The 71,690-nt window shown below is 42.7% G+C and overlaps 2 protein-coding genes across 2 annotated transcripts; one reads left to right on the top strand and one right to left on the bottom strand.

Annotated features, from left to right (window-relative positions):
* The first annotated feature begins 19,562 nt into the window (after window positions 1–19,562).
* On the top strand, window positions 19,563–42,256 carry Copb2 (COPI coat complex subunit beta 2). Its single transcript, XM_021636578.2, has 22 exons — window positions 19,563–19,709; window positions 24,079–24,216; window positions 26,162–26,248; window positions 26,438–26,564; window positions 27,350–27,498; window positions 29,402–29,548; window positions 30,019–30,118; window positions 30,747–30,889; window positions 31,122–31,321; window positions 32,730–32,840; window positions 33,825–33,913; window positions 34,000–34,106; window positions 34,890–35,033; window positions 35,626–35,756; window positions 36,015–36,222; window positions 38,923–39,033; window positions 39,886–40,100; window positions 40,947–41,039; window positions 41,129–41,309; window positions 41,463–41,531; window positions 41,659–41,727; window positions 41,921–42,256. The coding sequence occupies exons 1-22, from the start codon at window positions 19,707–19,709 to the stop codon at window positions 42,014–42,016; spliced, it is 2,718 nt and encodes a 905-aa protein (XP_021492253.1). The 5' UTR covers window positions 19,563–19,706; the 3' UTR covers window positions 42,017–42,256.
* A 363-nt stretch (window positions 42,257–42,619) lies between these two features.
* Window positions 42,620–54,245, bottom strand: Mrps22 (mitochondrial ribosomal protein S22). The gene is made up of 8 exons (XM_021636579.2): window positions 54,047–54,245; window positions 51,680–51,843; window positions 50,319–50,483; window positions 48,587–48,730; window positions 48,006–48,089; window positions 46,515–46,660; window positions 43,698–43,806; window positions 42,620–42,823 (listed from the first exon to the last, which is right to left on the bottom strand). The coding sequence occupies exons 1-8, from the start codon at window positions 54,213–54,215 to the stop codon at window positions 42,728–42,730; spliced, it is 1,077 nt and encodes a 358-aa protein (XP_021492254.1). The 5' UTR covers window positions 54,216–54,245; the 3' UTR covers window positions 42,620–42,727.
* Window positions 54,246–71,690: the final 17,445 nt, after the last annotated feature.

Here is a 71,690-nt window from a genome sequence, read left to right as displayed (position 1 = left end):
AGCCTTGGCTGTCCTGGACTCACTTTGTAGACCAGGCTGGCCTCAAACTCACAGAGATCCCCCTGCCTCTGCCTCCCTGAGTGCTGGGATTATTAAAGGTGTGTGCCACCACGCCTGGCTATATCTTTGCACTTTTGTCAGAATTAGCTGAGTGGGAGTGAGGAGATGGCTCAGCCCACATTAAAAAAAATTAAAAAGAGACGTGGTCATGCATAAGCCTGGCACTGGTTGACATAAAGAGCTGATGTCCTCCTCTAGCCCACACATACACATGGAGCTGCACACAGATCTCATTTTCTCTCTCTCTCTCTCTCTCCCTCCCCATCCCTCTCCCTCTCTTATACACACATTGACATGTTGGATTGGATTACACTGTTTGGATTCTAAATATTGAAATAGCCTTTCATTTATAGACTCAAACTCCCCCTGTGTTTCACTTTATTTTTTTAAAGATTTGTTTCTAAGATTGTGTGTGTATGTGTATGTTTGTGCTTTTGTCTGTGCAGGTGCCTGAGGAGGGCGCTATATCCTCTGGAGCTGGAGTTACAGGTGATTGTAAGCAGCCTACTCTTTTTTTGGGTGCTGAGAACCAAATAAGGGTCCGCTGTAAGAACAGCACTTTCTCAAAATCACTGAGTCATCTTCCCAGCCCCATCTTCCCTTTCATCAACTGACAGGTTCTCTAGCTAAAATTTTGATGATTTCTGAGTTTGGGTTCATGAGAAATATTGATGTATCGTTTCCTAATTTATTTCTGTGATGTCCTTGTTTAGACCATGGCATTGGAGCAGGATTTGGCTTCACAAAAAGAAGTGGAAAGTTGTCCTTCTGTTTCCCAGAAAAGAATTGGTGTTAGTTCTTTAACCATTTGGTGCTAATTATCCAGGAAAATAATTTGGGCCTAGGGATTGGAGGGTGTTTTCAAATCATGAACTCATTTACCTTAATCCACCTTTTCAAACTCCTTCCTCTTTGGTGAGCTCTGATAAAATGTTTGAGGAGTTGCACCATGACATCTAAGTGGTTATGTATATATCACTGGCAGTCATGTCATCCTCATGGTAACTCTGTGGTCTGTGGTGACAGCCCCTGATGTTGGTAGTTTGTGGCTCAGTCAGTCTAGCTGAGATTTCCCAAGAACTGGGCTTTTGTCTCATCGATTTCCTCTATTTTTCTGTTCCTAACTCCCTTGGTGTCCTCCCGCTCTTATGATTTCTTTTCCTCTGCTTATTTTGGATTTTGTTTGCTCTTCTTGGTTTCTGAGGTCAGAGTTTAGGTTATTCATTTGAGGTGTTTCTTCTCTGCTAATGTACTCCTTTACGGCTGCCGGTTCACCTTCCAGTGCTGTGTTTGTTACACACCGGGGATTTTGGTGTGCTATTTTGCCATTGTTATTCAATGTACTTTCTTTTTTCTTCCCCAAGACTTTGTCTGTCATTTACTATTTCAGTGTGCACTGTTGAGTTTCCAAGCATATATATAGGCTTTCCTGTGACTTTTCTGTTAATTCTTTCTAGCTTGAATTGCCTGTGATGGAAAAAACAAACTCTGGGAGGGGAGGGTTGGATGGGGAGCATTGTTTTGCTTTTCAGCCTTGATTTATTTTTCTTCTCTTTCCAGGACTCCAAGGACATAAATGTTAGAATTATCATAAATCCCAGAGGTCCATGAAGCTCTCCATTTTCAGTCTGTTTTCTCTATATTGTTGAGGTTTGGTAATTTCTCTGCTCCATCAACTTGCTATCAGTTGAACTTTTTTATTTCAGTTATGGAATTTGTGGGAGAGTGTTTTTGTTTGGGTTTTCTTTTCATTTGTTTGGTTTTTAGTTTTTCAAGACAAGGTTTTTCTGTGTAGCCCAGGATGTATTGGAACTCTATAGAAGAGGCTGATTTAGAACTCAAAAGAGATCTGTCTGCCTCTGGCTCCCAAATGCTTTCAATGAAAAGTATGTGCCGCCATGCCCGGCTAGTTATAGAGTTTTTAACATAATTTTTCATTAGATTCTTCAGCCTTTATTTTCTTGCTGATATACTTTTAACTTTTTGAGGCCTTTTGTTTGCACTTATAGCATACTCATCATTGCCTATCGAAGCATTTCTCTGGTGGCTGCTGTAAAGTATCTGTCTCACCATTCTGAGGTTTCTCGCATCTCGATGTTGACATCTGTTTTTTAGCTCTTGGAAATCACTGATGAGCGATTTCCAACTAGAACATGGGCAATCCTGGGTACTGTGTTATCTTATTTGAGCATTGTGTTCTGACATCCTCTCACACCGCTCTAGAGGCAGGCAGAGGCTAGGTGGAAGGGCATCTCATCTCATCATCCCGTAGACGGGTGCAGACAGGAGTCCGGCTTCCCCACTCGGCCTCCATTAACTCCTCAGTACAGAGTAACAGAGCTTCCGGTTACTGCCGGGCGAAGGTCCGAGTTTAAGCTCACTGCTAGGCCATCCCTAATACTCCCTGGCTGGGATAGCTAGGGTTGCTTCATTGCTGTTCCCTGTATTGACTTTACCGGTCCCATGGATGGGGTAGAGAAGGGGTCTTTTTGCTTCTAGACCTTCTCAGAGTTTATCCCCGTGGGATGGGAGAGAACTTCCTGTCTGTGTTGGGACCCCAGACTTCACGCTGGTCTCCACTGATGCCGTGGAGGGGTGGCCTCCTTACTGTACCTCGGTATACCAGTGGGTGTGTGGTCCCAGGTCTCCGCTTGGCTTTCGGTGCCGCCCCAGCAGGAAGACTGAAATTTTCTGTCACGATTTGGTGAGAGAAGTCTCGGCCTTGGTCTTGGCTTGTGCGGGTGGGGTAGGACAGCTTTGTGTGTTGCTTTTCTGGGGTCAACCACCCGTCATCCCGAAGTCTTAATAGGCTGCCCCTCTTACAGTCCATCGGCTAGTGAGAATAGGTCTTCAATCCGGCTGTTTTGGGTCATGGTTGCTGTTGTCGCCAGGTTGCTGATTCTTCCGTTCTAAGTCTGAGATACATGGTGAAGAAAGGGAATGGGAAACTCACCATTGTTTGAGTCCCGACGTCCCTAGCTGGTCAGTTATGCTGAAGAACAGAGAAGACTAGATAAAGAAAACCTACTCCATAATCCTGTAAGTCAGCTGGGTACTGACTTTGCAAATTATAAAACATCCTGAATTATTAGCAATTCCCTAGTCTATAAATAGAGCCCTTTCCTCCTCTACCCATGCCTACCTGGTACCTCCGTTCAATTCTTTTGTATCTGGTTTTTACCTAGTCCCAAGTGAAATGATAATAATAAGTACAACAACAGCTGGCTATGAGTGAGGGGAGTAGAGTGGAGGACTTGAAGCACAAGGAGTAAAATGCAAACCCAGATGCAAAAAAAAAAAAAAAAAAAAAATTAAGTTAGCAGTTTAAAAAGATGTTATCACCTCAAGTACATTATTTTGTAACACGAGTTAGGCATTATGGGATTTTGTGTTGAAAAGGCTGAGGTTTTTAGAGGTAGCAAACGTCCTCAAGTCAAGGAAGTATGATAGGGTAAAGCTAGATATGTCTGTCTTCTTTCCTAGGTAAATAAAGGTTTCCCAGAATGCCCCACCAACCAACTTCTGTCTGCAAATCTCTGTGGCAACCACTGCCACTCACGGTCATTCATCACTGCAAAACAAAACAAAAACCTTTGGAAAACCAGAGAGCAACTACCGTGCACATTTATAACCCACTACTGCTAAGAGTGCCTTTTCCTATACAGCCTAAACCAAATCACCAGGAACCCACTTCATTTTTAAAAAGCTATACTCGACATGCTTTCATATGTGGAAAATTTAAAGATGAGCCAGTTTAAAGAAAATTGCTATCTACTTGACACCTGAATCTGGGAAAGCTGTGCTAGTCAGTGTATGGGGTAGGATTTAAATAGGTTTAAATGCATCGGATTGTGAGTCCAGTACCACTATGAGCACTATGAAGAGAGACAATGAGTTGGCCATGATGGTATACACTTGTAATCTCAGAACTTGGGAGGCTTCAGCAAAGGGATCAGGTGTTCAGGTCCAACCGAGGCTTACAAAGTGAAACTCTGGGAAGCTGGGGACACAGGTGGAGGGAGAAATCAGAGGAAGGGAAGAAAAGAGAGGGGAGGAAGAAAGGGTGGAAGGAAGGGAGGAAGGAGGGAGGGAGAAAGAGAGAGAGAGAGACTCAAATAATACAAAACAGTACAAAAAGAAGCTGACCCTCCTATTCCCAGCTTCATTTGTTCTTCTGAAGGCAGTCTGTCCTCTGGGCCTGTCTACAGATAAATTGAAAGCATCAAACAGTTTGGCGATAACATTAGTCTTGTTCAGAAAGTACAAAGGAGACCTGCATGGTTAGGGACAAAGAAGAAGACATGATGCCATCCACAGCTAGGCACTTAGCCTCATGGGTCAGCTGCTCCCTTCCGGGTCACCTGACACAGAGTGAGCACCCACTGCCCGGGAGCACAGTAGAAACAGCAGGCAGATGTGAAACTCCAACACTGGGGATAGGTATATTTAACCTCCCCTAAAGAAACGTTAAAGAGACTTTAATGCTTTGGTGGGGGGGACCCCTAGCACCTGAAAATGAAACAGCAATTGCTGACAGAGTTGCTTTTCACCTGAAGGAAGCATGCCAGAATCAATTTCTCAGAGGAGGGAAGGGTAATGAGGGTGCATTGTGGATTATAGTCACATTCCTCGTCTCTAAGAGCTTCTCTGGACAGACTGTAAATTACCCTGACCTTAAAGAAAATGTTCACACCAAGGCTTTGGTTTTTATGAACATTCCACCTAGATAGTCTGGCCAGGCTTTAGATAAAATAAGAAACAAGTCAAGAAACCAACTGGGCCATGGGAGCCAGGGGTCAGGCCTGGCTCGATGATTGATTCTGGGTTTTTTGCTGCTCGTTTATGAGGAGAGAAAAGAGCATTGTTCCCGTATGATAGGCAAACCCAGGTGAATTTTCGTACAGCGCCTTGCTATTCTTGCCTGCTGTGACTGTTATTACAGTCAATACGACCTTTGGGCTTTCCTTCGGGTTTCAAAACCACCGCCCAGAGCTCCATCTCATCTCTTCTTGTGTGGGCACATTATTGGAAGACTTCTGATTGAAAACAGACATGGACCCTCGAAAGCTTAAGCCTAAAAGCTACAAATTACAGTGTACAGATTGGGAAGCAAGAAGAGCCAGTATCCTGAAATGAGGTCTGTTGCTCCACTTGCTCCACTGGGGATGAGTATCAGAAGCTCCGAACTCCTCCACAGAGGCTGCACAGTGGTCCTCTGGGCTTTGACTCCACTGCAAGTTATCCACAGCCTCTCAAGACTCGGCACAGACGGTCAGCTACTTCTCTGAGAACGTCTCTGGACAGTCTGTCAATCACCCTGACTGAGGCCCCCAAGGCATGCCCAAGCTCTGGCCACGAGGGAATGATGAGCTCTCCAAACTGGGAATGGCATGCTGAGAAACTAAAGCAACACTGTGAGCCAGAAACACTGCCCCATTGTAACATCCAAATTGCTAAGTGTCTAATGCCAGACAGATATACTTTTTGATATATGTATATTACATGTACACATGCATTCTCAGAAGAACTGGTGCTTCCTGGAAGTATGATCAATAAACATCTATGATCGTGGTTATCATGAATAAGTTTGAGTCCCCAGTAAAAAACTTATTTGCAACGTCTGAACAATAGAAAACAGGCTAGAGATGTGGACACAGGATTTGCAGGGAGCCTCCTTGTCAACCGCCAGGCCCCGGTGATTGCTCTCCGTCTCTCCCCATCGGCAGCTCAATTCCACCCCTTCTCCACTACTTCTTAAACTGCAGTTGGTGACCCTACATGGGGTTTATGTAAATGACTATTACAAACATTTTGATATCAATAAAGGGTTTCTGAACACACCATGACCAACGTTATTTCATAATCAAACGCATAATGAATCTGGGAGCACTCTCTCATGTTGCGTTTCAACATCCCTGCAGCCTCGGTTCTGAGTGCACAGCATGTGCGCTTTGTGTATGCCATCATGTCGTGCGGTCCCAATTTATGCCAGCAAAGGCACCTCAGCGCAGGTCAAGATTCTGCTGTGAATCTAAATGAGCTTATCTCCTGCTCTCAGAGAAACATAGTGGTTTCATCACAGAAAACAAAAACCTTTAATATTTTCCTACCATCATTCCTCAGCCCGTGAGTATTAAATTCCTTTATCTTTGTGTTAGAATGGTTTTAAAAATTGATGTTTGCATTGGTGACTTTTCTGAAAGAGCCATTCAGTGAAGTTTGGCTCGAGCTAGGACAGGATTTCCAACAATTTCTGAAATGGCCTTAACATACATTTGCCATTTTGTGCTATGCATTTATGCAAAGAACATTGTCAGCATTGGCATTTGTAAAGCAAAAACATCTACCAACTTTGAAAAACACTGAACATGTTTTACACACCACAGTATCAAATATTCAGCCATTAATTCTTGATTTGAAGATAAGCATGCCCAATCTCATTAATCTGCAAATTTGCTTCTGTCATTAATGACAGAATGTGTTGCAAGATTACCTTTTTGTTTTGTTTTGTTTTCAAGACAGGGTTTCTCTGTGTAGCCTTGGCTGTCCTAGACTCCCTTTGTAGACCAGGCTGGCCTCAAACTCACAGAGATCCCCCTGCCTCTACCTCCCTGAGTGCTAGGATTACAGGCATGCCCAGTGGCAAGATTATATTAAAAGAACATAGTCAACACAAACACACATAAATGTAAAAAGAGAAAAACCGAACTAAAATGTGTTCCTGCTTGATTATTCAACAAATGTTTGATTTGTATACTATTTTACAGAGCTTTATAGCTGGGGTCTCATCAGCACCCCTCAGGTAGAAAGGGAGTGCTAGTATCACAGTTTAAGAAGCCCGCTCTAGGGGCAGGGAAGTGGCTTCCTCAATGAAACACCTGCTGTGCAAGCTTGATGACCAGAGTTTAGATTCCACCTCTCACCCCAACCCCCACTCCCGCATGAAAAGTAACCATGGCAGCCTACACCTGTAATCCTAGTGCTTGCGAGGTGGAAACAGGACGATTTCTAGAGCTCCCTGGCCAGCTAGTCTTGACTAACCTGTGAGCTCTGTGTTCCGTGAGAGGCCCTGTCACAAAAGGTAAAAGAAAATAGAGGAAGATGCTTAAACGTCCTGTTGGTCTCCTCCACAGACATGTAACGTGCTCACTCACAGAGTGTTGCTGGCTTCTTGGCCTTTTTGAGACATGAACAGCTGAACCCAGGAGTATAGGACTAACAGTACAGGAAGAAGAGAGGGGACTGATATCTACTGCAAGCTCAGTTATGGAACATTTTGGGAGCTGATTTACCTTAGCATCGTCCTAATCACAGGACATAAGACTGTGACATTGCAACACCCACCTGAGTTGGTGGCTCAGCCCTACCACATATTGTGGCTCGGGCAAGCTCTGTACCTTGTGATCGCTAGATTTCTTATCTGTCAGATGGGGGTGGCATGGGCAATGAATTGCCTCGGCAGGTAGTGGCGGCCTTTGCTACGTAACTAGGGACCTAGTTCGGTATGGGGAACTTCGAGAGCTAGTTAGTTTTTTGTCAACCTGACATAAGCTGGGTCCTTCTGGGAAGAAAGGACCGCAGCTGAGAAAACGTGTCCATTGGACTGGCATGTAGGCAGCTCCGTGGGGGCATTTCTCTGATGGTGTGGGAGGGCCCAGCCCACGGTGAGCAGTGCCAACCCTGGGAAGGTGCTTTTGGGTTGGCGAAGCAGAGCATAATGACACATGCCTTTAATCCCATTACTCAGAATGCAGAGGCAGGCCGGTCTCTGAATCCTAGGCCAGCGTGGTTGACGTGGCAAGTTCCAGGTAAGCCGTGGCTGTACGGTGAGACTCTCCCTCAAAACAAGACAAAAGAAAGAAAACAGGATCAACAAGCTGTGAAGAGCAAGACAGTAAGTGGATTCCTCAGAAGTCTACGTTTTAGTTCTGGCCTCCAGGTTCCTGGCCTTACTGTCCTCAAAGATGGACTGTGAAATAAACTCTTTTCTCCCCTCTTGTTGCTTTGGTCACAATAGAAAGTAAATTAGGACATTGTATAAAGGTGGATGAAGAGAACCAAAGCCACAAAGTCATTCTTTGATCATCCCCCATACATGCTGTAGCATGCACACTCCTACCCACACATTATACACATGTGTGCACACACACATGTACATAGATAAATTCATTAACATTTCTTTTTGAAAAAAAAGATGCTGCTAAATATTTGGCCCTTCTGCCTTCTTAGATCTCAAGAGTGACACTTCCCCGTACCCACAGCTCTCAGGAGGGAGTTTTCAGCCTAGACCATCAACTTGGTACCTGGATTTTAATATGGGTTCCAAGAAGTTTTAAAATTGTATGTATTGTGTGTGAGAGAGAGGGAGGGAGGAGAGAGGAGAGAGGGGGAAGAGAGAGAGAAACACACACAGAGAGAAACAGAGAGAGAGAGAGAGAGAGAGAGAGAGAGAGAGAGAGAGAGAGTCTATCCTAGGGAGAAGATCCTGTTTTGATGTGAGAATGTATTGACTGCTGGGAACCTTCTCACTGTATGCCAGAAGAGATGACAGCAAGAATAGAGAGACAGGATTTTTCAGGACTCGTGGAACATACAATTTAAAGATTTAAGAGACTCAGTGACTTCCAAGCAAAATAAAATAGAGCTCATGTTTGGAAAATTTACCACAAAAAACATTTGTGTGGGAGCAGAGGGACCTTAACAACTGCTATAGGAAAAACTGAATTATCTTCCAAAGAGAGACTGATAGTTGACTTTGACAGCAAGTCAGAAAAAGGGTAGACTGGAAGGACTTTAATGTGCTCATAGAAAATTGCTGTGAATCTAGAATTTTATTCACAACAGTAAAAATATCACCTGAGAACAATATTGGTTCCTGTTCTTAGTCTGTGGCTTTTACAAAATTCTGAGCCTTGAAAAACTCATGGTGATTGATTGCACTTTAAGTGTGATAAGCTAGGTAATAAATTCATCAGACTGGTGACTGGTGAAATTATAAAAGAAGGCATTTCCAAGAAACAAAATTGGCTGGAAAGAAAAGGTGGGTTGTCTGTGCAAGGTTGGAAGTGGTGCCAAAACCCAAGCATACATCAAAATGTATTCCACTGTGAACACAGTTTTTGTGGGTAGAAAACACTTTCTCCTTTCTTTGGCTCCTCCTCTTATCTCTCCATGTATCAGAACCAGTTCTTCATCCTGTTCGGGAGGGACTGTACGGGTTGGTTTTGCATATCAACTTGACACAACTAGTTATCTGACAGGAGGGAATCTTAATTGAGAAAATGCCTCCATAATATCTGTTTATTCCTTAGATGATGAACAGTAATATGGAAATGTACACCAAATAAACCTCTCCTTCCCCAATTTGCTTTTTGGTCGTGGTGTTTCATCACAGTCATAGAAACACTAACTAAGACAAGTTGGTACTGAGATTGTGGGGTATTGCTGTAAGAAACCTAACAAGGTTTTGGTGTGGCTTGTGGAAGGACTTTGGAACTTTAGGCCAGAAAAGCTACTGAGTATTGAGAGCTCAGTGAGCTGTTCTGTAGGAGCTTGAAAGATAAGAATGTTGAGGGCAGTGCAGAGGATAGAGACCTGGCATGCAAAGTTTCAGAGGAATGTTCAAAGACTCTGTTGGGGTCATTTGCTATTTTGAATCGAGATTCTGTCATGTTGGTCAGCTGGAGTTGAAGAATCAGCTGTAACTAACAAGAGACTGACAACATTGAAGTGAAACCCTTGCATTACTGGGATGATTGGTGGTAGTTAGCTGGAGATAAGAAGTTAGCAGTGACTGAGAAGAGCCCAGCATCACTGAGGTGAAATCTGAGAAGTTCAGGGTGGGTACACGCAAGCTGTGTTCCCAAAGTGGTCGAGGCTCTACAGTTTGGCTGACAGTCAAACTTAGTAGTGTAAGAGTCCCCCAGGTGGTATTGGTTTTAAAGACATGAAAGGGTCATGGATAGCTGCTGAGATTAGGCCCTGGGAGAGACCAGGAGAATCCATTGGTGAAGTTGCAGCCTCAGTAGCACTTAAAGGCCCAGGGCTGAAGGGGTCACGCAAAGAAATTGAGGCTTGGCACCATGAAAAGAGCCTCTGAGAGGTTATCTGTGAAAGTGCAGCCCAGTTGCACCAGAAGAGCCCACTGTTTTTGAGATTCTGCTACCATGGGATGACCACCAAGAACAGCCGCAAGAGAAGTGGAATGGAGCCACCCAGAGCCTAGAAAACAAACTATGTGTGCTGCAGAGGGCTGCAGAAGATCATGAGTGAATCCCAAAAGAATTGACATTGAGTTATTTATACTATTGGAGTTTGGTTTTGCTTCTTTCAGATTGTGACTGTGCCCTGGTTCTTCCCTCTTGACGAAGGTATTTAATTTAATTTTGATTTTTTATAGGACTCAAAATGGAAAACTCTGAATTTTTAAAAGAAATTTTGTTCGATCTTTTAGCGATTGGATATTTTAAAAACTAAAGTTTTAATGTTTGAAGTTGTAAAGCCTGTGGAACTTTTAAAGTTATATGGGGGTTTGTTTATGTTTATGTTTTTGTTTTGTTTGTTTTTGAGACAGGGTTTCTCTGTGTAGCCCTGGCCGTCCTGGACTCACTTTGTAGAACAGGCTGGCCTCGAACTCAGAGTCACTTGCCTCCGCCTCTCAAGTGCTGGGACTAAAGGCACGCATGCACCACCACACCCAGCTTAAAGCTGTGTTTTTAATGTGAGATCTTAGGGATGAATAAAAAAGGGTTGTGGCTTAATAGTGATGTGTTTGTGTGCCAGGTTAACAAGGGGTCAGTTGTAGTGGCTGATTTTGTGTGTCAACTTGACATAAACTAGAGTTTTCTGAAAGGAGGGAACCTTAAGTGAGAAAATGCCTCCGTAAGATCTGGCTGTAAAGCATTTTCTTAGTGATTGATGGGGGAGGGCCCAGCCCATTGTAGGTGGTACCATCCCTGGGCTGATGGTTCTGGGTTCTATAAGAAAACAGACTGAGCAAGGCATGAGGAGCAGGCCAGTAAGCATCACCTCTCCATGGCCTCTGCATCAGCCCCTGCCACCAGGTTCCTGACCTGTTTGAGTTCCTGTCCTGATTTCCTTTGGTTGGACAGCAATATGGTTGGTAGTGTAAGCCAAATAAACCCTTTCCTCCCTAACTTGCTTTTTAGTCATGGTGTCCCATCAGAGCAACGGACAATCTGTCTGGACAAGGACACTTAACACTACTAGTTGCTGGTACTCATAGGTGACAAAGAGCCTCCCCCAAGCTTGATGCTGACTGGTACACAGGATCAGGATCCTAACGGAGTCCTGTAAAATGAGCTTTTTATCCCGGAGAGCTGGAATGTGGATGTTCCTGGAAAGGAACCTGACTAGCTAGGATAATGAAACCATTCAAGACTAAAAGCCTATTTATCAATTGGGATTTTGAAAATTTAATACTATGTATGTTGGCAAAACTAGTACATACCAAATGAGTAGGAGCCTTGCATGTAGCTCTCCCTCCCACAAATCTCAGATGGTCTCCCTCTGCTCTGCTTACCCCCCACTTCACTCTTTGCAACTTTAAACCTTCCAAAAGACTTGCTTCCTTCTGTGGTTCTACTGGGAATGCCCCCTACCATAAATCCATTCCTTTTTCAAAACCTGGCTCTCAGTTCCCTTGAGACAATCAGAAGGGGATTGTGTACATATAGCCTCTTTCCTGCAAACTATTCATTTTGGATGTGACAGAATTATCCCAGCACACCAAAAGTAGGTTTTATAAAATGAAAATAAGAAGTCTTTCTTTGTTAATCAGATTCAAATTTCCCTTCCTTTAAAGATGGCAAATTCTTAGTGTGGTAATGCATGACTCTACCCTTGAACTCAGGCTGAGGCAATAGGATCAAGAGTTCAAGGTCAACCTTAGCTGCTTAGCAAGTTTGATACTGCCCCTGGCTATACGCAATTCTGTCTCAAAAAAGAAAAGGAAATGTGGCACACTCTTTAGAAACATTTTATATTCACTTTGGGTAACTTTTTCTTTTGACGTAGTGTATATACTATAAAAATCAGAATGTACAAATAAAATCACCTGTTCCTCTTCCCTCCCCCACACACTTGACTGCCTCAGCAGTCCATCTGTAGGAAAATATATAAATTGTAGCATTCACTTTACAGACAAATCTTTTCAAGATGAACTTACATCTGCAACCAAAATGCAGCCCTATTTAACAAAAGAAGCAATTTATTCTTTCTAAAGCATCATTTGGGTTTTAGTGAATTCATCACAGGCTGTCACTGAAGCGCTTTGACATCAAAGGGAAAGGCTCACAGTAGGGCAGCTGATCATGACTTGGATTATCATATTCATATACAAAGCACATCATGAGCTCAGCCCAAGGACTTGCTTCTTAAATCTTGGGGCCAGCACTACATTTGAATTCAAATTCAGTAATGTCTTTAGATCAACTTGAGCTGACAAATTCTTTAGAAGAAAGTGGAATAAAGCAATTTGATAAGAATTATACTGTGCAGGGGCTTGTCACTCCAGATATTTCACTTTTACATTCAATTTTTTCCCAATTAATTTAAAGGTAACTGCCATATGCCAGATAGCCAGGCTATTTGTCATTATTATTCATTTATTTTTATGCATGACTGTCACTTACAAGGACATAATTCTTAAGGAAACATAATTGCTCCAAACTTATCAACTTGGTTATAAAAAACTTTGTGTAGGAGAAAGCTCACCGGGGACTAGGGGCCGCTGCACAGTTGGGCCTTCCTAGTCCTTTCTTGGTCGATGGACTTCTTACCCTGGGTCTCAGGACCCTCAAGCTTATAGAACATTATTCCAAGCACGATGTAATCAACAACAAAACTCACGGGTGGGGTGTGGCTTCTGGGGAAAAGATGATTTGTTTTGGAACCTGTGGGCAGAGCTACGTGGCATGGGATGTAAGAACAGACATCTGTGTTTAGATCCTGCAGCTACTCTTGTCCCATTTGTAAGATGACCAGAACACAGAACCACAGACCCAAGAGCCTAAAAAGCCTTCAGTGAGAAGGGACTTGAGAAACTCATGTTAAGTAGCATCATCATACAGACCATGAAACTGAGTCACAGAGGTCACAAGACAAGACAGAGAAGCACCCAGGGTCTTCTGCTCATGAGCTACCCCAGGGCACTCTTAGCACCCCAGGGCACAGAATTCTTGGGCAGGTTGTCCATTATGGGAGTGATTACCTGACAGACAACTCAAACTCTACAGTCCTACTTACAGTGGAAAGCAGTTCCTATCTAAAAGGTTTCCTGGTTTCTACTTATGGTCCACTTTAATTCTGACTCTTTTTAAGCAATGACTAAAAGATGGGAAGCTGATGGAAAAAAATTTTAAAGGTAAAATTATATACAAGGAAAAAAAAATATGACCATCAGAGCTGAAGAGATGACTCACAGGCTAAGAGCATCTGTTGTTCTTGAAGAGGACAAGAGTTTGGTTCCCAGCACCCATTTGGTGGCGTTCAGCCATCTGTAACTCCAGACCTCCAGGAGGCCTCTTCCAGACTCTGCAGATACCCAAACTCATATATATATATGTATGTATACACACACACACACACACACATATATATGCATGTATATATATGTATATATATATATATACATACACACACACACATACTCTGAGGGAGGGATTAAAAATAAATCTTTAAGAAACTTTCAAGACTATGACCAATCTAGTTTTTGGTCTAAAAAGTATTTCTGTCCATCACAAATTCTATATCAAACTCACATGGAAAAAAAAAAAAAACTCACATGGAGAAAATTTGTTTGAACATTGTTTTTTATTATTATTAAAATCTCTTAAGACAAACATCCTTGTCTTGAAGGCCCCCAACATCACAATAGATTTTGCAAGTACTATTTCTTCTTAGAGTCTCTAAAGCCACCAAGACTGCCGCCTCCCTACTTCCTTCCCGACCTCTCTTTCTTCTGTGCATCCATTTCTCTCCTGTTTCCTAGACTGGCATCCTTCAGCGTGACCTGTTCTTATTCTTTAGTCCTTAGACTGCCATATGAAGGGTCAGATAGTGATCAATCAAAACTTCTGCATTCGGTCAGGAGGCACATGCCTATAATCCTAGCACTTGGGAGGCAGAGGCAGGAGTTAGTTTACATGGTAAGTTTTAGGCTAGCCTGGGCTATATATATATATATATATATATATATATATATATATCAAGACCCCATCTTGAAAAATTAAAACAAAAAATAAAAGACTAATAACACTATTTCTAATAGCTACAATCAGTGAGGTTTGCCTGTAATATCAGTACCCAGGAGGCTGGAGCAAGAAGATCAGCAGTTCAAAGCTATCCCCAGCTACATACCAAGTTCAGAAACCCGCCTGGGCTGAAAACCCTGTCTCAACAAAAACCACAAACTTTTGCAGTCAGGGCTTTGCCTGTGCTATGCAACCATATCTCCATTTTTCTCCAATTCACTTAAGTCTGGTGATGGATAGTAAAGTGACCATGTGGTCAAAACTTTCACTTCATGCAGAAATCCAGGTAATGATTTTTAACATTTCCTTTAATAGGGAAATAACTGACCTGCAGTGCCGAATCAATGAACAAGTGTGAAGATTACCCTGCTTAACATTCTTCTGTCATTCCCCAGAGCCTGCAGGATAAAGTCCAGACTCCTTAAACTAGCAATCACACATCATCAGAAGCTGAGCCTCACTTCTCTTGCTAGGACCATTTCACAATCCCTACCCCTTTACCCCTGGCCCAAGTATGCTACTCTATTCTTAGGTCTATGGGAAAATCAGTTTCTGCACAGTCTCCTGGTGTGTGCCTGACTGCCTTTCACTCAGGCTGCAAAGGGCCATTTGCTCACAAGCATCCATTCGAAGTGTTATAATTTATTATATAAACTACAGCCTACATGCAGAAAGGGTCAGCTCACATTCAGTGTTGCATGCTTCAAACCAACATTTGTCTTTTAGTCATTAGATCTCTTGGCAAACAGTCTCCACCATTCCCTTCCCTGCTATCACTTAAAGCCTTCTGCAAACCTGCTTCTCTTAGCACTGCTCAACTAAATCTTATGTTTTGGAGTGTTTGTTTTTTTAGATTAAAACTTCTTAAAGGAGAGAGAACAGAAATTGGTGGGGGTCATTTCTGAGGCCAGTGAGGCTCCTGGGAGTCTATGGGGGTGGCCTTAGCTGAGACTCCTAGTAGTAGGTGTTAAGGAGCTTGAAGTTGCCATCTCCTATAGCCAAGTGGGACTTCCAGTGGAGGGAGGGAGATGCCAACGCACCCATAAAACCTACCCAAAATTTGTCTTGCTTACAGTAAGTGTAGGGATTAAACTGGAGCAGAGATTGAGGAAATGGCAAATCAATGACTGGCCCAACTTGAGACCCACTCCATAGGAAAGAGCCAAACCCTGTCACTCTAAATGATACTCTGCTATGTTTGCAGACAGGAGCGTAACTGTCTTCTGAGAAGCTTTACCCAGCAGCTGATGGAAACAGATGCAAAGACCCACAGCCAAACAATATGCAGAGCTTAGGGATTTCTATGGAAGAGTAGGAGGAAGGATAGAAGGAGCCTGAGATACCACAAGAAGACCTACAGAGTCAACTAACCGGGACCCAAGGGAGCTCACAGAGATTGAACCACCAACCAAAGAGCATGCATAAGTTGAGCTGGACCTAGAGCCCTACACATATATAGCAGTATGCAGATTGGTCATCATATGGGTATCCTAACAGTGGGAGTAGGGGCTTTCTCTGACTCTGTTGCCTGCCTCAGGAGCCCCTTCCTCTAGCTGGGCTGCCTTGTCAGGCCTCAGTAGGAGAGGATGCTGCAACTTGAGATGCCAGGGTGGGTTGGTACACTTTGAGGGCCGCCCCTTCTCTGAGGAGGAAGAGGGGGAAGATGGGGGAAAGGGGAGTGAGGGTAAGACTGAGAGAAGGAAGGAGGGCACTGAGATCAGGCTGTAAAGTGATTAAATATAAACCCTCTTAAGATAAACATCCTGTTTTGAAGGCCCCCAACATGACAATAGACTTTGCAAATACTAATTCTCCTTAGTCTCTAAAGCCACCAAGACTACAGCCTCCCTACTTCCTTCCCAAGTTCTCTTCCTTCTGTGCATCTAGTTCTCTCCTGTTTCCTACAGTGACATCTCTTAGTGCACCCTGTTCTCTCTCACTTTTAACTCTTTCCTACGTCTTTCTCTGATTGGTTTTTCACTGGCCCCACTATCATTCAAAGACTTCCCTCTATCCTTTAGTTAAAGTTGGGTTTTTTTTGATTTTTTTGTTTTGGTTTTTGATTCAAAAGAGCACTAAAGTGCTTTCTTCTCTGTCAACTCTACAGAATGCATCTTTGTGTTTCTAGTTTATTCTAGTTTCTTGGGCATGAGAGTGGAAGAGGGGGATGAGAAACTACAAAAGGCATTGGATGACTAGATATGATTTAGGGAAAACTGAGTTTCCAATATCGTCTGTCTTTCATCTTAAGCAATATGGCATGGAACATACTCCATACAGTCCAATTGGGTCTCAGTTGCTCCTCTATAAGTTAGACAAAATGATGCATGTCTTTTAGATTTATCACATGAATCCCAATGGTCCCTTGTGTCACTCAACAAAACCTCTATTACTGTTATTTTCACACTCACTTACTGTTAGTAGAGATCTAACACTTACCCCATATTTTTATAGTCTAGTTTTTTCATTTTTTTTTTCAGTTGCATCATACACCTCAGCAAAGGCATATATGTGAACAAGTCTGTTGTCTGGCACAGTGGTTTCCAATAGTCTAGTGAGGCAAAGACCCAATCCTCCCTATTTATAAAAAGTTCAGGTTCCAGCTGCAGCCCCCTCCTCTCCCTTCTCCCTCACCGCTCTTCTACATGAATGCTATTTTCCAAGCAAACGTGGAGTGTTCTGATCTTCCAACACACCACACACTCTTTACCACCTGAGCTGCCTCTGTGTCATGCAGCTTGTTATCCCCTCAGATGGACAGTGTCCACTGCTTTCGCTCTCCCCTCAGCTTACTCACATTCTGCCCGTATGAATGTATTGCACACAACTGACCCTTCCTGCTTATAGACTGTAAGTCTTCCAGGGCGCAGCTGGTTCCTTCTTCGTGCTCAGTTTCTCTGCTAAGCTGATACACACATCCACTAAATGACGACAAACAAAACTAGACATTGCCTCAAAGAATTTTCATCGTCTCAGCCTCTTAGAAGGGGAACTAGAATGGTGGGCTCATTGATTGTGAACTTGTCACAAGGTCAAATCATCTGGGAAGAGGGAATCTCAATGGAGAAAATACTGGCCTGCAAGTCTGGGGGTGTTCTCTTAATGATTGAAATGCGTGGGCCCAGGCCACTAGGCGGTGCCACCCCAGGCAGATGGTCCTGGCCTGTATAAGAAAGCCTAGCAAACCATGGAGAGCAAGCCAGTAAGCAGCACTTCTCCAAGGACTCTGCTTCTGCTCTTTCCTCCGGACTCAAGCCAGTGTCCCACCTTGGGCTCCTGCTTTAGCTTTCCTCAGTGATTGACTGTTACTTGTAAGAGGAAAGAAGCCCTCCCCCCCCCCAAGTTGGTTTTGGTCAGTGTTTTATCACAATAGAAGCCGAACTACAACAGTTGGGGAGGGAGGAGTGTACACACAGTACTGCTAAAAGCACTGCTGGAAGAACTCCTACTTGGTTGAAGCAGGCGTCCTAGAAAATTGACCTGGTAAGACTTTAAGCTCTGTTATCAATTGCAATCAACCCCTTGGGAAACCCTGCACCAATTTGCTAAGCTTGACCACATATATATATATTTTTTCCAGGAGCTCTTTTCCTAACCTTCCAGTCTCCTCTAAACCAGAGTAAACAAGAGATTTTGTTTTAAGCCCACAATTGAACACTTAATGTGTGTGTGTGTGTGTGGTGTTAGTATTTATTGACATTTCTTTCAACCAAAACCCAGTCCAGCATTCTAGAGACATTGTCTTGAGGCAGTACCTAGCATAATTGTTCACGTACTGCAAATTCAGTACACAACTTGTTAGAGAGAGAGAGAGAGAGAGAGAGACTTGCCCAAAAACTCATATTGAACTCCCAAATCACCAAGTGCAGAAATTACTTGGGCATGACACCATGGCCTGGCTAAGAGCTGATTATAGGTCACTATTGCATAACTTAATGTTGGTGAACTGTGGTAGAAAAAGATGGAAAGATACAAAATGCACACAACACTTGGGGGCGTAACTCCCCAGCAAGGTAAACTATATAACTCTTTGGTACCCGGTGTTACACAGATTTAAGTATTATCAACTGAGATGCTGGGAAATGGAGATATTTTAATTTGTATTTCTTGGCACTGTGTCAAATCAAAATGCGCTTTCTGAAATGCAAGATAATCAAGGAAGCAAAAATAACAGACGCCCTGATAGTCTAACACTATAGTTCACATTTAAAATTTTTTCAACTAATTTTTTTTCAGCTGGTTGCTGTACAGTATGCAATTATTCATCTCATCACGAAGAGAGAATTTGTTTTTATTGAGACAGAATAGTAAAAACGGATCTTTTAAAAACTACGTGACTTTTTGTACGAGGAAAATTGAAGCCCGTAAATCTCACAAGAACCAGGAACTACCTGACGAAAATTCACGCTTCCCTCTCTCACTCTACAAACTTTCTTTCTGGAAACGTAGGCTTTTCTCACACCGGAGGTTAATAAGCAGCCAGGGTCAAGTTCCATTTGTTTCATAGCGTTATCTTATGTGCGTGCGAAATCGGTAGACAAGGCTTTTGCACTTTTCTTGGCAACCCCTGTTTTATGGTACTTTCTAAAATTCAACTACTTTTAATAAAGAGCTCCTTTGGCGTAGTAGATAGAGGACAGGTTTCCCTCGGAGCCCAGATCCTAACAATACCACCTTTCTATGCCATCTTGGCTAGTACGGCCAACTCTCTTGAGCTTTAGTTTCCTAATCAGTCAAATGAAGACGAGTCGATTTTGATGCGAAGCTCTGAAAGTCAGCAGAAGGCACAAGAGTACACAAACGACGGGGCAGATGATCTTGGAAGGGCAATCACTAGGCTGACTCCAGGAAGCTACGGAATCAAGACCCCAGGCCTCCTCGGACCTCAGAGACCCGGAGTCCCGCCCGCACCTTCTCGGGCCTCGATCGGTGTCTCCCAAGACCCAGACACCGTCCGGGAGCCCACTAGAGTACACTGTCTTAGAGCCCTGTTTTCTCTGCTAGAGGCTCAGGCTGTTCGGAGAGAGCTTCCGGGCCCCTCCGCTGCCCCCAGCGTTCAGCACGCAACCAGCACTGTCTTCTCTGGCGAGGGTGAGCAGCCCCGATCGCCAACAACCAACGCCTGCCACACACTGCAGCCAGCTCAGCCGCAGAGGTCGCGGAAGGCCGCGTTACTTAGGAAACCGGGGCGGGGCCCGACGCAGACCGCCTCACGGCGAGCTCGCGCAGCCGCACGGCCTGGCTCCAAGTATCGCGAGAACGGCTTCCCGGAAGTTCCACGTCAGTGGGTCGGCCGGTCCGTGGGTCGGTGGGTTCCTCGGGACCGGTGTCGCTTGGAGCCTGTGAGAGGTACGGGCTCGAACATCCGGAGCCATGGTAGGTCGGGCCCCGCGGGACAGAGCGGAACCCACCGGCTGTGGAGGGTTCCCGGGGCTTCCGGACGGGAGACCGTGTTGAGAAGCCGTCTGCGCTCCCGCAGTGGCCTGGCGGAGTCCCCTGTCCTGATGGAGTCCCGGGAGGCAGAAGGCCAAGCCGGGAGGCTGGGGTGGTTTGGGTGCCTGCGAGTGAGCGGCTGCTGACCCTCCTGGCAGTCAGGGCCCCTGTCAGTGCAAGGAAATGCCCGAGGCAGAAAACGGACTCCAGAGGCAACTTTGACAAGAATCACTTCATTCTGTCATTAAGGTGGTGTCTGCTAATCCAGGTTGCGCGTCGTGTTTGGAAGTGTGCAGACCCCAAATTGTAGGCTTAAGCAGAGAAAAGAGTCAAATGTTTATGGAGTCAAAGGTGGAATTTTAAATGCTTTGGCGGCCCAGCTCATCGTTTTCTAGGGGAAGGACCGATTGGGGGAACTTCTTATAAAACTCGCTTGTGTTTTTCTGCACTTAAAAAAGTCATCACAGTTACGCTCAAACGTGACCCAAAATGCCTTTGCACACGAGAGTGTCAAAATCTAAAAAGTGTGAGGCTATCTTTTCTGAAGGGGAAAAAAACAAAAACAGCGTTTGTATTCTTAAACATTTTCCTGACTTTTATTTGTTATGGATCACATGAGCAAGTATTTTGATGATTAAAGACTGCAGAGGAAATAATTCCAAGTTTCTTGCCTGACGGTTTAAAAAACGTTTAAGTTTGCACAAAGCAGATTATGGAAGAGTTGAAACTAGAGCAAGGATTGGGTAGGGAAGGGCATGGCTACTCTCAGAAAACCTCTTGGAGAAACATGTTGCCATAAAATTTTAAGTGTTTCCAGCTCCTCCTACACCATCTTCTTTATTGGATTCTCAGAGTTGAGAGCCACCTCAATAGGCCTTGTGTAATCACACCATGTTATATTGAAAACAGCTGGCGTCAATTAAACCTTCTGAAATGGCATTTTTTGGAAAGGCCCTTGGATCTGCCTAATTTCATTTTGAGACATATTTTTAAATAGTGAAATATTGCTGTCATTCTTCAATATATATGAGTTCCATACCCACAGATTGAACCAGCTTTGGGTGGAAGATTATACGCAAATACCACACTATGTTTTTTAACTTGACTTGAGCAACCATGGGTTTTGATTTGGTGGAGGGTCCTAGAACCATCAGCAGACACCAAAGGACGGCCTATAAGTCTCAAGTAGAAAGTGCAGACCATGCATTTATTCATTTGCTCACTCACCACAGGAAAATTTACTGTCCTGCATTTTGCTAAACGTTACCGGCTGATTGTCACAGCAGCTGTAGATAATTATGAGCAATGTTTATGGGATGGCTGCTATAAGCCCTGCACCGCTCTAATTGAACTCAGAATTCTCCAGACCACCAAGAGGTAGATACTATTATTATCCCTGTTTATACAAGTCAAGCCTTGGAGGTTCGGCAAACTTATTGCCGCATGCCTGAATTGAGAGGTGCAGCTGAGGTTTCATATAGCAAGACTACAGACCTCTGTCACACCACCTGTTCCTCCCGCTGTTCCCACACAAATAAATGGAGAGAAGGACCTGTGTAAGCAATGATCCTGTCCTTAAGAAATAGCCACTGGATAAGCAAAAAGAGCTGTGTGCACAGGTAAACTGTGAAAGGAAGAGTCGGTCAAGCTAGGCCCATCAGTGGCGTTTAAGCTCAGTCTGGAGATGAAGTGCAGTGTGAGTTCTCTACTCATCTAAGACCTGGCAGGATAGCTTCTAAAAGTCATGACTGAGATGTTAAGTATGCCTACAGGAGCTCTTGCCTGTAGTAATAAACATTTTAAAACTGGTGTCTGTGCTTTGGAGCATGTACAGCTATACTGGTTGTTTGAAGATCCCTGGCCATTTTGAATAATCAATTTAAAACATTGTTAGGATAAAATAGATAAATATAAGCATAAATATACACTGGATGTGATGGCTTATGTGGAAGATCTCACTATGGCTCCTGATATAAATATACTTCCTGTTTGTTGACAAAGACGTTAAAAATTTGTGACCGTCATTAGTGGGGCAACAACTCAGAAGTCATTGAAAAGGTTCTGCTCTCCTGAAATTATCTTGGGATGATGGCTGGAGTAAGTTGAGATAAACAGGACCATGTGAGATAAACAGGACCAAGTCTTCTCAAGGGAACCAGAGAGTTAGAACATGGGTCTGAAAACAACTGTTGAACCTAAGGGAGGCACACATTGAAGAATGGTCAGAAGTAGACAGTGACCTACATTTGACAGACACTCAAAGAGAGGTGAATAAACGCCTTGTTGGTTTTTGTTTCAGGATAGTAACTCTGCTGGATCCTCCATTTGTGCTAAAAAGTAACTTTCTGTTGCATTCATGATTGTTATGGAACAGCACAGAGGAGCTAGCACAGTGACTCATCCTGCTAAGTCAGCTTTCAGGTTGTACATAGGGCTTGTTGAAGGGGGAAATGCATTTTCAATTAGCCTACTAGTGGAACCTACTGCTCCAGAGCATCATTGTCTAATGAATTAACGTTTCTTCTGTGATGGTATGCCTGGGAGAAACAAAATAATCACTTACATGATTTTCTGTCCTGTGGTTCAGATAAGGAATAAGATTGGAAAGGGGCAGTTTTAAACTATTGCTATTTTATGGCCTGATTTTTTTTTTTTTTTTTTTTAAAGATTGTCCTATTATTCAGTATGTTTCTGTAAATTCAAAAGGCCTTCATGGACACGAGTAAAACCTTATTGATCAGACATTAATACTTGTCTATGATTTAAATGTCCCCCAATCTGATTATTTCCAAAGAGCTCATTTAATATTATGGTTTAGGATAATAGAGCTTCCTGGATGACATGTCTCCACAATATTTTCTGGTATAACCCTAATGGCATGGACATGAAAATTGTGATTTAGTTGATGTTTTCAATTTACCTGTCTATAAACTAGGTATCTTTTGTAGTTCCTTAGAGGTGTTTTCCTGCTTCAGGAAGTCTCAGATCAGAAGTTTTACCGCTAGTAAGATGATGTTGGCCATCCCGCTAGGTTTACGTTTGTGCTGATGAGAGGTACCATGTTGATGCAGTAATGCCAGTGTACTGATGATATAGCCTTCTTGAGACAGTTTTGCCTTATAGCACAGGCTGATCTTGAATTCATAGTCTTCTTTTCCAGGGCCTAGGATGCTGAGATTACAGGAGTGCACCACCACATTTGACCTGATAATAATATATTCTGATTGTAAAACAGTTGTTTTTAAGAAGCCAGGTTTTACATTAAGAGTGCCATTGATGAAACAGTAACTATTATTAATGCTGTCAATCTCAACACCTGAGTAGGCATCTTCTAAAGATTCTGTATTTGTATTATGAAATGAGGATGTGTAAAGGACTTGTAAGGTAACGTGTCTGGAAGAAAAAGCACTTAAGTACAGATAAAAGTTCAGGCTGTAGGCTTTACTTGTAAGCTGAGAAACTACTTATTGAGAAGTATTTACTGGACATGGCTTGATAACTTGAAGTTAGCTGGTCCCTGGCCATATCTGTTACTGATGATAGAATTCTAGTTTTCCAATGAAAATTAGAATTATAGAGACTGAACTTTATATATTTCTGATATTCAAAGACCTATCAGTTGAAGTAGGAAGTTATGGTATAAGTGTAACTTTTGATTCAGTATAATGGAGTTTTTGTAACTCAGTGAACCATCATTGCCTAGATGAACAATGTATTATGTTATAAAAACCAGGCAGGAGTTGAAATCAGTTTGAAGGGTAGGCTAGACTAGTAGATTTTAATTTAGGCAAGTGTAAATAGTTACTCTGTGGCTTCAGATGCCACACTACAAGAGTTCTTTAAGAACCCCCCGTTTGTCAGGCAGCATCAAAGCAGAACATCCCATTCTCCAGAAATGGCTTTTATGTTCTGCTTCCTAACTATATGTGTTTGAGGCCAGATGGTGGTGGTTTTGTCACATATCAACCAAAACGGTATATCACAACATACTGGAGACAAAAACAGATACGAAAAAGTCTTCTAAAAAGTCAAATTGAAAATTTTTACGAAAATATAAAACATTGCCACTTGAAGTCCTCATAAATTTTAAGTGTTGAAAGAAAAAGATCTGGATAAGTAAAGTTGGAAACCATTGCTATAAATACAAACTTAAAACATTCTGTTTTTATAAGTGTGATTAACATAGGTGCTTTAGACTTGATACTATTCACAGATTAGCAAAGTTTCATAAGCCTCTCAATACACTGTTTCAAACATATTTTATTTGGCTTTAAGAATTTACTTTTTCTCAACAATTGTCTTTTTCTCTTAGCCTCTTCGACTTGACATCAAGAGAAAGCTAACTGCTAGGTCTGATCGAGTTAAGAGTGTGGATTTGCATCCTACAGAACCATGGATGTTAGCTAGTCTCTACAATGGCAGTGTGTGTGTTTGGAATCATGAAACTCAGGTAAGAGTTTTGAAAGGACTTTTATTAGCAATAAAGGCTATAACATACCACTACTAATAATGAAAGAAACACCAGAGCCCAACTAGCTGTGTGTGCAGTGCTTCTCACAGTAGGACAGAGTATTTTAAATGATCAGGAACTAGGTTTGTTTGCGTGCTGCTTCTGGGAGAAATTCTTCTGGGCATATTATATGTGATATTTAAGTACAGCAACATTGATGTAGGTAGTGTTGGCACCAGCTTTTGTTTTGCTTGTCTTCTTGTTCCCTCTGTCACCAATGGTAAAGAGTTAGTTAATTGCTATTCACATGTTTTGAGAGTGACAACAGCAGTTTAGGATGACTCCAAATGGTCTTACATTTCATATAAGGAAGGATTGTATTCTCCTTGAAGTAGTAGGTACAGTGTTTTAAAACAACAATGGTGTTTTATTATTTGTAGCATGCCTGCTGCTATTTAGCTTGCAAGTCTTAACTACACTGAGCCTTGATTTGTTACTCTGAGTGGATGATGTTGTTGTGCCCTTTGCATGAGAAAACTGGTAAGCACATGGAATAAAATGTTAGGCCATTGTTATTCACCCACAAGGAACCACCTCGGTGTTAGCTGTTGCTTTCTTAACTTAGACGCGGCACTTCCGTGGCCTGAGAGTACAGCGTTTTCTGCTCTTTAGCTTGTTTAGCTCCCGGAGTGCCATTTGCCCCACCTCAGCACCTCATGTGTTACTCAGTCATAAGGGTTATGCAGCCTTTTTTTACTGCTCCACACATCTTGGATTTATTGATGACTCAAGATTTTTTGCAATTTTTTTTGCCATCTTACAGACTTCACATTCAGTCTACTCTGGTTATGTCAGAGTCGCTTGGTAGCAGCTGTGTATCTTTGTGGCACTGATTCAGGCGTTGTCTTATTGTGGGAGGCCCGGGTGGCCTCAACAGTTCTGTGAGCTAATCCCTATTGGTTTTCCAGCATACCTTTGGTCAAGGAGCCACTAAGATTGGGTTTTATTCCAGAATACTGCTTTATTACTTTCTTGATACAAAAAAAGCCATTGAAAATGATTGCTTAATTTTCAGAATTTTAAAGAGCAGACATTTAAAAAACGGGACAGCAAAGAGGTCTGTTCATCTCTGATTTTTCCTAGGAGATTTAATTCCCATCTTTAACTCATGTAGATAATCAACTCTGAACACCAAGGGACTTCTAAACCTCTTAGTTTTCTTGCTTACTAAAACAAACAAACAGCAACCAAAAACAAACCTTCAGCATTTTTTCTGGAAATGCATTGCTAAAATGTGTGTGTGTGTGGAGGGGGCTATCTTGTTTAAATCATTTCAATTTTTTTTTGAGACAGGATGTCATTATGCAGTCCTGGCTGTCATAAAACTCATATGTAGACAAGGCTGTTGTTACTTCCCAGGTGCTGGGATTAAAGGTGTGCTCATAAACACGTAGTTTATGGGCTCAATTTTTAAGAAAGGAAACTGAGCTAAGAGATAATGCACTCAACTACACAGCCGCTGAATTCCAAACTGCTGTAGGTGCCCGCTGTACAGTGGAGACGACTCCTGCCCTTGGAGAGCATAGTGGGGTAGAATGAAAGTAAGGGTGGAGTCCTGCTGAGCAGAGGTATGGGAAGGGAGTAAGTGTTTCCCTGGGTAGGATTTCCAGACAGGAGCCAAAGGCAACACTGGAAAGGAGACGCAGGCCAAAGCACAGAGGGTCTAGAGTGCTGTCCTCTGGCCATCTGCTTTCTCTTAAATTTCTGGTTTTCAACTCTACTAAAGAAAAGGTGATTGGTCCTTATTTTTGATCTTCTTTTAATGTTGAGCTGTCATACTTTTGTTTAAAAACACTTAACTAGAAATGTTTTATATAGTCTGATGTTTTAAGTACAACAGAGTAAGTTATTTCCTCATGTCTCAATGTGTTTGTTCTTGTTAAAGACACTGGTGAAGACGTTTGAAGTGTGTGATCTTCCTGTACGAGCTGCAAAATTTGTTGCAAGGAAGAACTGGGTAGTGACAGGAGCAGTAAGTAATTCTGAGTATCAGATCCTGCCTTCTGATTGGTCAGTGGTTATAGATACCAGTTGCAGAATTGTAATGCCTTACTGGTTTAGTTAATCAAATATGGTGTGTTATGCCTGGAGCCTATAATACAGTTTAGTTTTTAATGCAGTTTATTTCATAATAGTGATGTTTTAAGATCTCCTTTCCTAGGATGATATGCAGATTCGAGTGTTCAATTATAACACCCTGGAGAGAGTGCATATGTTTGAAGCACACTCGGATTACATTCGTTGTATTGCTGTTCATCCCACGCAGCCATTTATTCTCACCAGTAGTGGTAAGAGACAACCTGTGTCAGTCATGTGTACCAGAGTACCAGTGATGATTTTCTTTCAGCAAGACATGTTCTACTTTAACTGTTCTTACAAGTGGAGCTCTCACTCCCAGCATCTTTTCAAGGATTTGAATTCATTAGTGTGCTGTTGACTCTGCCCACGTGTGTATTTTAATGAAATAGCAACTGTATTTAGGATTATTTTGCAATTGCTCTGATTCCTGTTGGAAAATGTAAAAGTCTAGATTCATCAACATCTGGGGAGCAGAAAGCTCATTAGTATGCTGATGAATGGGCTGTTGGCAGGTTGCCATAGGCTCGATAGTTTATCTGCATATTCAGTCTAGCTGGCTCCCTGGTATTAGTGTAAAGCAGTATACCTGTAGGAAGGCAGTTACCTGGGTAGCCCTGAGTTAGTAGTAGTCTTTGAAATATTTTTAAATTAACAAGTGAGAACTTTTGTAGAAGCAGTTTGTCTCATCAGGCAAATGCTGCATGTTTATATTCAGACTTAGATGGTGATCACAGTTCTTATTAAATTAAAAAAAAAAGTCCCAATGGCTTTTGTTGCCTTTAGTAGCTGACTATATTCATTTTGTACCCACTGTTCCATAGTTAGATATACTCTAAGGGCAAATGAGGACTTGGAGGTCTTTCCCAGTATTGGTTCTATGGCTTAGATAATGGGATGTGTGAACTGTACATTTGTTGCCTTAAAAGATACCAAGATTGTCTTACTGCAGAAATGAAAAGCAAATTGCAACTAACTTGGCTTTCTTTTGGTTTAGATGACATGCTAATTAAGCTATGGGACTGGGATAAAAAATGGTCTTGTTCACAAGTGTTTGAAGGACACACACATTACGTTATGCAGATTGTGATAAACCCCAAAGATAACAATCAGTTTGCCAGTGCATCTCTGGACAGAACCATCAAGGTAGGTTTCCATTTTGTCTGTGCGCTTACAGAAGGAACATTTGCCATGCGGAAGCAACATGGTGTCAAATTGGTTTATACTCTAGGATCTTAGAATAAGAAGCATTGCCATGATTTTTAGATCATGTGTGTGTCTGTGTATGTCTGTTTTTCCTTGTGTCCTTTAGTCATTGTCCCATTCTCATCATTGGTCTGTTTTGCATTTGAATTCTTTCTACTGCCATTCCTCCTTTCTGCCTCTGATTTCCTCTTTCTACTGGCTGCCTTTCTTCATAGAGTCTGTCAGTTCCCTCTCTGAGAGTAAACTACAGATGCCTAAGAGTAAAATACAGAATTTTGGGGCTAGCCTAGTCTGATGTTACAGACACCAGAATAACTTGGACCTACTCACTGTCCTCTAGAAATGCCATGAGTGTTCACAGAACATTGCCTTCATCAGCTCTTCCTTCTGACTTCAGGTGTTTTGTTTTCATTCTCTCATTTGGATTTACTTTTTTCTGAACATCTATGTAGCTTTCTAAGAGTTAGCACAGACAGTCATTCTGAGAAACTCAAGTCAAGCACCTGATGGCTATAGACAGAGTATATGTCACTCCCTTTAGCTTTTGCTTCTATTAACAATCTTCATATTGGGTCATAATTCATGTAGTTTAGAACCCCTTATCCTCATGACATATTGGATATTGGATATTTGGGGCAGGAGCTGTGTTTCCCCTTGCACAGCACCAAGAAGACATTCTGGGAGAGTAGCATGATGCCTTGGCTGTACTGGATGGACACTGAGTATATGTTGCAGTGAGTACAGTTAGATTTCTCTTCATACTGTCTCAGTTCATTGACTTAAAATAAATTTCAAATCACTTTGCTTACACGTATAATATTTTTATTAATTTAACTCATAAGTTATTTTGTATTTAAAGATCTTCAGGTGTATAACCTGACATTGTTTCCTTTTGTTGAATTACCCTTGCTTTTGACATAGATGGGAAACTCCGATCGGTTTTAACTTCTTCACCAAATTAAGTTTATCTGTTTATTTTTGAGTCAAAGTCTACAGTATATGCCAAGGTGGCCCAGAATTTACTGTGTAGCTCATGCTAGCCTCACATTTTCAATTTTCTCACCTTCCCAGATGCTGGGAACACAGGCTTGTGCCTCTCTGCCTGGCAAATTTTCTTTCATTTTAATGCACATTACTCATCTAATAAATCTCCCATCGAAACATTACTTACTTGAATGCAGAGCCTTTCAGAATGTTACTACGTTGATTCTTGTGCTTCACCTGTATGCCAGTTTTCTTAGTTTGCTTTCTGTTGGTATGATAAAACCCTGAGCAAAAGCAACTTGGGGAAGAAAGGGCTTAGTTCACCTTATAGCTTATAGTAGTCCAACATTTAGGGAAGTCAGGGCAGGAACTCAAGGCAGAAACCACAAAATGGAAGCAGAACTATGGAGGGACATTATTTATTGTTTTGCTTTTCATGATTTGCTCAGCCTGCTTTCTTATATCATCTAGGCTCACCTGCCCCGGGGTGGCACCATCCCCAGTGAGCTGGGTCCTCCAACATCAACTACTAATCAAGAAAATGCCTCCACAGGGTTGCCTACAGGCCAGGCTGATGAAGGCATTTTCTCAATTGAAGCCCCTCTTCTCAGATAATTAGCTTGTTTCAAGTTGACAGAACTAAGCAGGATACCAACTGAAATATATGTAATCTCTGTGGAGAAGCCTAAGAATTGGCATTTTCAGAGAGCAGTGATTCTGTGTCCTGAAAATTAACATGAGAACAACAGCAAAATCTTGAGCCCTCTCTGTGCTGGCTGGGGTGTTTGATGTCTTGTGTTAGAAATGCGTGGAGCTGCCTCTGAAAGTGCTCACTGGCAAATGCTGCTCTTCTCCGAAGGTGTGGCAGCTGGGTTCTTCATCACCAAACTTTACTCTGGAGGGACATGAAAAAGGTGTGAATTGCATCGATTACTACAGTGGTGGTGACAAGCCATACCTCATTTCAGGTGCAGATGACAGGCTCGTTAAGATATGGGATTATCAGGTAGGTCTCTTTAAGCTTCCTTGATGTGCTCTAGACTTGGTCTTTACTGCTTTCTGTGGCACCTCTGAGGCTTGGATGGAAGGACTCTTCAGAGTTCTAAGTTAAGACCCCAGTATTTACACTCAATTGTGGTTCTAAAATTTTTTCCTTTATAAATAACTACAGATTCATTTTAAGATTTTAAAAATAAAATGTCATCATGCTTTTTGTTTGTTTAAAATGGTTTTTACATTGTTATATTAAACCTGGGTGTCCTTGTTACCAGAATTCTGTACCTGAATGCAGCAGGCAGAACAGTGAATGTTGTGATGTAACTGTGGTAAACATTTCACCACATGGAACAGTCATAACTAGTTATCACCCATATTGCCATATTTTGTGTCTCTGGGTTTTCTGAAACCTTTCACCCTTTGCATCTAACACAGTTTCTGAACAGTGGAACATAGTGGCTTTCTGTGTCTCGATTTCAGAATAAAACTTGTGTGCAGACTCTGGAGGGGCATGCCCAGAACGTGTCATGTGCAAGCTTCCATCCTGAGCTGCCCATCATCATCACAGGGTCAGAAGATGGTAAGTTAGGGTCTGTGTTAGATGTGCTTGACATGATTCACTGGGTCCTATATTGCAGTGGGAGATTTCTAGCAGCTTCCATATCCTTGACTAGGATTCTAGACTTAAAATCCAGAACAATAAAATGACTTTATCATCATCACCATTCTAGTGTCTTTTGACTCTATCATGTAAGTAAAAGGACATCAGATATTCTAGAGAAGAACTGAAAAAGCCTGTTCATTGGAGTCTGACAGACCTGGGTTCAAATTCAGGCCCTGCCACTTTGCAAATGTATGGTTTGGGAAGATTAATAGATGATAATACTAGTCTACTCATAGAATTATAGCGAGAGGGAAGAAGAAGTCACACACAGTAAACATGTACATGGGAAGACTTACCCAGGAAACCATGTTGTGATTTTACATGTATGATTAATTGCTTACTTCTAGTTTTCTAGTTGCAATTTGTTTGTCATTTCATGCTTATGTTGCTTTGTAAAATTATCTAAAGAAGATAGATCTGAATGTCACAAAGTTGCTAGGAAGTACTTTTATTGAAATAGAAAGACTTCCATGTAGCTCCTTTACCTAACACTTTATCTTGGATGTTCATATCCAAAGGGAATGTTCACATTGTTGCTTTTTAGGAACAGTGCGAATCTGGCATTCTAGCACCTACCGGCTTGAGAGCACACTGAATTACGGAATGGAGAGGGTATGGTGTGTGGCCAGTCTGAGAGGGTCCAACAATGTCGCTCTGGGCTATGATGAAGGGAGCATTATTGTTAAGGTAATTATATTTTGGTTAAATAGATGGAGATAGGGAAAGTCCTTTTTGGGTTTTTGTACATCCATCTCCCAAAGTCTCCAGTTTTGATCAACTAGCACTTCTGTTGTTAACTACAAGAGATTAGGCAATGACAACTTAATGTGGAAGAAAGGAAATAAGACTCCAAGAGGGAAAAAGAGTCTGTTCTCTGGGTTTCCTTTTAGTCACTAAGAGCTATTTGTCATTGTTCCAGCTTGGTAGGGAGGAACCTGCCATGTCCATGGATGCCAATGGAAAGATAATCTGGGCCAAGCATTCAGAAGTTCAGCAGGCCAACCTAAAAGCAATGGGCGATGCGGAAATTAAAGATGGAGAAAGACTGCCACTCGCAGTAAAGGATATGGGCAGTTGTGAAATATATCCACAGACTATTCAGCACAACCCTAATGGGAGGTAAGCTTTCATTAACATCGCTGTCTGGGCTTGTGTTTGGTAGAGCAACTTTGCATATGCACAGCATGTCCCTAATCTGTCCCACTGGAGCAGTGCTGTGCCCACAGTTCCACAGTTGCTAGCTGCCAGGTCAGTTGCTGGAGTTGCTGTACAGGTGGCACAGTCATGTAGTATTATTTCCTTGTTCTTCAGATGCGCTGGGTTTGTGTTCTTGTGGGTCAAGGGCCTGGTCCTGTCCTGAGTATGTGCTACATACTGCTTACTCACTGCTCTTATGGAAGACTAACTCCAGTGTATCTTCTGAAAACATTTGGGATTAGAAAACTTATTACTTATTCATAATTTGAATCGTCAGTACTGTTTTCCCTTAAGAATTATGAAATAATAATTGTTGTGTGAGAGAAGTTTCTACTTCTCTAAACAGTAAGTTTAAGCGCAAGCTCTAGAGCAGTGTTCTCAACCATCCCAGTGCTGCAGCCCCTTAATACAGTTGTGATGACCCCAACCACAAAACTGTTTTGTTGCTACTTAAGTGAAATTTTACAACTGTTACGAATTGTAATGTGAATATCCGATATGCAGATATCTGATATGTGACCCCTGTGAAAGGGTCATTCAACCCCACACAGGGGTCGGGACCTACAGGTTAAGAACCATTGCTCTAGAGCTTTAATAATCATTTTACAGTGTATCTGGATGCCTTAAGCTATCTTCACTGTCATTAAAGACAACATACCGTATCAAGTCTCAATCACTGATGTCTAATCATTTTTAATTATCTTATGAAAGTTAAGGTATTATATTTAATATCTTCAAACATATTTTTGCTCTAAGATTTTCATTTTACCTTTGAGTGTTCTCCAATAACGGACATTATCATGTTCTAAATGGAATTTGAAGAGAGGATTTTTTTTTTTTTTTTTGTCTACTGGGGACAAATGTTTGGCTATGTAACTTCTGTTTTTATTCATTATTTAAATGTTAATGATCCTGTTCGCAACTCTAACAGTTGAATACAACTTTTTGTTCATGGGTGATGAGCATTGGTTGGTGCACAGGTAAATGTGCTATAAGCAGTACCTTCTTGGTATGATGCTGTGAGCATGGTGTGAAGATCTAGGTGCTCAGCAAGCACTACTGCATGACTGGAGTCCTCTGTGTCTCCCCAGGCTCGGACTGATGAGAGAAGGCCGTTGCAATAATGTTTTTGTCAGTAACCCCGTACTGATAATTGCTTTTGGTCTTGTTGCTTAGAATATTTATGCACAACATATTCAGAGAAATGTGTAGCTCTAACATTTTGAATTGTAAGAATTGACTAAAGTAGCATTTGCTACTGAATTATTTTATTATACATGTGAATCATTGTTTCCTAACACCTATATGTCATTTCCTCTGTCATTTCTAGGTTTGTTGTGGTATGTGGTGATGGGGAGTATATCATCTACACAGCTATGGCTTTGAGAAACAAGAGCTTTGGGTCTGCCCAGGAGTTTGCATGGGCCCACGATTCTTCAGAGTAAGTTTCAGCTGTGTGATGCCCAGTTTGTTCTGATTGCAGATAGGGTGTTAGCGCCAATGTGGTTGATGCTTTTCCATGTTAAAAGACAGTTCCCCCACAGGTACATCATTAAAGCATTCGGAGAGTATAAACAGCCCTTTCCCTGTCTGAATTACCATGCTGCCTCACTCAGGTTGATGTAATAAATCCACTCACCTGGGGAATTCAAGGCCTATATCCTTGATGGAACCTGTGACAGGACTTCATGCTTGGGGTTTATGGCAAAGTAGGCCTCATAGCAAGTAGGCCCTGAGGAAGCCCCAAGTGACTGCTGTCCTTTATAAACTAGTTGAGAGATGCTGCTTGTGCCATGTCACCTTGACAAGAACTGTAGTGCATCTTTTTAAAAACTCAATTTCTGTAGGTCCCTCACTGCTCATTCTTAACCTATTTCTTTCTGCCTGAATTCACAATATTCGTAAAATGTTCTCATTAAAAGCAGAAGTCACATTAGCTCTTTCCAGTGTATACAGTTCTTAACCAGCAACACAGTCAGGTTATTCCACCCCAGTCAACTCACTTCCCAGTTCAGGCAGACCCTCATCTTTTTGTGATTGTATAGATCATACTTTCTTTTGTAGACGTCTTGAAAGTTTCCTATAAATGGAGTGCTATAGGCATGCATTCTTTCCTGGATCTGGCTTTTGAAATCGTCCATATTTTTTTACCTGTATCAGTAAGGAGTTGTTTTGTGTGCAGAGTAGTTTTCCATTGAATGGATGATGGGTATCAATGCACACAGCATGAAACCCATTCATTATTTGTCTAACTGTAAAGTTTTCATGATATCCTGGGACAAAAAGTAGGTCAGTGAATTTTCACATGGGGCTACATTTGATATTTTTCAATAATTAATATTTAATCAGAAATATTTAAAGATATCTCTAACATTTAATGGAATTATGGTTTAACGTATAATACGCTGTTTCCCCTGTCCCTCAGGTATGCAATAAGAGAAAGCAACAGTGTCGTAAAGATATTTAAGAACTTTAAGGAAAAAAAATCATTTAAACCCGATTTTGGAGCTGAAAGTAAGTGCTATTTATTTATGACACATTCTGAGAATCTTTGTAATGTCTCAGAACATTTGAGCAGACTCTTCTGTGTCCTTTTAAAGGTATCTATGGTGGCTTCTTGCTGGGAGTCAGGTCTGTAAATGGCTTAGCCTTCTATGACTGGGACAATACAGAACTCATCCGCAGAATTGAAATTCAGCCCAAGCACGTGAGTTTCTCCTCTGTGGTTGCTTTTGGGAGGTTTGTCTTTGAAATGTCTGAGTCCTTCATGTCAAGAAGGGCCCATTGCACATTGCTATCCTGGTCCCATCGTGCTGAACACCATGCCATTTACCTAAGAAGTGCTCAGAATATCAGTTATGCATTGGAGTCAGATAGTAAACATTAACTATTTGTAAAAGTATAGAATGTTACACAAATTCCAAAATTGATTATTTTAAATGTCTTTTACAAAGTAAACATGCATGTTGAAATTAGGGAGTTAGTGATGTGCAAAAGCCTTTCCATACTGCATGTAATAATGGTCAGGACACCTCAGAGCTGCTGGTTGGTTTGACACCTTTCACTGTTGGTGTTACCATTAGAGACCATCTTGCCCTGCTGTGGTCCTGAGTCTGTTGTCTAGGGAAGGAGGCCATGGCCCACCAGAGGGTACTGGCTTGTGGTATTACTTTTGTTTGGTTTTTTAATTTCATGTATGAGTGCCCACGTGTGTGTGGAGAAAGGGGAAATAAAGAATGAGAAACAGTGTTTTAGAGAATAGGAACAGCTTACCCCTCCTGAAGACAGCACTCCTGTCTCCCATTGGCTTTCCGCTGCGTGACCAATCGCCTGTGCTGTTTGCCTCCCCAGTTGTGTGTAGAGTACACTGCACCAAATGCTAAGTGCACCATTACTACCTTACTATAACTGACCCTGCAGTGAACAAGTGTGTGCAGTTGTGGCCGCTCAGAAGGCCGTCAGTCACCTGTATCTGTTTGTCGGGTTGCAGATTTTCTGGTCTGATTCTGGAGAACTGGTCTGTATTGCCACCGAGGAATCATTTTTTATTCTTAAATATCTGTCAGAAAAAGTCTTGGCTGCACAGGAAACACATGAGGGAGTGACTGAAGATGGCATTGAAGATGCCTTTGAGGTAAGTGTCTCGGCCCTGCTTAGGCTTTGTTTTTAATGTTTTATATTTTTAAACAGACCACACTGATTTCTAACATTTCTATGTAAATTGGGTTTGGGGAGGGTAGCTGTAAGTTCTGCTAACATGTAAAAATTAAAATCTTGGCACAAATAGAATTTGAAAGTAAACGTTTGAAATAAATGTGTGCCCTGACGTGTAGGAAATTTGCAGGCTTGCTTTGGCATGCTTCACTAGGAAACCTGAAGGTGTTTTGTTCTAAGACTCTTGAGCTAGAATTATTCAAATGAGCTCCGAAATGGGAACAAACCATCCACTGGGGATAGACGCCTAAAGGACTCAGAGATACCTAGCATTCCAGTTTCACGTGTGTTGGGCAGTTTAGATTGATACTCTCAGATTATAGTTATGACTCAACAATGAAATTTCACAGTATCTATTCTTCGTACACCGTTTTTAAGTGATGACAAAATATCCTAGCAATAATGTTCTCAAGATTGTATTTTACTTTGCATACCTTACCACTCTCAATGTCCAGCTTATTGTTCACATTTCTGGTGTTGGCTAAGAGCGCAATATTGTTTTCTTTCTATAGGTTCTTGGTGAAATTCAGGAAATTGTGAAAACTGGGCTGTGGGTTGGTGACTGCTTCATTTACACAAGTTCTGTGAACAGATTAAACTATTACGTGGGAGGAGAAATAGTCACCATTGCCCACCTGGACAGGTACTAAGTCATTTTGCAGCCTAAATTTGAAAGTGCTGTGTGAGCATGATGTCGTGCTCACTTGTGTAACACTGATACGGTGAATCCCTACAGTAGTTTCAGCAGGCTTTCTGAGCTGTCAGATGGAAAGATTTCAAGCAAGAGAGCTGTGTGTGTGTGTGTGTGTGTGTGTGTGCGTGCGTGCGTGTGCGTGTGCGTGCGTGCGCACGCGCATGTTGTAACTGTAGATTTGGGCTTCTAATTCTGTTTCTCTTACAGGACAATGTACCTTCTTGGCTATATTCCTAAAGACAATAGACTTTATCTGGGGGATAAGGAATTGAACATTGTTAGCTACTCCCTGCTGGTTTCAGTCTTGGAGTACCAGACTGCTGTCATGCGGAGGGATTTCAGCATGGCTGATAAGGTTCTCCCTACCATCCCCAAAGAACAGAGGACAAGAGTTGCACACTTTTTGGAAAAACAGGTAGGAGCTTTTACCTGCCTGTCTTTTTCTTTCCTTCTTTGCTTTTTCCTCTTATTTTTAAACCAACATTTGACACAGCATTGATATGGGTTGTAGAATGTCTTCTTGTATTTTTTACCACTAATTTTCTCCCCAAAAGTCCAGTTTCTTGGTTGAGGTGCTGTGTCAGCCTGCAGCACATTTGGCTTGAATGCTTTCTTTCAGCTCAGCACACAAAGTGCCTGTCAGGGTTGGTGCCGATTTTATCAGTCTTTTCCTTCTTACACCCCTTTTAAAAAGTTGTTGATATTTTCCTTTTTTCTTAGCTGCACACCTTTAATTCCAGTGCTAGAGAGGCAGAGGTAGTTGAATCTCAGAGTTTCAGGCCAGCCAGAGCTACAGAGTTTTATAAAGTGCACTTAACAAAGTTTATCTTTATTAATATGCCTTTGCCTCATGTAACTTTTTTTTTTTTACTTCAGTTACATATTCATAGCATATAAAGAAGGTTCTGCACGGTATAATCAGATGTCTGTCTTGTCTCCTTACCTGTCCCCACAGTTATGTACTGTTTTAATGCCTGAGGATATAGCACTATACTGATTCTTCATTCTTCAGCTTCAGGCATCTCATGTGAAGTGAACAGGGATTCTTGAGTATGGGCATGATAGGAAGGCTGTGGAGGAAGACTTCATGTCTAGATAGTCACCTAATGCATCTAGTAACTTCAGGAAGCATTTAAAACGTTCTAGGTACCACTGATGGAAGCGACATTGTAGTAGTTTAGTGTGGCTACCCCTTGAGCTAGTTAGGTTTGACAGAGAAAATCCGTCTGCCATCATTCAATGGACTGAGTAGAAGCCAGCTCAGAGGCTTAACATTTTGGATTTCATTTAGTCTGTCTCCATTCTTAGACACAGTTTTCTCCTGACAGTCAATACTCCCTCTTCTAGGTGTCGTGTATCCCTAGACTGGAGACCTTCACAGAATAGGCCCGTGTGTCAAGGGATTGGAGGGACAGTAGTGGATGTTGTATATGTTTTTAGGCAATTTTTATGAGACACCTTGGGGTTTGAGGTGTAAACCAGGTTGTTCTCTGCTGCCCTTATTTCTGACTTAACATGAATTTTTCTTCAGTGTTTTCACTCTTCCACCAGCTTTCAACCATTCAAAATTTTGCTAGGAAGCTGGAGAGGTAGATGGTTATGAAGCTGGAGCAATAGTTACTGGTTAAGAGTATTTGCTGCTCTTGCATATAACCTATTTGGTTCTGAGCAACTACTTGACAGCTTACAGTTGTCCGTAACTCCAGTTCCAGTGGAATTCAGTGTCTTTTTCTGGCCTTTTCAAGACCAGGCACACATAATGTACTATATACATGTAGGCCAGACATTCATATACAAAAACAAATCTTTCTGTTATTTATTTTTATTTTATGTACATTAGTATTTGCCTGTATGTATGTCTGTGTGAGGGTGTCGGATCCTCTGGAACAGGAGTTATAAATTATAGACAGTTGTGAGCTGCCATGAGAGCACTGGGAATTGAACCTGGGTCCTTCAGAAGGGCTGTCAGTGCCCTTAACCCCTGAGCCATCTCTTCAGCCCACAAAAATCTTCTAACAAAAGTTTTCTTTAAAATTTGGTCACTCAGTTGGGCAGTGGTGGTGCACACACCTTTAATCCCAGCACTGTGGAGGCAGAGGCAGGTGGAGCTTTGTGAAATCAAGGCCAGCCTGGTCTACAGAGTGAGTTCCAGGACAGTCACGGTTACACTGAGAAACCCTGTCTCGAAAAAGAAATAAAATTTGGTCAGTGGTATGGCACATTTCCAGCAACTCTGAAACTTGTCTAGCTTCTCTGTCCTGACCACCCTAAACTAAGCATTTTCTTTCAGTGTGCTGAGAAGTAAACCATCCCCAACTTTCCCTCTGACACTACCAGATTCTCAGAGCTGAACAACTTGCCCACCAATGGTTTTGTCTTAAAAAACATAACTTTGTAATTACAGTCAATGATTCAAAAGCTTGTCCTAATAGTTTTATGCTCTAATGGAGCATGAGAAGGAAACCTTTGGCTTTCTTTTGGATACATGATAGGATGAAGCGAAGACCAAAATAAAGCATAACTGATGACAGCCATCAGTGGTTGGACCCAGCTACAAGCTAAATGACTTACAGGTGTTAGGAAATTGGAAGGCTTTGGCTTCCTTTCCTGATGAGACCTGGACTAATGACCTCTAAGGCCTACTTGAGGTTACCAGCAGGTGACCTGAATTACATGTACCACATGTCCCCCACCCCTGATGCAGTCAATAAAATTTTATTTTGTATTTAATTAGGACTTATCAAAATGTATGAGATACATCAGTTCTCTAGCTCTCCCCATACCCTAGCTCTCCCAGAAATCTTTAAGTATTGCTATAGCATCTTTGTTACAGGATAAGCTTAAAGACATAAGTATAAAAGTGTGCAAATCCCGGGAAGAAATGGGAATGTAAACTTCATTTAATAAAAATGCCTCCCCTTTTGCATTGTTGGTGGTATATTCATGGATGCTAATAGGTATCAAATGACCAGGGTTTAGATTCCCCGTGGTCCAATGAAATAAGTGGCTGTGGAGTTTTTCTGTCGGTAGAATTTTTGAGAGAAATAATTTGTATTTTATATATGCACATTCTTTGTATGTCTAAGTCACACATTTTCTTTTTAAAAACATGTAGGGCTTCAAACAGCAAGCACTTACAGTATCCACAGATCCTGAACATCGTTTTGAGCTTGCTCTTCAACTTGGAGAGTTGAAAATTGCTTACCAGTTAGCAGTGGAAGCAGAGGTATGTTCTAATCCAAGACTTTCTATAGCCCAGGGAAGGGTTGGTAGGTACTTAGGTATTTTTGATGAAACATTTTGTTACTAATGACTCATTTTGGTGAGGCTATTGTCTCTTTGATCTTTTTCAAAGACGCACTGTTAATCACTGCATAAATTAAATGGGTTAAATTAAGCATATTCTTAGTTCTGTAATCTGTTTAAGTATTTTCCTGTCTAGTTTGGGTTTCAGAGTATAGACATGGTAACAATTTGCCACAAAATTACAGACTAGTGAGATGCACAGATTTTAAAGAAGAATTTTGATATTTTGTAGATTTTCGTGTGCATGTGTGTGTATATACTGGAAATTATAGGTTAAGTACAGCATTCATGAGTGAATTAATTTCAGATTGTACAAAAAAATTAACCGTCAAGATCGTTAAATGTGCATTTTATTTGATTTCTGAGAAGCTACAAATGATCATATTCATTATAAAATATTTAAGGATATAATTTCCTACTCCTCCTAAGAAAGTGTTACTAATTTACTTGTTAAAATAATTGCAATCTAATGACATTTTAATTCCATTTACATGGTTTTAGATTCAGTTTCACTGTGTAAGTAAAAAATAAAAATGAGTTAATTATTCATGTACCATTTGAATTAATTTTGTTAATGTGATTTTCATTTCCTCATTATACATTTTTATCATGTCTTTCTTTGACAGAGCCAATTTACCAAGCATAACTCAAAAATTACATCATATAAATATCTTCAGTTGTCATCACAGTGATGTTGAGAGTAACAGAATAATGCTGATGTTGGAAGTTTCAGTGTTTATTTTCAAAGATGTTTTATCTTAAACTCTTACAGTCGGAGCAGAAGTGGAAACAACTTGCCGAACTCGCCATTAGTAAATGTCAGTTCAGCCTAGCCCAGGAGTGTTTGCATCATGCCCAGGATTACGGGGGTCTCCTGCTCTTGGCCACTGCCTCTGGAAATGCCAGCATGGTGAACAAGCTGGCAGAAGGTGCAGAGAGAGATGGCAAAAATAATGTGGCATTCATGAGCTACTTTTTACAGGGCAAGTAAGTATTTATCTCAAGGTCTAAAAGACTTTAAGGAGTTGTAAGCAGTTATTTCTCCACTGACTGTGAGGATGGTGTTTCAGAGATTATGACACAAATCCTGAGGACAGGGTTGATGCATAGCTGACTGCTGTTGAATAGTGGGGGCAGCTAGAGAACAGCGCCTACCTTGGTGGCACTTTAGCAAGGTGCTCTGGTAACTGCTGATCCGTATCTTTATTCTTGAGCTGCTCAGGTCAAGGAGCTACCAGTTATTTACTCCTGGGCCATTTTGCTGAATGACAGCAGGAGGCTGTTACTCTCTCCTGGCTGGTCCATAATGGCAAAGGACTGTCTACACCAGGAAGTTGTGATCTGTTTTGTGCAAAGATAGGAAGATGGAAATGCTATTTACTGTTTGAGCTCGACTTTGAATATGTCATCAATTTTTAAGTCTAGTAGAGTTAATGCAAGCCAAACCACACGGACATCAGTTTGCCTTTTGGAAATAAACATAAAAGTATTTATTAGGCTTGCCGTACATGCCAATTCTTAAGAATCTTAGACCCCATCATCAAAATTCTTTTGAGGTGTGCTAAGGGAGTGAACCTCAGAGATTTGTGCACACTAAACAAATGTTCTATTACTGAGCTACACTTCTAGGCCTGTCATAAAACTAGGCCTGTATTAAAATGAGCTGAAAGCAGTCACAAATGCTGTCCTGTCCCACACACCCCTACAGTCCATTGGTTTTGTTCAACATTAAGACAATTACAAGGCTCGGCAACAGAAGTGACTGTGTAAGGGGCAGGATTTATGTGCTATGAAAGTTCATTTCTTTAACAGTGTCTCTACTTTACTCTATAGGCTTGATGCTTGCCTAGAGCTCTTGATCAGAACAGGAAGACTCCCAGAAGCTGCCTTTCTGGCCCGCACTTACTTACCCAGCCAGGTCTCAAGGTACGGACTTAAGTTGAGAGAGAAATGTTGCAACTGAAAACATGGCCCATGTGCTTTATCTGTTTGGTTCTGTGATGTCTCTATATTAGGGTAGTGAAGCTGTGGAGGGAGAATCTCTCAAAAGTCAACCAGAAAGCAGCAGAATCCCTTGCTGACCCCACAGAGTATGAAAACCTTTTCCCTGGATTAAAGGAAGCCTTTGTTGTTGAAGAGTGGGTGAAGGAGACACATGCGGATTTGTGGCCAGCCAAGCAGTACCCTCTTGTCACGGTGAGTGGCAGAGTACCAGGCTGACACACATTCACAAGTCCAGGTTTAAAATGTGCTAATACAGTATTAAGAGCTAATGTCTGACATTTGGGCCAAGTGTCTGTCATTTCTGATTTCAGAACATTTCATTTTATTGTTGTTTTATTCTGATAGCCAAACGAAGAGAGAAATGTTATGGAAGAGGCAAAAGGCTTTCAGCCCTCAAGAGCCACAGCTCAACAGGTTTGTAGAGAACTGTTGATTTAAAACCCTACCTGCCACTTCCTAATCCCGGCCTTCCGCTGCATGGCGAAATATTTAAATCTCTGGGGAAGTTCCTTTGGCTTTATATTTACCCCTTATTCTTCAGGAACCTGATGGGAAACCTGCTTCTAGCCCAGTTATCATGGCCTCTCAAGCTACCCATAAAGACGAAAAGGTGGGTCAGCCATCCTCTACCTCCAGTCCTGTGTCAGGTGGGCAGGCCTTTGAGTTTAGATGTCTTTGGCTTCAAAGTGGGATGATGCTCTTGTCAGTAATAAGGGAATTCAGTTCTGGTTTTGGATTGTGAGCCAGCTAACTCAACGCAGTACTGTTTAACAGTCACCCTCTCCCCCTTCCCTTCCTTGCAGAGCTTACTAGAACTAGAAGTTGATTTGGATAACTTGGAATTAGAAGATATTGATACAACAGACATCAATCTGGATGAAGATATTCTGGATGACTGAAGTTTGCCATTTATTCCAATAAGAGATCATTATGACAGATACAAATCAAATCACTCTGACCAGAAACTATGGAGACTCCTTGGTTTGCACATGTAAACGGGGGAAACACAGCCACTTCCTCATCTTCAAAGGAGTAGATGGGCTGTACTTAAATTACTATGTTAACTGAGACACATATGCTTTTTTCATACTGTCATTAGCCCATCCATTCCTCATAAAATCTTTTGAATTAATGAAAAACTCTGACTTTACTTCCTAAAGAAAATGGACTTTGAGTTTTACATGGCTGAGCCTAAACACCTCACTAGGGATCAGCTTTGCCTTCCTTTCTTTGAATAACTAAGGGCATTTTTTCAAAACCTTGTTCTGACCTTATATCATATTAGCCATGTACACATCCTGACTTACCGACAGCCCAGCTGGACATTACCTGTTAGCCTCTTTGGTATTGCTGCAGTGGTTTTACCTGCATTAATGTGAATAGAGATGTATATAACTCATAACCAGGCACTCAAATACAAACGTAAGTCATTTCCATGTCACCTAGAAATTGACTAAGGTAACAAATATGTAAAAATTTAAAAAGCAGAAAACAAGACTATAGAAAATGTAAATCAGTACCTTTTAATACTTAGATTTAAAATGTTCAACTCAGTATTATATAATAGAATGACTAACAATTAAGAAAATGAAATACATTTTTAATTGTTCTCAGGATGCTGAAGAATGGCTGACAACTATTTCTTGATAAGTCTGAAGTGCTAATTCTATATATGGTCCTCTCTGTGCTTCTGTTTTTGCGAAGACCTATTGAAATAATAAAAAAAAAATTCTAATTATTAACATTTCTGCAGCAGGAACGCAGGGCCCAGGTCTTTAGTGTCACAGTGATCTCCCTGAATAGAAGAGATAGCTGTATGCAGACAGTACAGCATCCAACAGCTGCAGCAATACTAATTTGAAACCTCAGAATGGCTTTCATCTCTATTATTCCCCTTCCAGTAAAGATTAAGACCATGATATTGTACCTGCTAGATCAAAATGAAAAGCCTAAGAGAGCTAGCAAAGTTTACTTTTAATCAAAAATATTTTGATGAGTTCATCTCTTAAAAAAAAAAAAAGCCTACTGCTTACTCTCCCCACAGAAAAGGTTAATGCCAGTTTGTACTCTTAGGGGCACCACCCATCAAACCCATATGGAAAATTTCAGTGACTTCCCCTCCCAGGATAATACACCATCTGAACCCAGCACGGAGGCTAAATCTGGGGAGCCTGTGGCCTGAGAGGTGTGTAGTTCCAAAATAATCATTTAACCAAGGCTTCCTGACACCTGGCCTTTCCAGCCCTGATGACTTTGCCTGCACTAAGGGTGGAGGCTGCTCGGTGCCTGTGGGGACTTGACCACCTCCAGTGCAGCATGGCCTTCCACTGCTCCAAAGAACGTGCTGTTCCCACTGTCTGAACCTCAGCTATAGCTGCCAGCCTGCCTGCCATACCATCTTGAGTACGGCACAATTTCCCCAATTCCCAAAGTCCAGGTAGTAGGAAAAACAGGGTTTATATTCACATTAATGTTTCGAGGCCTAAACTATTCCATATTCACAACTATTATTAAATATGACCCATTTCTGAATCTTCCCTAACTCAATCATCACCACAAAACTGACAAAAAGGACTCTACCTTAATTAAATTTACTCCCTCAGCAGCCTGCTCTTTGGCCTCTTGAGCTGACTGGCCATCTGGATGGAGCATGTGATAGAGCCGGACCAGGCTGGTGGCATCATCAATCCTGAGAGTGAAAGGGTTTAGCATTATCCAGGTGTTTCCATTAGTTTCACAATCCTACAAGAGTGTTTGCCAGCTCCAAACTAAATTACATTTCAGACTTAACTCTGGTGAGGGTATTCTGTAATTCCAAAAGCATTTGAGGGGCCTGCGGGATGGCTCAGCAAGTAAAAGTGCTTGATAACCTGAGTTCCATCTTGGAACCCACATGAAAGTGTAAAGAACCAAGTCTACAAAACTGTTCTCTTATCCTCTAACCCGTGAAGCAGGTAAGACAAAGGGCAACACATGAAGTGCCCTCTTTATGAAAATGGCTATGTTCTTTGGGAGATGAATATCCCAAATAAAAACAATTCCTAGTGGCAGAAGATTTCCAAACCAGCTCAGCTGGCCACCATGAGATAGGTTCCAATTCAGGATATAAATTCTGCTTTATACTTTTGAGATTATTTATTCATTTGGTTTTTTGAAACAAGGTTTCTCTGTGTAGCCTTGACTGTCCTAGACTCACTTTGGAGGTCAGGCTGGCCTTGAACTCACAGAGATCGCCTGGCTTTACCTCCCTAAGTGCTGGGATTACTGGTGTGCATGAAACTTTTACCTGTCTCCAAAACAAAGTCACAGGCTTCCCACATACTACATACCACTTGCACCTCAAAGCTGAGGGTTGGGGATGACATAAAAATAACCCCAAGTGTTCACATTCTGAAGCTTTGCTATGTATACTTATCTCCTGGCCAAAGCTACCACTGACCATGTCCACTTTCCACCTGAGCTGGGAGACACTGAAGTACAGAGTGCCTAAATCGACATAAATGACCTAGTGAAATGCTCTGGGCTCACCCCATTCACTGAAAGGGCTGTCTCATGAAAAGGGAACAGCTGCTCATACCATATAAGCTTTTCTGTGGCAAAAAGCTGAAATGGCCAGTACCCAATAAAGGCAGCAACAAAATGTTTCTCCCCAATAAAAGATGAAAATAATTCCGTTTAAAACTTGGGCATGCTGGCACTATGGGTTTCTGTGTGTCAAAAATATGTTTAGGGCTTCAGTAGGTTCATGCTGAAGTTAATGCCTGTGTCTGTCTCACTTTATTTAAATAATTTAAATGTACCTTAACCACCACCCCACATGTAAAATTAGGAACAGGTTACTACTTTCAAAAGTAACCTACTTCACACACAGTTTACAGAATCCTAATACTGGAATGCCATTTGGTCTCTATTCAGTAAAGAGTGCACCCTCTACTGTCCAGCCTGTGCTTTGCAGTCAGCTCACTGTCCCAAGTTGTTAGAAGGTAAAAAGCTCTCCTGGCAGGCATGAACTACTTCAGATGTAACTTTTACATGACAAGGATTAATAAGAGACTATCACATATTACTACATCCCATAGCTTCCGTATCCAGAGGCATGCTATCGTTATATTAAGTTCAGGATGTCTGCATTTGAGGAACTCGAGGAGATAGTGCATGGGTCATGTAACAGAAAGGCATGGCACTTTTGTTTGTCCCTAACTAGGCCAGAATGAGGGAATACTGCCTTCTGAACTGAGTCACACCGTACATGCTGATGGAGCGAGCTACCCAGGAAATCATTAGGAAAGCTGTCCCGATGAGAAGCAATGCTGCACCTTAAGCAACACGAGTGTAACCTATGTGTGCAAGGTTCAAACTGCAAGTAAGATACTTCTATGGTCTGAGGATGGAATTACTACTGACACCTCTTCTTGGTCAATCTTAAGAGCCCAGCAAGGACTTTGTGGAAAGTCAGCATTCTCATAATAGCTACAGTTTCCTGTGATTTTTGGATTTTTCACCTCATGTACAAAGCTATTTTCAGTTTTGTATCAAATAGAATACTACATGCCTAGCTCAGAAATACTGAATTTTTTTCCTAACCACTGCAATAGTCATACGAACTTTTAAGTTTACTAGTATAGCTATTTTATACAGTAGTCTATTAACTGCACAACATATTTAAAGTATTTTAGACAAAAGGGTGGTAATCTTCAAAAAAACAATAGCGTCAAATAAACTTGCTCAATTAAAGGTACTAACCATCAGTTTTTTTGTTTTTAGACAGGGCCTGACTAAGTAGACCAAGCTGGTCTTAAACTCAAGATGCCCTCCCACCCAGGCAGACCTCCATTTGTAAAGATGTAAAACCTTCACAGCACAGTATGATGAATTATATTGGTTATTTTCAGCTAGAAACTTGGGAGCACATTCTGTTGTATTCTTTGGGAATATAACATTTTTTTCACACCATTTTGAAAATAATTTCCCTGAAACCTTTCAAAAGCAAAGGCCATCAAAAAAATTATTTTCCTAAGTTAAAACATGTTTACCAGGAAGCTCTATGGGTAGGATAGTTCTACTGGAAAATCAGTGCCCATCAGATCTTACATTTATTTTACAATTTCTATGGAATATCCTTGAGTGCCTGCAAACCCACCAATATTCAGGAATGCTGACAAGGCTGGAAAAAAAAAAAACAAACCTGAGTCTACTATAAAGATCCAAAGTCACATTTTTTCTAACAATCTAGCTCTGATTATGTAACACAAAAGCAAAGCCTAGAACTGAGTTATGCTAAAAAAATAAAAATTTCAAATGGAAAGAAATGAAAATTTCCATTTATCACTAGACAATATACTCCCACTGCAAAAAAAACAGACTGACTGTTGGGCAATAAACAATCATCATACTTACAAGTCTCTCTGGATCTGATCGATGAGCAAACCATCTATCTTTTTTTTATTTACGAGGTACCAAGCCATTCCGCCAAAGTGTCTCGTTGACCGTAAAAGATCATACCTTCCGTGTCTGTCTATACTTTCATAGGTCTGATGATGAATCTATCCAGATAAAATGCACAGACGATCAAAAGAAGTGAGCAGCATCACATGGTTCAGAGTAACCTGCAGGAATGCTGCCGCAAGGCAGAGTACAACCAGGTCTACTTGCAAGCTGCCTCTCTAGCCTCAGGAAAGCACTTGCCTCAAAGCACAGGACCTAAGCATGATCCCCAGAACCCATGTAAAAACCATGTGGGGTGGGCACACTTGTATTCCCAGTGATGGCAAGATGGATCCCTGGAAGCTCACTGGCCAGCAAGCCTAGCCAACTGAGCAGTTCCAGGCTCCTGAGACCTTGTGTCAAACAAAGCAGACTACCCAAACAACCCTTGCACAGGAAAGGAGGATTTGTCTACAACAGCAAATCTATACCTTCCCTACCACAGAGTGGGGCAGCCTTGTATGTGTACACCTTCTTGTGAGTATATAGCCCAACAAGGTCACCAGGATCCTCTGGTCTGCCCTGCTAACAGTGGAGACACAGATGTGTGCCAACTCACCTGACTTTTGCAAGGATGCTGGGAATCTGAACTCAGGTCTTCATACTTATACAGCAAACACTAACACACCGGGCCCTCTTCCCAGTCCTGTCCAAAAGGCTTTAAACTTGTTTGACGAGGACAGTATTCCTCACCTAGTAGTGACATCACATCTGATACAGCTCACCCCCTGCATACTCGCCGTGTATACAAGCAAGCTAGATGTTTGGTCACATTAAGTTTACTTGGTTATTTCTACCTGCTTAGCCTGTCCTCTCTGAAACACTTCACCAAACCTCCATCTTTCATACTGTTCCCTGCCCTTCTAGAGCCCTTTCAAGCCCCCTATGAGTCTTTTCTAAGCGCACTCTTAACACCTAACATTTTAGGCTGGAGGCAACAGTTATCTGCATACTGTCTTATTCCAGCACATCACTGCTGGAACGCAGGTCTCGATGCTCACTCAATCCTATGCTACCTATATAACACTGCCCACAAAAACAAGCACAATAAACACATCCTTACTAAGCTGGAAGACACATCCTGCATGTTAACAAATTCTAATGGATAACTGTTCCTATAAGGTTAATGGAAAAGAGAAAAGGCTTTGTCATGATCTGACTCGTAAACTTACCACTTAACTGCAGAGCAACTCAGAGCAAACTACTTCACTCTACCAGCCTAAATTCCCTCATTCTTAAAGGGGGCTGAACACATAAAACATGTAACTACACTCAATAAATTTCTAGGTGATTCCCTGTCCTATTACCCGCACCAAAGCCTGTAGCAGAATTCAAGTGTTACATTAAGAACCTTTTGCATAATCATATTTAAAGCACATTTTGGGAACTATTACATACACTCACCTTGATATACTCAGTGGAATCTGGCTCAAACTGGGCAACACAGAGATTGAGGACATCAATATATCGGTCTTGGCTGTACAGGGTCTAAAACCACAGAGAAAAATGGGAATGCGGTCAGAACATAAAAGTTTAGCATCTGTCCCGACACCCTGTCAGGCCTGTCCAATGTATAAGCCACCTATGTGCCTATCGAGCAGATAGGGAAACTTGATGTGGTAGCATCTGACTTTAATTCCAGCATTTGGTCAGAGACAAAAGCACGCAGATCTCTGTGAGTTTGAGGCCAGCCCAGTCTACATAGTTCCTGGACAACCAAAGCTACCTAGTGAGACCCTGACTCACAAGCCAAAATAAATAAAAATTAAAAAGCATACAGAAATGGCAGACTTTGTAAACATCATTCTTGGATTCAAACCCCAACTAAATTAACTGTTATGAGAAAACTCCCCTCCCAGCCCCCCCCCCCCCGTCAATTACTGATAAATCAGTGTTATGTTCACCATGATGAAATGCTGGTAGCACCAAACCCAACTATTTTACAGATGATCATTATGGAATGAAACTCAACATACTCAACATACCTGAAGGTTTTCGTCTTTGAAAATTATTGGTGGCAAAACTCTACGACCTTCTTTTGGGAAATAAATTTGTATCATCCTGTCCCGTTCTTCCCATGAAGCTTTGCGTAGTGTGCCACTTGGTTCTCTAACAACAATAAAACGTTCCTGAAACACAAAGATAAGTTTTTAAGACTCCTTTTCAGCTCTTGTGATAGCAAATACTATGATTTTGGCAGACTATAGAATCACCTTGGAGACGCTTGGGAGGCAGAAGCAGATGAATCTCTGAGTTTAAGGCCAGCCTGGTCTACAGAGTAAGTTCCAGGACAGCTAGGGATATATAGTCAGACCCTGTCTCAAAAACAAACAAACAAATAGCAACAAAAAGAAAGAAAACAATCTAAGATAAAATCACTCCACTTTGCTCAACTCTAAATGGGACATCTATGCCACAACCCTTCAAGGCTCAGGGAACAGGTCTGCAGAGGGGCAGAAAGAATGTAAGAGCTAGAAAGGAGTGCTGTGAAATGCTGACTTAAGGACTTGACATGGCTGTTGCACTCATGAACTCATTACAACCATGGTTACCTGCATAAGACCTACACAAATATTAAGACCGGGGCATAAAAGGCTCCATCCCTCTCTGAGCATCTTTCTTAGTCAGGGTTACTATTACTGTGGTGAAACACCATGACCAAAAGCAAGTTGGGAAGAAAAGTGCTGCTGTTGCTTATACTTTCACATCATAGTTCATCACTGAAGGAATTCAGGTCAGGAACCCACACAAGACAGGAACTCGTGCATAGTAGGAACCTAGAGGCAGAAACTGGTGCAGAGACCATGGAGAGGTGCTGCTTGCTGGCTTGCTTCTCGTGGCCTGCTCAGCCTGCTTATAGAACCCAGGACCACCAGCCCAGGGACAGAACCACCCACAATGGGCTGCGCCCTTCTCCACTGATCACTAAGAAAATGCCTTACAGGCCTGCAGTCTGATCTTACTAAGGCATTTTCTGAACTGAGGTTCCTCTCAGGTGACTTTAGCTTGCATCAAGTTGACACAAAAACTAGCTAGCATACTGACCCCTTGTCAACCTGACACACAAACATATCACTTATTAAGCACAGCTTTTCCTTTCTTTCCCCAAGATTTCACATTAACATTAATACAACACGAGACACATCACAAACTTTAAAAGTCCCAGTCTTCATAAATTCCAATGCTTTAAAAAAAATAAGTCTCTTTAAAAATCCAAAGTCTCTGTAAAACTCCAAAATCTTTTTTAAAAATTCAAGCCTCTCAACTGTGAACTTCTGTAAAACCAAAAATACTCTTTTGCTTTAAGAAAGAAGAATCAGAAGGGAGAAAGATCTTCACCAACCCTACATATGACAGAGCGCTAATACCCCAAAAATATAAAAAAACTCAAGAAATTAAACACCAACAAACCAAGTAACTCAATTAAAGAATGGGGTACAGAGTTATCTGGCGAGGACATTTTCTCAATTTAGGCTCCCTCTTCCAAAATGACTCTAGCTTTGTCAAACTGACATAAAACTAGCCAGAACAACACACCTCTGGTATTGCTCTGAATAGTGCGTAAATAAATGATAAGAGCATAAAGTGGCCCCGCTATCATTTCTTGCCTCTTTAAGAGGCGCTCCGCTCTGGAAGCTTCAAAGAGGGGGTGCCACATCATCCCTCCATCTCCAGGTAGTATTTCAAAGATTATTTTGCAGTCGAGCATATACTCACCCGATGTGGTATGTGATAAGTTATATCAGTAAACACGTATTTGTTTGTTTCTGCTCCTTCCATAATCTTATCCTCAGCTAATACGTCATTTATTGGCTTTCGTTCTTCCAGAACTGGTGTCATCTTTAATCGTACTTTAGCTGCCTCAACTGCCAGTCTAGTAGCCTAAAGAAATAAAATATCTCATAAGAAAAGTCATAATGTCCAAAAGAATCATAAAAGCAGACATTCATCAAAAATGATGATACCTACAAAGAAAAGAAGTTGCAGCCATGAATCCACAAGCAGAAAGCCAAACTTGGACTCGAGTGCCCGGCCTTTCCTGTGGTGTGACAAAGAACACCAACTGTCCACTCACCCACTATCTAAGCAGCAGAGGAATGTCCTGAGACAGAGCCATGCTCAAGAGATTCTTGGAACACAGCAACGCCTGTATTTATTCAGGGTTCACTATGTGCCAGGCAGCAAATGGGGGCTGGAGAGATGGCTCAGCTGTTAAGAGCACTGGCTGCTCTTCAGAGGACCTGGGTTCAGTTCCCAACACCTACATGGTGGCTCACAACCACTTGTAACTCCAGTTCCAGGGATCCGGTGCCCTCTTCTAACTTCTATGGGTATCAAGCATGCAGGTAGTACACATACAGGAAAAACACTCATACACATATAACAAAGGAAATCAAATGTCCTGGGGTTGTTCAAGGCCCCAAACCTACAAGAGCTGGGTGCTGTTATTATCATCTCTATTTGACTGAAAATAGGAGTTACACAGACGGTAAGTACTGGCAGCTGCAGCACTGCTGTCAGAGCTGAGCTGCAAAGCTTCCACTCTCAACTATGGACTGCACTGCTTTGTGCCACATTCTTTAGAGTGATGACCTTGGGGAGGAGAAAGGAGAAGTATCACTCTTCTCATATGCTACTGTGAACTGACTCAGAAAAAAGCATGTCAATGTCTCACATACTCAAACAACAGAGTATATCCCACAGAGGACTCGAGATTCTGCTACCTGGAAGGTACCACTCAGTAGATTTCACCAAACCTTCAGCTCCAAGGCAGTTTACAACAGATATTTCTCCAGGAAGGGAGCTGGAGCAGGCAAGATGAAAGAATCAGCAGGCTGATCTGGAGCAGGGAGAAGGTTCAGCCTGGACACCTAGACTTGATCCCAGTCTGCTCAATTATGATCACACCACTGGTCCTCTCTGCCTGCCTACTCTTGATTCTTTCCTCAGTTCTGTGGCTGCTTCACCCCCTCACTCATGCCCATGGGGCATAAGCACTGAGCATCTGCTGTGGATTCTGCAACTCTTACTTAACCCTGAAAGAAAGGTATTCTACTAATACTCCAAAGTTCACATACCTCTTCCAACTGTGCCTGGGTCATTAACTTATAGGTTGGTGGCTTCAGTGGTTGTACAGCAGGCTGGAAAGTCTTCTGCAAGTCCAGGCCTGTCATCTTGGTGAGGATACTCTGGACTTCCTCATCCATAAATGTAGGTTTCTTGACTTCTGAGCTACCAGATTCTGATAAAATGGATTTCAGCAATAAGAAGCTGACAACAGTGGCAAGCCAAGACTTCTAAATGGGCAAATTACAATAAAACCCATCTGTACAGAATACATTTCAGAATTACATGGTGAGATCTTTTCATTCATTCATCTTGTACTTAAATTTTCCTAAACATTCCCCATGACATGCATTGAAGACAACGGTTTACTACAGTGAGCAACATGAAAAATAAAGCTGGCAATGACTGTTACCTTTCAGACTTGCCTCCTCTTTTTAGTTGTTATTTTGGTGATGGTACAAACAGAACCCAGGACCTGGCACATAGAACTCTGCCAGTAAGCTACGCTTCAGGACTCAGATCAGCTCCCTAGCAGCCAGACATGGCACATCCACAAAACAGGTCCTGCCCTCCCAACCTTATAAATGAAGGCACCAATGCTAACCTGTAGAGAACTAGCTCTTAAAAACCGAAGAGGAAATTACCAAAGTTCATTTGGTTCTAGATCCTCAATCACTTCCAACCTAAGCCCAGCACTGGCTTATATAGTGTGCCTCTTCCTTGGACTCACTTATTGTTGTCTTTCTACTGGAAAAGTAAAGGCCGTCTGTTCCTAGGCTCCTCTTCACCATCAGTCCTATAGATGCTGGTTTCTTGCAGAAGCCTGACCTATTTCCTTTTCTCCCTATTCATAGTCTCACTGGGTGCTTTCCTAGCTCTCTGCAGCTTTAATTGCATCCATTCACCAGAGACTCTAAAATCCCAAGATCACCTACATCCACTACTCAATGGGCACCTCACCTGTACTTCAATACTGCCAAACCATAACTCCCCAACTTTTTCTTGTCTCTTTAAGTGCTTTCCCTACTATTCTCTATCCCAGCACCATCCATCAAGTCATTCAGTCCAGAATCCTAAAATTATTTTTGACTTTTTCAATACCCACCACACCCAGCCAGAAAAGCAGTTAAAAATGAAAGGAATGACCATTATTAACATGCAGGAGATATTTACTGTGTTAAATACATACCATACCCAGCATATTCAACTCTCACAGCAACCTTATAAAGTAATATTACAATTATCCCATTTTTTACAAAAAAGAACACTGCATATAGCAAGTTAGCTAACTGCCATAAGTCTCTCTCTAGATCTATTTCCCACTGTCATTACTCTGGTCAATGCCATTCTTACTCCTTACCTCGGCTTCCCCAACTCTTCTTGGATCTCACTGCAAGCCATCTCTACAAAGAGATTCCTTGAGAGTAATCTTCTAAGAATATAGTCAAGATGACTCTCACTTTTAGAACTCAGCATTTGTTTGACTGGGTTTCCCACTAGGAGAATTACTCTCTGTCCTAGTTAGGGTTCCTGTTGCTTCCATGAAACACCATGACCAAAAGCAAGTTGGGGAGGAAAGGACGTATTTGGCTTACACATTGTAGTCCATCATTGAAGCAGAAGCTGATGCTGAGGCCGTGGAGAGGTGCTGTTTGCTTGCTTTCTTACAGCACCCAGGACCACCAGCCCAGGCATGGCACCCACAGCAGACTGGGCCCTCCTCATCAATCACTAATTAAGAAAATGCTCTACAGCTAGATCTTATAGAGGCATTTTTCTCAATTGAGTTTCTCCCCGTTTTGATAACTCAATGTGTCAAGCTGACACAAAACTAGCCAGAACATTCTCTGAAGACCAAAATCCTGTTTACATTCTCACCACGAGCTCCAGTAGTAACAGGTGCTCACACTCAGCACTACACTCTTTAGGCGATCTCACCCACCTGCCCAACTCTAGCTTTTATTTATTTATTTATTTATTTACTTATTTATTTAGTTGTTTGTTTGTTTATTGTTACTCTGATGCTCTTCAATTTGTATCTAACTGCATATTGAACCTGGAATAACAAAAGCAGCTCAGTACAAAACAAGCATAATTCTGCCTCTTTTCCCATTTTCATTTTGTCTACTCACCAAACCAAACTCAAGAAACAAACAGACATTAATATTCTCTAACTTGGCACTACTCTCCATTCACGAGCCATCGTCAGTCTTACAGTGTGAGCCTGACTAGAATAGTGCTTTGCAAGGAGGGCTCAGATAAGCTCTGCAAGGACAGGCGGAAGCCGACTGAGTCTGACAATGCGCGTGCAGTTTTCAACAGCTAGAGCAAGCTCTAGGTCTCTCAAGACGCTCAGCGGAGCTTTGGTGGTCACTCACCGGCCTCGGAGCTGAGCGAGCGGCAAAGCTGCCCCGCCTGGAAGGTCTGGGGCCGCGTCGCGAGCAGAGCATCGGGGTGGCGCTGGCCCGCGGCCCGCGAACAGAGCCGCTGGGCTCGCCGAGGGCCCTGGAACTTCCACAGCAACAACTGAGTTCTGACGGCAGCCATGATTACCCGACACCCCCTGCGCCGGAATCGTCTAGATCAACTTCCTGCTCGCGACCCTTTGTACAGCATGCTGGGAAATGTAGTCTGGGCGGAGGAAAAGCGCTGCGGAAGCGTTTTAAAAGCTCATAAAATTCGAGGCTTCCTGCAAGCAAGACAAACGCTCTGTGAAAGAGCTGTTTCCCACCGCCCCGTTGCCCTTTTTGAAACAGTCTCACACCGCAGTCTAGGCTGGCCCAGAAGTCATTATGTAGCTCAGGTTAACCTCAAACCCACTGCAGTCTGTCTTCTGCCCTCTGATTTCAGATGTGGGGACTGAAGTTTTTCAGTAACTTCTAATTTTGTTTGTGTGTGCGTGCGCGTGAACGTGTATGTGGAGGTCAGAGCACGCCCTGGAAGAATCGCTTCTCTCCCAGAGAAGAAACTCAGGTCAGGCTTGGGAGCAGCTATCTTTACCAGCTGAGCCGTCTCACCAGCCCATTTACGTATTGTTTGTAGTCCTAGTTTTCTCACTTGTATAAGAGACATATTAACGGTACATACATACATACATACTCACATACATACATGTATGCATGCATACGTGAGAAATATTAAGAATATATACGTTAAAAAACAAGGGCTTGGAATGTAGCTCAGTAGTTGAGTACTGTCCAGCATGCATGAGACCCCAGATTCAGATCCCAGCAACACATGCAAAAATCCCGCCAACTGCTATTGACAAATAGATGTTTGAGCCTCTCACTGTTTCTACAGTTAGTTTTTTGCTATATGCTCCTTTTCTTTTTTCGTTCTATAATGAATTTGCATTGCATACCTAGACTTTTTCTCCCACCTGCAGATTTAAATTCAGCTGCTTGAGCTTCTTCTTTCAAACTTGTCATACACACCCCCAATGTTGGCCCTCCATTCTGAGGCCATAACCATCACCAGGCATACACCTTTCTCCTTCCCTTCCATTATTTCTGATCATTTTGCTTATTATCTGCTTATTTTTCTGCCTTTATATGTTTCGTTATAGTATTACCTGACCTAGGTCAGCTTATGTGCAGAGCAAACATTTCTTGAATGGAAGAATGAATGGATGGATGGATGGATGGGTGAGTGGGTGGGCCAGAGGATGATTTCACTATGTTCTTTCCCAGGTACCTAGGGAGTGCAAGTCTTTTCCTTCCCTAGATTGTGCAGTCTACACTTTGCCCAAGGCCTGGCAAAAGAAAGTTACTGAATAAATGTGTGTTTGAATTAACTGGATAGAGTCTTAACTTCTAACCTCACCTCTTTTCTTCCCCACTCACCACTGTGGAAATTCTTTATACAGAGTGGAGCCATTCCTGGCTTGTCCCATTGTAAAGGGATCTCGGCTCCACGGGAAACACTATGGCCATGCATACTTTCTCCAAGAGCTGTTTCACAAAACCAGAACCCTCACAAAGGCTGCCCTGCCTTTAAGAATAGTTTTGCTTAGTAACTAACAAGCAACAGAACTGTTATGACCATTATACCGGCATTACATAGTCATTTCTGCTGTCTGCCAGCTTTCTAAAGCAATAAAGCCCCCCCCAACCCCACCTCTCTTCACTTCAAACTGATTGAGATTGTCTTAGTAAAACACACTTTTTCTTTGTTAATTGAACATATCAGAAATCATCCTCTGTTTATGCATTTATGTCCCAGTCTCTAATCCTAATCTTTGTTCCAAAATAAGTTTCTTTTTTTAGAAATTTCTGTTTGGGTTTTAAAAGATTATTTATGTATTTAGTTATTTGTATATGTGAGCTTATGCACATGTCTGTGTGCCCTTCTCTATTATTCTCTGCCTACACATTTTACAGCAGGGTCTCTTTCTACATCTGGGGCTCATGCTTTCTTGGATACTCTGGAAGCAAGCCTTGGTAATCCTCCTGTCTCCACCCTCCTTCATCCATGCTGAGAGGCATGCATGGAATGACCACCTTGTTACATGGATTCAAAAATCTTAACTCTGGTCCTCATGCTTGTGCAAAGAGTGCCCTTAGTTCCTGAGCCATTTCTCCAGCCCTCTGTTTGAAGTCGACAGCATTATGAGTTCTGCTATTTGAACAGGAAGGAAGAAAGCCTTAGGCTTGGCTGTAATTCAGGTAGGAGCTGTCCTGATCTCCGCCAACATTCTTGAATCTATGTAGTAACAAGCACCAAGAGAGTGGGACTAAAACTGAATGTATGCAGGAGGCTCCCCCTCAAGCATTTTTTTTTCCTGAGAATCAACCCTCTGCTTCCTTTCCATGGCCACTGATAACAGGAAAGGCCAAAGGGCTTGTCTTTTCTATATCCTGGTGGCTTAGTTACCATTCTCTTGCTGGGAAGAGGCACCATGACCAAGGCAACTCTTAGAAGGCAGAAGTGTTTTGTTAGGATCTTCCTTCCAGTTTTAGGGGTTAGTCCTTGATCATTATGGCATGAAGCAGACATGCCTGGTGATGGAGCAGTAGCTGAGTCCTTCACATCCTGATCCAAAGGCAGCATGCAGAGAGAGAGAGAGAGACGCACACGCAGGTGTGGACTCGGCAAGGGCTTTTAGCCCAAAGCCTGTCCTCAGTGACACAGTTCCTCTAACATGGCCATACCTCCCAATCCTTTTCAAACAATTCTACTATCTGTGTACCAAGCAGTCAAACATATGAGCCTATGGGGGCCATTCTCATTCAAACCACCACACCCGGGGACGCTATGAATAGACAATAGATGGACATTAGTCCAAGAGGAAACGAGTCCAGTAGTTGCTGTATCAACTGCATGTGGCACTGTAAGAGATAAGTAGGCCTTGGTGGGTTAGAATAGCAGAAATGTATTCTCTAAAAAGTTCTGTGTGTCAGAAGTCCAATGTCAGTATCCAATGGCCGAAATCAAAGCATCAGCAGGTCCTTGCTCCCTTCGGGGGACTTGTGGTAGAACCTGTCCCCATCTCCCCCAGATATTCATGACTGCAAGTATTCCTGCCTTGTGGCTGTACCACTCCTGTTTCTACCTCCAGCTTCATCAGCTTCCCCTCTCCAGTTTGTATCAACAGTAAATTTCTCTTTGCCCCTCTCTAAGGATGTATACGATTGCCTTCCAGTCCCATCCTGATAATCCAAAATAATCTCTCCATTTTGAGATCTTTAATTTAGCCACTCCTGCAGACGCTTGACTTTCAGACAGTAGTCACAAACTCCAGGGATTAGCAAGTACTTATCTTTGGTGGGGGTAAGATACAGAGATGTTTTCTAGCCTACTCAACTGAGCAGGCTAAAGATTTTCTCTCAATAATCCAAATGAAGAGACACAGAAACTGTAGTTGATGGTAGAAACTTGAAGTAAATAGATCTTGGGGAATTTCTGCCTTTTCTAGCAATGTGCTCAGCGACGAGTCGGTAGCGAAAGACAGTCTACAGAGAAAGGGAATAGAGCAGATCTCAGAAGCAGAGAGAGAGGATGTCTGGGTATAGATGGGGAAAGGTGTCACCCTTCCAGAGAGCCTTCCACAATCCTATCTGCAGCCCCCGGCTGTGGGAAACCCCTCTTCCTTCTGTGTTCGTGGGGTGACGGAGAACACAGAGATGATGCAGACTCTTCTGGGGAGAGAGAAGCAGAGAAGAGTGTCTGTAAGAATGCAGGGCTGGTGGAGCCACTTCCTGTCCCCCTGGCGTTATCTGCTTAGCCCTGGTTTTCCACAAGGCACTGTGTTCATTATGGCAGCATTCACTAGAATACATTTTTACTTTTGCCAGCCAAGGCTACGTCTGTCCGTGATGCCAGACGCACACTATGCCCTATAGCGCTGAGGCATAAATGTCAAAGCCACGGAAGCCGGATCCTTCTTACCCACCAACTGTAGGTGATTCGAGCCTAGAGTAACCACCCATGTATGTCACAGCTATCAGGGAATCAGGGATCTAATCTGTAATAGATGACACTTGCCCCACCCCCACCCCGTTCCCGAGAGAGCTGGCTGTTGTCGGGTTTGGTATGTGGAACATTTTGTCTGAGGGACATGTTGGCCTGGGTTGAAAGTAATTCCCATCATCTCAGAACCGGGTGGTCTGTCAGGAGGCTATTTTTCAATTCTATCTGGACTCAGGAAGTCCTTTGGACTGGGATCTGGGGTTTTTAAAGGTTAAAAAGCCCATTGACAATTTCTTTTATGGGAAACTGATATATTTGATGGCTTTCACTTCTTTCTAGTTCCCAGAGCAGAGATCTGCACATGATTTCATTTTAGTCTTAGGGCTTCCATACGGGGAGCCAGAACAAAAAGGGCAAGATGTATGTTCTCAGGGTGTCCTGAATATAAGCCTGTGTGTATATTTGTATACATGTATTGTATATATGTATATTGTATATATGTGCATGTTCAAGGGACACTTTTTGAGCATGCATTGTTCATGTATGTAGCCATTTGGGGTGGGTATGTGATGTGTGAATGACTGTAGGGTTGTGTGTTTTGTGTGTGTGTGTGTGTGTGTGTGTGTGTGTGTTCCCTTGGGTGTGATTACAGGTGCATGCATGTTATGGCGTGTATGAGGAGGTCAGATGACAAGCTCAGGTGTGACTTTTCACTTTCCACCTTGCTTGGAATACAGTCTCTTGATATTCTCTGCTGTGTACACCAGGCAAGCGGGTCCACACATTTCTAGGGATCCTCCTGTCTCTGTCTCCCATCTTTGCCTCCAGAGCTGGGATTACAGACCCATGTGTCAGTGGCCATCAAGCAGCTGTCAACATCACCATCACCATCATCCTTTTTTTCTTCTCATCTTAATGGATGGGATTTATTCTACCTCCTATCAAAGATCATACTTTTTATTCAACTGGGGACAAACTGAGTCAGGAAGTAGATCCCTGGCTGCTGCCTGGCTGGTGAGCTGGCAGGCTTTTTCTGAGGATAATTTTCCAGGGCTGGAACTGATGGTTACTGGCCATGGCCTCCACTGATAGAGGCAAACTGAGGGGCCAGAATTAAATTATTGGCATCAGCCAGTGCTGGTAGCTCCTGGTGTGGGCTTTTGGCTCTAGCATTGGCTTTCCACTGGTAGTAGCAAAGTGTCTAAGAAGAAAAGAAAAAAGGAGAGAAAAAGATCATACACACACACACACACTTACACTTGATGATGAAGCAAGACAGACTCCAACAGGTAGATTCCAGAAAGCTTCTTCTCTTTAACTTCTCTTCATTTAGCTTCTCTTACAGGCTTCTTCTATTTTACACATACATACATACATACATACATACATACATACCCTTTCCTATATTGGAAACTCCAGAGAGTAAGTTTCAACCCAATCTTACATACATACATACATACATATATACACATACATCTTGGTGGACGGAACAAACTCCAAAGGGTACAAGCATACATACATACATATATACACATACATCTTGGTGGATGGAACAAACTCCAAAGGGTAAGTCCCAAACCACCTTACATACATGCATATTCATACATATTGGCAGATGGAACAAATTCCAAAGAGCAGCTTCCAGACCGCACTTTTACTCTTTTTCCCGTATTTTATATAGCCCAGCAAAATCTTTCAAGCCATACAAAAATCACAATACGGTTACATTCTATTTTTCTTACAGTGAATGATTATATGTAAGAAAAACGTGTTCCCCAATACTCTCACATGATCGAATGTTTTTACATATTATGAGAGAACAACAAGTTATTCCCAAGAACCCATCTACAATTGTAACTAAGCAACTCATTTATGTACTAACAAGGTGAGCAAGCAAGGTAATTACTTAGCCTGATTTTCCTTACTGACAGGCTGCAGTTTGTGGTCACGAAGAAAGAATCAATTATCCTAAAAAGGAATCTTATAAAAAAATCTTTAAAGACTCACAAATCTAAATTTTTATATAAAAAACCATCAGCCATCTCTACTTAAAATCTTTCAGGTGCACTCCTATTCATGAGTACTTTTTATTAAATTATAACAGGAGGCTGAGGGCGAAAATAGGTCCAAAAAAACTTGAAGCCCAGTTTCAGCGAGAGATCAGCTAGTGCTGCTCTGGGCTACTGTTTCTCTTCACCAACCTTAAAAAGTCTCTGGCTTTACTAGCGAGAGTGTACTTTTCTGAACGTCAGATTGTTACCTAAGATTTTCTACATTAGAGCCGCTAGCAAAAACATCTTTACCTAACCTTCCTAAACAATCTATTTTTCCAATTGTTTTCCTAAGGGCAGTGGAATCTATATCTGTAGGTTAACAATCTACATCTGTAGGTTGTTTTCAAGAGTGATGGCGAAATCATTAATCGGCTCCAGCAGCAATGTCTGAAAGAGATCAAGCATTGCTATTCGTAGGTGCCAGTGATACTGCGCAGTGAGGGGCTGGAAGCCCCTTAGAGTTTTCATACAACTCATATATTACGAGGGATGTGGTGACCATAAGGGCAACAAGCAGAGCTATGCTCCATAACAGCATGAAGTACTCAGGACACTAGTCCTCGGGGCTATACCTCTCCAAGACAAACGCCTCAGGATTGTGCTAACCGGTGCTCAGCATTCCATGAGTTCTAGAGCTGTTTTGCTGTTGCTCCTGCATGTCCCCCGACAACCTCCTTTATAAAATGTCCAGGGCTACAAACACTTCACACTGAAGTGAATTTATCGGAATAATACTCCAGGGAAATGAGTTAGTCAGTTAGTCAGTTCCCCATCCATTACATGACCTCAGGAACCATCCTTGTCCAATGAGCTACTTCTGCATAGGTGTGCCTTACAGAGATGCCAGAAACCAACCCTTTTTAGCTCTAGTCAACATGCATAGGCCTAGGAAAGAAAAGGATAGAATACCTACCCATCTGTGACTCCTTAGTGCAGATGAAAGACTTCCTTATATAAATTAATACACAAGCAAATAACCAGGATTATTCAGATAAATTAGCATATAATAAGCTGCACATATTTAAAGCACATTACTTGCTAAGTTCTGAGATATACACACCATATAACCATACCTATAGTCAGAGTGATGACTATGACCACCATCCCAAAAGCTTCCTTGTGCTTCTATATATATTTGAAGGCTGTGGGTGGTACAGGGCATGTGTGCATGCTTATGTGTCTGTGGGTGTGCATGTGTGTGTGTGTGTGTGTGTGTGTGTGTGTGTGTGTGGAGGCCAGAGGTTGACTTTAAGAGTCTTCCTCTATTTCTCTAGCCTATGTTTTGAGATATAGTCAGTGATTCTGGAGCTCAATATTAGAAAGACTAGTTGGCCAGCAAGCCTCAGAGACCTTCCTGTCTCTGCCTTTACTGACTGAGTCATCTTCAGCCCTCCTCCTGCTCCTCTTTCAGCATAACCCTATCCCTCTGGTAAGTAATGCTGCCTTTCATGTTAGGTTATTTTGAATTGTCTAGAGTTTTCTATAAAAGGCATCACTTGTTTATACTATTATTATTATTATTATTATTATTATTATTATTGTCTGACTCAGAGTTATTTATAACATACCCAATAGTCGATGTGTCTATTGTTCTCCTTTTTACTGCTGAGTATTACCCTGAATGTATGTACTGTGGTGGTCTGAATAGGAATGGCCCCCGTAGACTCATGTGTCTGAATGCTTGGCCCATAGGGAGTGGCACTCTTAGGAGGTGTGGCCCTTTTGGAGGAAGTGTGTCACTGTGGGGGCGGGCTTTGAGGTCTCCTAAGCTCAAGCTACACCCAGTATGGTACTCAGTCTCTCCTTGCTGCTAGATCAAGATGTAGAAATCTCAGTTTTTCAGCACCATGCCTGACTACATGCTGCCATGCTTTCCACCATGATGATAACGGAACAAACCTCTGAACTGTAAGCCAGCCCCAATTAAATGTTTTTCTAATGAGAGTTGTCTTGGTCATGGTGTCTCTTCACAGTAATGAAACCCTAACTAAGATATATACCTTATATCGTTACTTCTTCGCTTGTTTAGCGTGTTTGTGGTTGTTTATAATCTGTCCCTATACATGTTTCTGTTCAGGTCTTTGAACATATGATTTCCTTTCTCTTGGGTAAATTCCCAGGAGTATATAGTGCTAGGTTTAACTTCCAACTTCTTAACACAGTTAGACTACTTTGCATTTCCTTTAATAGCACATGGTTTTGTTTCCCTTTACTGTCTTCACCAGTACATTTACATCTTCTAGTTTGGCCTATTTTTCATTTTGAGTTTTTTTTTTAATTGTTGTGTGATATTTATGTGTGTGTGCTCACACGCGTGCATGCGTACGTGTGTGTCTGTTTCATATCCTTGTGTCTAACTGTTGTGGAATCATTTGTCAAAAAGATTTTCTTTTCCTTGCTAAATTGTATTTGTGCCTTTACAAAAAAAAATCAGTTGGCTGTGGCTGTTTGTGTGTGGGTCTTTGTGGAGTATATGTTCCAGTCTATTGTTCTATTTTTGTATTTTTGTTCTAATAGTGCAGTTTTAGCAACCATGGTTTTAGAGTGACTCTTGAAAAGAAAAATCAGGTAATAATAACCCTTCAACTTCATTCTCTTCCCCTTCCCTAAAGCTGCTGTTTGGTTTATGTCCTTTGTATTTCCATGTAAGCTTTAGAATCTGTTTTTAGATGTCTACAAAAATCCTCCTAAGAGTTTTTAATGAAAATGTGCCAAATCTATAGACCAGTTTAGAGAGAATTTGTGTTTTAGTAAAAGTGAGTCTTTTAACATACATTTGCTTTTCTCTACATGTACCTATGTTCATGAAAATTGTCTTAAAATTGTCTTAGCCAGTGTTCTATCATTGTGAACAGATAGCGTAATCACAGCCACTCTTATAAAGGAAAACCTTTAATTGGGGCTGGCTTACAGTTTCAGAGGTTTAGTCCGTCATCCTCATGGTGAGGAGCATGGTGGCATGCAGGCAGACGTGGAAAGTTCTACATCCAGATCTGAAGACAGACAACAGGAAGAGGGAGACATTGGCACTGGCTTGGGCTTTTGAAAGCCTCAAACCCACCCACAGTGACACACTTAATCCAACAAGGCCACACCTACTCCAATAAGGTCACACCTTATCCAACGAGGCCACGCCTTATCCAACAAGGCCACACCTCCTAATGCCACTCCCTAAGCATTCAACTATATACGCCTACAGGGGCCATTCTTGTCTCAACCACCACATTGTAATCCCTGGCCCCCATAAGCTTGTACCCATATCATTCTGCAGAAATGCATCAGTCCAACATCAGAAGTCCCCACAGTCTATCACAGTATCATCACGCACTATTCGAGAAAGTCCAGAGTTCAGTCTCTTTTGAGACTCAAGGCAATCTCTTAACTGTCACCCTTAAAATCAAAATAAAATCAAAATAAAGAAGTAGATCACATACTTCCAACATACAATGGCACAGAATACACATCACTATTCCAAAAGGGAGGAAAGGGAGCATAGTCAAGAAATACTGGCCCAATGTAAGACTGAAAACCAACTGGACAAACTCTAAACTCTGCATCTCCATGTCATGACATCACGTGTGATGTCAAAGCACTTTTCAGATCTCCAACTCCTTTCAGCTCTGTTGACTGCAATGTACTTCTCTCTCTGTCGGACTAGTTCTGCTCCCTGCTAGCAGCTTTCCTCAGCAGGTATCCCACGGCTCTGGCATCTCAGGCATCTTGGTGTCTCCAAGGCAATCCTGGCTTCACCTTCACAGCTTCATGAAATGGCCTTTCTGCGCCTCCATACAGGGACTGCTGCTGAGACCTGGCGCGTGCACACACACACACACACACACACACACACACACACACACCAGTCCAAAAGCATTTTTACCAGCTTTCTGTTTGGGATGATTTCCTTCACTGCCTAAGTTTGCCTCTCCTGGAAATGGATCTGTAGACCAGGCTTGAATTCAGAGATCTGCCTGCCTCTGTCCTCTGAGTGCTATGATCAAAGGTGTGCACCACCACGCCCACCTTTAAGCTTTTCTTTAATTATTTTTCACAAGTTGAAAGCTTAGCTGGGTGGGTTCTTGCCTTGAGGTCACCACAGTGTCCATGCCTTCATTCATTCTCATTTGATAGAGTTTTAAGTAATAAGAAAAAAATTATGTTTCCTGACATAGGTACAATTTCTAAAGTTCTTCATCTTTTTCCATTGATTCAGATTTTAAAAACTGTATCATAGTCCCTCAACATTTATTTCTATGTGAGCTTGGGACTGCTGAATTTCCCCAGCTTTTATTTAGCTGAGAAAAAAAAAAAATCTTTACATTTTCTTTGTCTTGTGGGAAACACTTTTTCCTGAAATACATTTTTTTTTCTTTCTGTACTTTAAGGGAGTTATTCCAATGTCTCTTTCCCACTCAATTTCTGGTGCTAAATCTGCCACCTTTACTCTTGTTCTGTACTTAATGTGTCTTTTCTCTGTGTCATTAATTAAAATGTTTTCCCATTTTCACTGGCTTTGAGTATGTGGCTTATGACATACCTACATATTTCTTCCGTTTGAGGCTTGCCAACTTTCCAGAATCTGTAATTAATAGCTTTCTGCACATTTGAAAAACTTGTATTTACTATCTTAAAATAATTTCTCAATACATTTATCCAATATATTCAAATAGTTCTTAATTCCCCATTCCTGCTCTCCTTCAGGAATCCAATTGCATGTATATCAAGTTCCTCAAAGTTAATACACAGCTAATAGGCCATCTTTTTTTTTTTTCTTTAAAATTCTTTTCTCCACTAGTTTCATTCATCTGAGCCTCCACTGAGCTCCATCTGCAGCCTAGGATCAGATTTTTGATAGTCTTTGTTGCTAACATCTCCATCTGTAACTATTGACCTACCAGTGAGGGTCCTTCAGCATCCTAACTGCCATGGCCCCAAGAAGGTGACAGAGAGGAGTCAGTAAAGCGAGGTACCAGAATAATAAACAACTCCAGGTTCAATCTTAGCCATGTGTCCAAGAATTCATTTAATCTGGCTACCTAGAAAAATGAAGGTGCTCTCGTTGTGTGGCAGAGATCTCAGGGGACTGAGACTGAAAACAAAGCCCCGGTTTATCGTAAGCAGCCAGTAAATGGGAAGTATTATTTTAATTATTTAGGGGTAGGTGATCATTTGGAGAGAGAGATGGGTGCCAGAACTGGGGTGCTGCAAATGGAGGCACCCTGGACTCTGTTTCTTCGGGGGACCCTATAAAGTCTTGCAGCCAACGACAGAACCACAATCTGCTGTGTGCTCAAGAGCATTGTCCGTTGAGAAAGGATGACGCAGTGTTGCCCACTCTCTGTCATGGAGGGAAGAGATGGGAGGTCAGGGAACAGGTCTCCTGTCAGGTGTGGATACCGGCGCAGTGGCCTGAGAGATCAGTGAGATTTTGCAGGCCTCTCTGCAAAATCCTTCCTTCCTTTGCCTGGCCTCTCTGGTGAGATAGTCTGACATATTGAAAGTGTCGGGATCACAAGTGTGTCACCTCCTCCTGTCTGCCCAACATTTACCCCTTTCACCCCGGAGAGTGTTCAGTTCTCAGTGCCCGCTCATAATTGTCCATATTAAGTTAATAACATGCCCCGGTGTGTACAGCAGAATAATCAATACCCCCTCCTCCCCCCCCCCCCAAAAAAAAACAACTAAATGATATTTGTTTTGCTCACAAATCTGCAATCTGGGAAGAACTTGGGGGCGGGGCAGTTCATCTTTGCTGTCTCTTATACTAGCTGGGGTGACAGCCCTGGTTCCCCTCTGGAGCCAGGCCCCCCAGGGCTCTGTCTGGCACCAACAGGGTGAATTTGCATTTGACTTCCCTTTTCTGAAAGTCGCTTTCTTTCCCATCAAGGGAGTTTGATAACGTCCACCTTTCAGTGTTGCTTGGGGCTTAAGTCGTAACTCTCCTCAAGGGATTGGCCTTTGTTGGGTGCAGAGGAAGGTCTAGCGAGTGGCACTCGGTACTGTCCAATCGAATAGGGTGTTTTACCCTTTTTCATTACAGCCTTTCATTTGCCTCCCCCAAAGAACTTTATAGCGGGGGGGGGGGGGTTGGGGAGGGTGGGAAAACACAGACAGTCGTTAAGGGTGCAGCAAGGAACAAGAGGAGGACTAAAGAGCAATGCCGGAGGAGGGCGGGGAACATCCTGGTCCTCTCATTAGGAGGGACTGGGCTCTGCACATTAGGTTTACTCTTCACTTAGGAACACTAAGAACTCAATGAGCAGATTAGGTTCATTCTCGAGGGCTCAGCAATGTTCTCCTAGAGTGACACTAGGTGGCACTGTGGGACCGCTGTGGGTACCCAGGCTGGCCCAATGGCTGGCCCTAGAGGTTCAGCTTTAGCGACCTTCCAGGCTAGGCCTCCAAGTTCTGCATCTTCCCTAGGGACAAGGAGCATCCTTTTGCATGCAGTCCCACCTTATCTTCTCCGCTGGCCTGAAGGACAGACATACTACCAACTCTTCCTCCTTCTAGCTGGAGGCCAGGTGTGTCCCAGTGTCAGAGGTGGTGTGTGTGTGTGCGCGTGCGTGCGCGCGCGCGCACGCGCGTGCGCACGAGCATGCAAGAACATCCTTCTAGGAGAGAGGGTGGCCTGAACGCTTAGACCTTTTAACTCTCCTCAGCACCAAAAGTCCATAGACTTTCCTTTCTTGTTTTGAAGCTTAATGATACATTTTCATGGTCCCCATTTTGGGGGACTTCCTTTTCCACCACATCTATTTGGAAGGACTGATGGAGCGTCTGGAGAGCTACTGTGCTTATTTCTTTGTTGCGGGTCTTTAAAGTAGAACGAAGGAGGAAGAGCAGGCGTCAGGAGTCCACCAGAACGCCATCTGCACAGATCCCGATATCCGTGAACAGGTGAGCGTGCCTTGTAGAAGTCTTGGGCCTACTGGCGAGCTGAAGGCGTCTGTGTTATGTGGTTATCACACATACACAAATAACAACCAACTTCAGCAGGCTTGGGAGGTTAGGGGAGGTCACGGGCCCTGAGCCAGATGGTTAGAATAGACTGCCGTGAGAGCAGGACTCCTGTGAGCCAGACCATGACTGTAACACTGCAGGTGGGTAGGACCCAGCTTTCATAGCTAAGAGGCGGTGACAGAGACCAATTGGGGGTGTCTTCAGTAAACCCAGTACTGCCACTATCAGGGACTTCTGTGATTCCCAGTCTCAGCCACAGAATAGGTGGCCGTGCAAGCACTCTGCAGCAGCAGAGAAGGGCAGAGACGAGGAGTAGCCTGCAGGCTCCAGAAACCACTGTGTATCACCCTGCTCTCGATGAGACTGAGTTATGGTTCTTTCCCCAGCTCTTCTTGACCCTTGAGATGAGCAGAGAGTCAGGATGACCTCATGCTTCAGTCCTCCAGGGGAGGACTGGCCAGGCACAGATTTACACAGCCCAATGCCGTTCACATGTGCATTTCTGTCTGCACTCACACTACAAAATGTCCCTGAGGTTTTGTCTCCCATCCCCCCCAGAAAGGCAGGAAAGTAAGCCCACAGTCCAACTGAGTTATCTCCAGAGAAAAATCTGGTCTAGGGGACCCAGGGCAGCCCTCCCCCACTACATGTACAGGCACTCAGGCATGAAATGGAGAGCCTGCAAGGGAGTCACACAGAACCATGGTGCTACATTCTATGCTTCCATGCCAGCCTGTGAGACTGTGGCAGGCAGCCTGGACTGTCTTCCTCTACCACAGTACCTCATCATTAGTCCTTGGAACTTCCCTTTGCCCCTCCCCCCCCACTTAAGGCCTTGACTGTTGCCAAGAGGTCTTGGGAAGTTGTGGAGTGAAGGAACATCTGAAATCGGTTTATCTGCCCGCAGCTGATAATCTCCTGAGATGCTCACACTCACAGTGGCTGCAGCTCTGGGTAGCTTTGGATGACAAGTCCCTTGACTATGACTCTGAGCCCCAGCAACAGGAAGACAAGGATATGACGCTTGGGAGAACTGAGTAGACCTAGGGCTCCCATGTGTGGGAAGCTTCTGGAAGAAAGACGGAGTATGTTTATGTCTCATGCTTCTCCCTCCTACAGGATGGAAGCAGAAACGGGGGCTCTGGGGGAACATGACTTGTGTAGTTTGGGCTTAAGAAGATGTATTTTCTGAGATTCAGGAGCAATTTTAGATGTCATGTGATCTTTCTTCTCCTTACATTAGAACCTGGCAAGACTCCCGAGTTGGGAAAATGTAAGAAGCCATTTCCCTTCTATGCGTATCCCTGTCCCCCTTCAGGGTCTCCTGGACAGTCTCCAAAGCATGTTTTGTCAGTCCACATCTTCCCATCTGCAGTATGGAGCGAGCAGCTCTCGAGGCAGCTCTTGGAGCTGCCATAGGATTACTGGGAAGATGAACGAGAATTTGGGCCAGGGCAGTGTGCCATTTGCTCTCCAGTTGGGGGTGGAAAAAAAAAAAAAAGAAAAAGAAGAAGCAATGTGTTCTTACTACACACAAGCCAAACCTCCACCCTGAAAGCCAAGTGAGTTAAATACACAGAGCCCAAAGCAAACCTGAGGGCTGAGGCTGGGATTCTGTGGAGGAGGCCTTTGAAGTGAGAGCTCCCCCCGCCCTCCCTAACTCTGGCAGCTCCCTCAGCCCGGCCTGATGAAAGAGAAGAAGGGCTCTGTTGTGGTTTGACACATGCCCCAGATGTCAGGTTGCAACTCTGCTCAACAATTAGCTCTCAGAGGTGGCAGCTGTATGCAGGCTTAGAACTGGGGTGCCCAGGTCCCGGTGCCAGCCATGCCCCCACACTCCTTTCTGGGAACTATCCATCACTTCCACTAACCTGGGGGATGACACTAGTGCTGGCTTCCTTCTTAGGAGAGCCACGTTGAGCGAATAAAGGTTCCCTATGTCCAGAGAAACGTGACCCTCAGATAATCAACAAATAATGCTTTCATCACAAGTATATCCCATGTAACACTTAAATACATACCTGTACTAAAATATATATATTTTAGTATTCAACATTTATTTGGGATTCAAATTTAACTGGTGGGTCATGCTGTATTTTACTTGGCAAACTTATTCTTTCAAGAGGTTTCATAAGCAGTCATGAGGGTGGAGGGGCTTTGAAACTGCAAAGCGCTTTGAGAGGGTTAACACGGGAGATACTCAGTAGTAAGCGAAAGGGTTGTGCCCCTCACAGTTCTGGAAGTTAGACATGAGGGTCAAGGTCCAGGTTAGAGCTCATGTTCTAAAGAGGGTCTCTTCCTCCCCAAAGACAGGGCCTTCTCTATGTGTGCTCAAGGGGTCTTCCTCGATGACTGCTCACGGAGGGACAGGAATCCTAGCTTCCTCTTCTGTGTGTGCATGCCTATGTGAGCATGCCTGTTCATGTGTGTGCATGTGAAGCCCAGAGGCTAGCATCAGTGTCTTCTCCCAGGAACCCTCCATGCTGACAGTGTTTCTCACTGGCAAGTGGGGCTTACCAGTTAAGCCCGACCAGTTAGCCACTGAGCTCCAGCGATCTGCCTTCTCGTCTCCTTGGTGCTGGAGACGAGAAGAAATGCTACCCATAACACACCCACCCCAATCCTGTTGTCAGTGTGGCTCGGATTTGTGACTGTAGTCAGCAAGGGGTGCATGGAGGGTGTAGGGGAGGTGGGCCCAGGGGTCCACTTAACAGCCTTAGTGGGGTGTGTGCTCTGCCAGAGAAGCAGGGACCTAAGAAAGACTGCTTGCCAGCCTGGAGCCTTGGCATCCTCCCAACTGCCAGGGAATGATACAGCTATATCTCAAAGGGGCTTCTGAGTGAAAAGTTAGTTTATATGGAAGAAAAGTCTCATGTCCTGACTGAAGGCACCTGCTATTCTCCCTGCCTCTGGCTTATCTGCTCTGATATGCCAGGTGGCCTCTGGGAACCCACTAAGAGGTTTATCTGAGAGGCAGGTTCACCCTCACACTGGTCCGCCACACTCATCTCTGCTGCTCCCAGCATTCCAAGCCACTGGCCTTGCCACCCACTGCCTCCTCAGTTTCTGGCTGCTTTCTCCTTTCCAAACCTCACCGGATATGTTCCCCCTTGATGGTCACTGTCATTGTGCCTGAAAATACAGCAGAGAACCAGAGGAAATCACACAAATTGTCCATTGTTGTTCTTTCTCAACCAAGGCCTGCAGGGAAGGCCTTGGGTCCTCAGGGAAGGAATAAGGAAGAGGGTCTCTGGCTTTTGTCTCATCTGCCCATGGAAGAGTCATACGTGTCATACTGGGAAGGGTGCAATTAAGAAACAGGAGCCTTTCCCTGCCTCTCCAAGAATCCCAGGCTCCTCCTTTTGCTGGTACCTTGCAGTTCTCTCTCTTGTCATCAGTAGAGATGCCCATCCCATAGCTCTCTGGGGTCCAGAGCACACAGAAGGTGGTATAGAGATGAAGTAGAGGTGGTATAGAGATGAAGTAGCCATGATTGAGAGAACTGGGACAGAAGGAAGCTTGAGCCCCTTTAGAGGTACTATTCAGGATATGTAGGCAAAAAGGGAATAGAGGGATTGTGAATAATAATTATTACTTTCCATGCATATAGTATAGGCATATCTGGCGAGTTTAAAATTTGGCCAGCTCCAATGTTGGCAAAGGTACTAACTATACAATTAGAATGTCACATTCTGTCACTGAGATGCCAATTTAGTATAATGACTCCAAAACATTTTTTGGGGGGGAGGGGAGAGAAGCCCATCCCTGTGTTCCAGATATTTCACCCCTAGGTGTGTGATCCAGGGAAACATTCTCATTCTCACTGGCCTCACGAGAACTATACCTTTGCGTTCCTAGTACCACTCTCGACAGCAGAAAACTGGAAACATCCCTCCCCCACATTTTTGGAGCTTGAATATGAGTGAACAAACAGCATCACGTTCAAGTAATAGAATGTCATAGAGCGATGAAAACGAGCACAAGGCCGCTCCAGGCAATAAAGAAGAGGACTCCCAAGGCGTCACAGCCAGAAGCCAAAGAAACCAGATGCAAACAAGGTGTAGGACTCTGCAGCTTTTTTTCCCCAAAGTTTAGAGCATGTGAGGCAAACCCGTGCTGCTTTTTGGATATTTGCCTGGGGGCAGGGTGGGTCACAAATCTACAAATCGAAGCCAGGATGCTCCCCAAGTCAGAATGGTTCACCTCTGTACGGCAGTTTCCTCCAGGATAGAGAGTCTCAGCTGTACACGATCCTTCTCCCGCTCCCCAACCAAGGTTTCCCTCAAAGGCTCTTGGTCATCAGCCTATGGTGCTCTTGAGAAATGGAGGACTTGCAAGAGATGCGGTGGAGTGGAATGAAATGAGACAGCTGGGACAAGCCCCGAGATTGGGGCCGTAGTAGCTCCCACCCTTTTCCCTTTTCATTCTCATTGCGTCCCGGCCACCATAAGGTAAGCAGCCCCTCCACACACCCTAAACTGTTTGGCCAAGTATCATGGATGGAAATGAAGAACCAAGGTCAACTGTGCCTTTCTCAGACCTTTGCTCATAGTGACAAACAGCTAACAAACACATAGCAGTGTTGGCAGCTGTAATTGTG

This window comes from Meriones unguiculatus, chromosome 6 (genome assembly GCF_030254825.1).
Source record: "Meriones unguiculatus strain TT.TT164.6M chromosome 6, Bangor_MerUng_6.1, whole genome shotgun sequence".
Classification (NCBI taxonomy): Eukaryota; Metazoa; Chordata; class Mammalia; order Rodentia; family Muridae; genus Meriones; species Meriones unguiculatus.
The sequence above is the reverse complement of the archived record's forward strand: the minus strand, read 5'-3'. Positions and strand labels throughout refer to the sequence as shown.

What these genes read in the sequence shown, in the direction of transcription:
- Copb2 (XM_021636578.2), top strand. An exon ending in CAGCACAACCCTAATGGGAG is followed by an intron (nt 31,322 to 32,729) that starts GTAAGCTTTCAT and finishes TGTCATTTCTAG; the next exon opens with GTTTGTTGTGGTATGTGGTG. An exon ending in ACCATTGCCCACCTGGACAG is followed by an intron (nt 35,757 to 36,014) that starts GTACTAAGTCAT and finishes TTTCTCTTACAG; the next exon opens with GACAATGTACCTTCTTGGCT.
- Mrps22 (XM_021636579.2), bottom strand. Translation starts at nt 54,215, where the DNA reads ATGGCTGCCGTCAGAACTCAGTTGTTGCTGTGGAAGTTCCAGGGCCCT. An exon ending in CCCAGGCACAGTTGGAAGAG is followed by an intron (nt 50,484 to 51,679) that starts GTATGTGAACTT and finishes TTATTTCTTTAG; the next exon opens with GCTACTAGACTGGCAGTTGA. An exon ending in CTTATCACATACCACATCGG is followed by an intron (nt 48,731 to 50,318) that starts GTGAGTATATGC and finishes TTTGTGTTTCAG; the next exon opens with GAACGTTTTATTGTTGTTAG.